General features: G+C 43.8%; 1 protein-coding gene across 4 annotated transcripts; it reads right to left on the reverse strand.

Moving 5' to 3' along the window:
• Positions 1-4,448: 4,448 nt before the first annotated feature.
• ARPC1B (actin related protein 2/3 complex subunit 1B) lies at positions 4,449-54,097 on the reverse strand. Of its 4 annotated transcripts, none has more exons than XM_036741988.1 (11): positions 54,021-54,097; positions 53,486-53,608; positions 25,792-25,869; positions 19,773-19,877; positions 17,234-17,456; positions 14,667-14,774; positions 12,556-12,762; positions 10,258-10,333; positions 7,838-8,031; positions 6,218-6,308; positions 4,449-4,806 (listed from the first exon to the last, which is right to left on the reverse strand). In XM_036741988.1, the coding sequence occupies exons 3-11, from the start codon at positions 25,853-25,855 to the stop codon at positions 4,768-4,770; spliced, it is 1,107 nt and encodes a 368-aa protein (XP_036597883.1). In that variant the 5' UTR covers positions 25,856-25,869; positions 53,486-53,608; positions 54,021-54,097; the 3' UTR covers positions 4,449-4,767. The 4 variants fall into 4 exon arrangements, with proteins under 4 accessions (XP_036597883.1, XP_036597884.1, XP_036597885.1 ...); XM_036741989.1 differs by lacking the exon at positions 54,021-54,097 and adding an exon at positions 53,921-53,938; XM_036741990.1 differs by lacking the exon at positions 54,021-54,097 and having other exon boundaries at positions 25,792-25,866; positions 53,486-53,705.
• Positions 54,098-72,089: the final 17,992 nt, after the last annotated feature.

Below are 72,089 nucleotides of genomic sequence, written 5' to 3' on the forward strand. Positions count from 1 at the left end.
GCCTACATTTCCTCAGCTATAAAATGACAAGAGTTGGCCATGATACCCAAGTCCCTTCCAACTTGGATGATCCTGTAAGAAGAGCCACTGCTTGTGTTAGGCTGCCTATAGTGGGCAGGTTGTTTTCAGTTTACTTTCAATAAATTGGCAAACATGTAAGCACTTAATCATGCTAGATACATGCCAGGGTCTAGGAAGGTTAAGCCAAAAACTAAACCTCTGCAAGGAGTTTTCATTTTCCTAAGGGGGAAACAGTGTGCACATGCTGATTAATACAGAAGAAATAGTGATTTAGTTTGGGAGTTGGGGACTAGAGCACCAAAGTGAGTGAGTTGGGAAAGACCGGTAGAAGTAGAGGTGAGGGGTCAGCTAGGTGGTGCAGTGAGTAGAGCACCGGCCCTGGAGTCGGGAGGACCTGAGTTCAAATCCAGCCTCAGACACTTGACACACTTAACTAGCTGTGTGACCTTGGGCAAGTCACTTAACCCCAACTGCCTTGCCCTCCCCCCTCCAAAATAAAAGAAGTAGAGGTGAGGAGAGCATTCCAGGCCTGGGAGGGTGGGAGGGGTACCTGTGGGGAGGTGGCTATATTGGTGTATAAGGATGGCCTGTTGTGTTCCCAGGCCCCTTCAAGGCTTCCCACCTGGGGAGAAGTCAGGCAACTGGACGGGGAAAGCACATCCCTAAGGCCTGAAAAAATCCTGCCTCAGACTCAAGAACCATTGGTGGAAGAGAATGGAAAACTGAAATCCAAGTGAAGCCTCAGGGAGGTGGGTGTTGGTTTAAAGGTGAGACATAGAAATCACCGGCAAGCCCATCTAGCAAATGCCCAAGAGCCTTTCAAAACACTTAAAATAGAGGGGATGATATAAAACCATGCATACCTTTCGACCTAGCAATACCTCTACTGAGTCCATATCCCAGAGAGATAAAAGGAAAAGAACCCATATGTACAGAGATACTTAGAACAGCTCTTTTCGTGGTGGCAAAGAAGTGGAAATTGAGGGGATGCCCATCAGTAGCCAGACAAGTTGTGGTGTGTGGTTGTAGTGAAACAGAATACTATTATGAAATACCAAGCAGAGTGCTTTCAGAAAAGCCTGGAAAGACTCAAGTGAAGTGAGCAGAACCGGGAGAACATTATGCACAGTAATAACCATATTGTGCAATGGTCAGCTAGATGACTTAGCTCTCCTCAGCAATCCAGCGATCTAAGACGATTCCAAGGGCTATCCACCTCCAGAGAGAGCTGAGCTGATGGGGTCTGAATACAGATTGAAGGCGGCTGTTTTTCAGTTTATTTGGGAGGGGGGTTCTGTCTTTCACAACATGACTAATATGGAGATAATGTTTTGCAGGATTGCACATGTGTGACATCAAATTGCTTACCATCTCAGGGAAAGGGAAGAAGACAATTTAGGCCTCAAAAATTTTTTAAAATGAATTTTAAAAATTGTCTTTACATATAATTGGGGGGGGTGGGATTTAAAAAAAAAAATTAAAAAGACTTCCCAGAGTGTCTCCATTGGCACTGCTTGCCTGCCTTGGAGAACTTGCAGCTGTGTTCATTTTCTGTTTGATAAACTTGGCCTGTATAGTATGCTAAGAAACAAGTGTTCCCAGTAACTCCCTACGGACTCGCCCTTCTGTCACTAATTGAACACGTGTTCTTAGACAAGTCACTTGCTCCACTCTCAGCGCCAGTTTAGATGTACTCTTAATTGTTGAAAGCAAATGCACCTAAACAAACAATGCCCTACTCCCACGTGCTTCGCCTTCAGAGCAAGAGTTTGGAGCGGACACCCAAATCAAGTCCTTTCACTCAAGAGAAACTCTAAAGCCCAGGACCATCTCTAAATGGCTGCCCCTCTACCCCCGCCCAATTGATGATGACCTGGTGTTGGACCCAACTGCCTTTGGCCTTTCAGGACCAGAGTGAATCCCAATGACCCACCCCCAGCCTAAAGCTGCATCCTTAATCTGGTTTTAAACCAGATTCACTAGTATTTATGAAGTATCTACTCTATCAGACACTACTAGACCCTAGTGACACAGAGATGAAAAAGAAAATCATCCCTTCAAGGAGCTTACCAGGAAAGGACCCTAGAAAGGCTAGGCACAGAGACCTTTCCCCTATGACAAGGGCTATTAATCTAGGAGTCAATACATTTAGATATTATTTTCTCTAGCTTCTAAATGCAATTTAGCATTTCTTTCAATTAATTTAATCACTTAAAAACATTCTGAGAAAGGATCCATAGACTGGTAGACTGCTAAAGGGGTCTGTGACCCCAAAAAGCTTAGGAAACCTTCCTCTGTGGATGGGTCTTACATATCATGTAACATATACATGTTATAAAGTTGTGACTGGACAGAAGGCTGCCTGCTACCACCAATGCAGCACCAAGTGAATACCTCGAATCTCCAGAGAGGGCCTATGCCACTAGTTGAACACATGTTTGCATAATCTTTTTATTAAGGGGATTTGTTCTTTGAAGTTTGGAGTCATTCAAAGGGCCGCACTTGAGGACCTAGAGGGCCACATGTGGCCTCAAGGCCTCAGGTTCCACAGCCCTGGTCTATGTCATAATCGCATGTGGCCATTGCAATGCCTTCCTGAGGGAGCCATCGACTCTTCTGGACCACACCTGGGCCAGCCCTTGTTTTTATAGCTGCTCTGATTGAACCCTGACTAAGACAGCAAAGTTTACCTTGTTTGGGTTACTAGCAACATGATTTTCTCAATAAAAAATGTAGCCATCCATGAGGTCACGTGCAGAGGCTTCAGTCTCTAGCTTGTCTCTAGCAGCACTTCCAGAGCAGGAACCTCCAGATGCATCTGTGAGTCATGGCCTCAACCCCTTGTCTTCCCTTCCTTAAGGCTGCAGGTCCCAAAGGAGTGGAAAGGCTAAACCTGGCAGATTAGGCCACACAGATTTATCCCTAATCAATGCTAATATTTTTTTTGGAGGGGGGAGGGCAAGGCAATTGGGGTTAAGTAACTTGCCCCAGGTCACACAGCTAATAAGTCTCAAATGTCTGAGATCGGATTTGAATTCAGGTCCTCCTGACTCCGGGTCCAGTGCTCTATTCACTGTGCCACCCAGCTGCCCCAATTTTTAGGTCAGCAAATTTTACATAGCTAAGATCCAGAGCCTCCAGATAAATCTCTGGATCAGAAAATCTGGCTGCAGGGAGGGAAGGTCAGCATCTGGCAAAAGTCACATTTCTAGTGATGGTGGCTGTCTCATTACAGGACTATGGTGTCAAAGACCCTGTGCTGGGCGCTGGAGATTTTTTATTACATCTGTGATTTCATCGCAGTGCATAGAACTCTGGACATTGAGTTAGGAAGATCTGAGCTCAAACCCAGCTTCAGACGCTATCTGTGTGACCTTGGGCAAGTCACTTAACCTCTGCCTTAGTTTCCTTATCTGTAAAATGGAAATATTAATAACACCTACCTCCCAAGGTTGTTATGAGGACCAAATGAGATTTTAAAAGCCTAGTACAGTTCCTGGCACATGATTGATTATATATTATTATTATTCAATGTAGGGAGCTGCTTTACCAATGCTGTCAGCACTTCCTCTGCAACTTTTCCTTAGGAAGTTCTCTGGGGCACTGAGAAATGACTCACCCAGGGTCACACAGCTAGTATTGTCTCCCTGACTCCAAGGGTCAGCTTTCTATTCACTATGTGATGCTGCCTCTTAGACCTTGGAAATCAGAGATGGAAAATCACAGTGCCTCCCTCAAGAAGCTTACAGTGGGGGCAGCTAGGTGGCGCAGTGAGTAGAGCACCGGCCCTGGAGTCAGGAGGACCTGAGTTCAAATCCAGCCTCAGACACTTGACACACTTAACTAGCTGTGTGACCTTGGGCAAGTCACTTGACCCCAATTGCCCTGCCTTACCCCCCTCCAAAAAAAAAAAAAAGACACGGGTCAGCTAGGTGGCGAAGTGGATAGAGTATGGGCCCTCAAGTCAGGAAGATCTGAGTTCAAATTCATCTTCAGACAGTAGCTGCGTGACCCAGGCAAGTCACTTATTCCCAATTGCCTCCCGCTAACAACAACAACAACAAAAAAAAGACACTTCAGAGATGATGCAGTCCAACCCTTTCAGAAGATGAAATTCTGGGCAGCATGTTTACAATGGAAGGAGTACTCTATCGGGATGTAGGTTTGAATCTGGGCTCTGCCCTTGTGGCCTTGGGCAAATTACTTACTCTCTGGGTCTCTGTAAAGTTAAGGGGGCAGGGGAGAGGGGTTGGACTAAATGACCTCTGAGGGCCTGGCAGCAATGACTCTATGGCCCATGATTCTGTAAAGTGACCTATACAAGGTTACCTAGCGGCCAAGCCAAGACTTGAACCCAGGGCCTCCGACTCCCCAGTCCAGTTGCTATTCTGTCATGGGAAATGAAAGAAACAGAGGCAGAGGCAGCATTCGGTTTCCATCTTTATTCTCTCAACGTCTTGAAGCAGCTTATGACCAGCATAGTTCTGTTTTAAATACACATATAAAAGAAAGCATTTATGTCAAGGGGGTTTTCCCTGGACATTTAAGAAAAAGGTACCCCTGACTCTCCCCGAGGACCTCTGCAGAGGTGAGGATGGGCTTGCCCAGCCACTTCGGGCTGTGATGAAGTCAGGTTTGCAAAAGGAGAAGGGAAAGCAAAGCTGGCATCCTGGAGCATGCCTGGCAGCCTAGGGCCCTCCTGCTCCTGGCAAAGGCGGGAAGACCACCTTCCCGGCAGGATCTGGCTCATTTGATCTTGAGATCTTTCAGGGCGGACTCCAGGCTCTGAAATGAGAAAAGAGAGATAGTTACTCCTCATGTGGCTGGACAGCTCCCTGGTCACACAGCCATCCTGGAAGTAGGGGTTGGGGTGGTGGTGGTGGTGAGGAGGAGCTGGCCTTGGGCCAGAGGGACCCAGCTGGGTAGTACAGCCAGATAGAGTGCTGAAATCAAGAAGACCCAAATTCAAATCCAGCCTTGGTCACCAACTAGCCATGTGACCTTGGGCAAGTCATTTAACCTCTGCCTGCTTCAGTTTCCTCAACTTTAAAATGGAAACTGTAACACCTACCCCCCAAGGTTGTACAAATTAGAAAATATGTGTAAAGTGCTTGGCATAATACCTGGCACATAGTAGATGCCATATAAAATGCTAGTTTAAAAAAAAGGAACAGAGAGGGGGAACAAATCAGCAGCATGGGACAGACCAAATTTCAACACTGGAGCTCCCTACAGCAGCCCTGATCACGACCACACTCAGGCCTGGCCCCCCGCAAAGTTTGCTCGGCACCCTCACAACACCCTTCCCAGCTACCTCTTCCTTCTGACATGGCCTTAACCACCCACACTTGGCATCTGGCCCTCTGTTAACTGATCTGCCTGGAGCCCCTTAAACCACAGGATACGGATAGCCACCATCAGGAGATGGAATACACAAGCTCAAAACCCTCATTGGTTGTGTGTCTAGACAAGAAATTTAACGCCTGAGACTCGGTTTCTTCATCTGTGAAATGGGGGCGATAATTAGCACGTGCCTCACAGGATTATTCTGAGGAGCACAAGAGATAATGCATGAAAAGTGCTTAAACCTTAAAGAGCTATGTAAATGTCAGCTGTTACGTGACCAGCACTGATTTCTTGCTTGAGACCAATCCTAGAGGTACACACCCAAACCCTTCTTTCAGTGAGAGTCCTCAAAAAAGCAAAATTTAATGGGAAGGAAAAAAAAAAAAAAACCTAGATGAATCCTACAAACCCTGGAAGCCACATCAACTCAGCCCTAACTCAAGGGACATCCCTCTCAGGACCTGACTTCCCCACTCTCCCACCAACCATCCAACCAAGGAAACTTTAAAGGGAAGAAATTCTAGGTTTTCCCGGGTCTCGCGAAATGAAGCCAATAGGGCAACCAGAAACTCCCGCTGCGGCCTACGTAGCCCAACGTCCTCTGCGTGGAGTATGTTTTGCAGGGGTTACATGTGGCCCTCTAGGTCCTCAAGTGCGGCCCTTTGCTGGAATCCAAACTTCCCAGAACAAATCCCCTTAATGAAGGATTTGTTCTGTAAAACTTGGACTCAGTCAAAAGGCCGCCCCTGAGGACCTAGAAGGCCACAGGTTCCCCACCCTTAGGGGTAATGCCTGGGGCCAAGAAATTCCAGGCTGCCATTTGCCCATGCCTAGTTGATTCTGGACTCACCTTCACATCCCAGATGCTCATCCCTCCATCCATCCCGGTGGTGCAGAACTGGGAGCATTTGGCTTTCCCCCCAGTGAGTACAGATATCTGACTGTAAAGGAGAATGAATAGATTTGAGGACGATTCTGCCCTGTCATGGAATTCTGCACACCGGCCCCAGGACAGGTGGCCCTCCCTGAGTTCGCAGATTCTTTTCCACAAAAAAGATCCATGCCACCCTCCCAGGCTCCCCCTGGACTGTGATGAAGTCCTTCCAGGCTCAGAACCATGAAGATGCTCCCAGGCTCACAACCATGCTCTCTTCCTCCCTCCCTCTTCTCCCCATCCCACCAAGCTGCCCCAGCCTGAGCTCAGCAGTTGCCTTGAACTCAGTTCTGCTCTTCCCGTGAAGGGTGTGGTGGGACCCTCAGAGACTTCAGGGCTGGAACCCAACGGATATATCCTAGGAGAATACCCCTTAGTGGGTTCTCCAGGCCACCTAGACTCAAATCCTGCCCTGGATACTTTATTACAAACCATTAACCTCTCAAAACATTTGCTGTGTGACCCTGGGCAAGTCACTTCACCCCATTTGCCTCAGTTTCCTCATCTGTAAAACGAGCTGGAGAAGGAAATGACAAACTACTCCAGTATCTCTGCCAAGAAAACCCCGAATGGGGTCACAGAGAGTCAGACATTATTGAAAACTGACTGAACAACAAAACATTCTGTATCAGTATTCTTGTCTGTCAAGTAAAGGAGTCAAACTTGGCAATCTTTAAGATCCCTTCCAACATTCTATCTATGATCCTATGATCTCTTTAATACCAATGTTCCTGCTGACTGAGACTGAACTGGTCAATTACTAGTACCAGACCTAGAACATGGTATTTTTGTATGAAGAAAGTTGAATAAATCACATTTTGAACGGCTTTTGTATTTTTTTTAAGACCTATGATTTGAGCCATTTCGGGAATTCCCTGGGTGAAAATCCTCTCCACCAATGCATCTACAACTCTTTGTAGCTTATCGTCCTGAGGGCTGTCCAGGGGCACCAGGAGGTAAGATAAGTCATCAGCGGTCACATAGCTAGGAGCATCAGAGGCACGGCTAGACCCAGCTCTTCCTGTCTCTGTCTGCCTCTCCATTACACAATGTTGCCTCATTCTTGCTTAAAACAAGACCAAAAACTAACAAAAATCATATATTTAAATAGTTCCTAGGTTCTATTTGACCTCTATGCTTAATTTATAAAAATTAATGGGGCCGGGATTTGTATAGATTTCTGACCATATAGCTCACTGCTGAAAACCATGGATGGCCCTGATCCATACCCCTAAGCTTACAGCCTGTGAGTTCCAGGAGGGCAGGGACCTTGTCTTGTATCATGAATCCCCAAGTACCCTAAACTCAATACTCAATCGATTACCAAAAGGACTCGACCCTACAGATTCCCTAGGGCCCAATATCAACCTCTCTGCCCAACCATGCAGAGCACCCAACCCCACCTTCTGCACCTGGAACCCACCCTCACATCTGGACCATCCCTGCTTCTCCAGCCTTGGCCCCGACCTCCACGTTCAGCCACGTTCTCTCTAAAGGACCCCACCCTTCGACCCCAAGGCTGGACCACCCCTATACCTGACACTGTTCTTGTGCAGTGTGTCCAGGCTGGCAGAGGTATCAGAACTGGCCCGCTTGTCCAGGCTCTGGAAGCGTTCCCGGGCAGTCATGCCACGCTGGGAATTCTGCTTGGGCACGTCGAGCCGCCCTCCGAAGCTCAGCACCCCGGATGCCCCCTCATAGGTAAAGAGCATGGGGAAGCAGTCGTGTCCCTGGGGGAGAAGAAAGCCAGAGTTAGTAGTTGGTAGAGAGAGAGGCATTGGCCCATGGTGGAAAGGGCCTTGGATTTGGGGTCTGGCTCCAGAGCCAGCTCTGCCCCTTGCTAGCTGTATGACTGAACCTCAGTTTCCTCATTTGTAAGATGGGAATAATAAAGCTTATGCTCCCCATTTCAGAGGGATATTATATGGGAAATGCTTTCTAAACTATTTGTTCAGTCATTTCAGTCGTGTCTGACTCTTTGTGACACCATTTGGAGTTTTCTTGATAGAGATACTGGCGTGGTTTGGCATTTTCTTCTCCAGCTCATTTTACAAATGAGGAAACTGAGGCAGAGTTAAGTGACTTCCCCAGGGTCACAGAGCTAGTAAGTTTCTGAGGCTAGATCTGAACTTGGGTCTTCCTGACTCCAGGGCCAACTCCCTCTGCCCAAAGCATATAAATATGGGCTAGAAAGAAAGCATGCCATAGAGAGTATCCTTACTGAGCAGCGCTTCTTAAACTGTGAGACTCAACACCATATGGGGTCATGTAACTGAATGTGGGGTCATAAAAATTTGGCAACAGTAAAAGGATTCTGAACATTCAATGACCAAAAATTAATTCAAAAATCAAACACATAATGAATTTCCGGCAGCTCTTGCCCATGCTGTATCATGTGACTTCACTGCAGCCTTGGTTCTGAACACGCAACACGCACACTTTGCACTGTGGCTGCTAGCACACCAACCAACGAATGCCACCAGAAACTACTGTACGTTATGAATTGCAATGTTTGGTTTTGTTTTTCAGCCAAAGGAAAACAAAGATCCGCCATATTGGATAGACCCTTAAGGAATCTAAGCATTGTATTAACAAGTGGGCCAGATTGAATCTGAGTTAGATTGAAACTGAGTGCCTTCATGGAGGCAAGATGGATCTTATATACAGAAAGACTGTGGGAGGGATCTAGGGGTGGCCAAGTAGTCTGGGGTGATGGGGGGAGGGGTCCAGGGAGGATCTTCATGGGAGCGGCCAGTAGGCCAGATGTCTAGCACTTTATCTGCTATACTAAGATGCCTTGAAATAATATTTGAGCTCCCCACCTCACAGTGGTTGTTATGGGGGAAAGCATTCTGTTGATCATAAAGCAATATAGAAATGGGAGCTACACATCCGTCAGACTGACCAAAAAAAACTAAAAGCAATTAAATTCAATTCTGGCAGGACTACAGAGAAATCTGTGTACTTATACATCACTGGTGGAACTGCAAACTAGGAAAATCTCCTTAGAAAGCAATGTAAGCAAAAGTTACAAAAATATTCATGTTCTTCACTCCAGTCACTAATTAATTCCAGTAATTAATAGAAATATGCCTTGAAAATGTCATCAAGACTAATGTGGAAATATGTTTAATATGTTTGTACATGTTTACGTATATCAGATTGCTTGCCATCTTGGAGAGGGGGAAGGAGTGAGAGAGGGAGAAAAAACTGGGAACTCAAAATCTTATAAAATTGAATGTTGAAAACTATCTTTACATGTCATTGGAAAAATTAAATACTATTAAATGGGGGGGAAAGTGTCATCAATAACTGAAACAGAAAATGAGCTGTATGTTCAGAGATATTCATAGCATCCTTAGTTGTAACTACAGAAAAATTGGAAACCACTTAAATAGCCAACAAAAGGAAGGAAACAAGCATTTATTAAATGCCTACTGTGTACCAGATCCTGCTAAGCCCTTCCCAAATATTATCTCATTTGATTCTCACAATGACTCTGGGAGGTAGGCGCTATCGTTATCCACTTTTTATGTTCGAGAAAACTAAGGCAGAGAAAGGTTAGATGATTTGCCCAGGGTCACATAGTTAATAAGCATCTGAGGTTGGATTTGAACTTGGGTCTTCCTTGCTCCAAACCCAGCACTCTCCACTGTGCCACCTCCCATAGAAGAACAGTCAAATAAATAGGAATAAATATAATATAATTAAGATGAATTAGTCCGAAGAATAAAAATCAACATGGACTTCCTGTGAAATAATGGGGAAAAAAAGTGGGAGGTGGAGAGGACAAGATGAATAGAGTGCCCTGTAAAAGAAAAAGTGATTGGATGGAGAAATAACCCTGGTGGAAACTCGGAGAGGGTGAGTGACTGAAATGCATCTACTCGAATGTAAATAATTACAAATTCCAAGGAGAAAGAAAAATGTGAACTAATGGAGTTATTCTGGCTTACCGCTGCCACAAGGCTGTTTTCGGTGATGAAGGTGAGCGCCAGGAGGGGCAGGGTCTCCGAGGCCAGGGAGGCCACACTAGGGAGGAAGAGAGCGAGAGGAGGGTGTCACATGTGGTCCTACTGCACCAACCCTGCCAGCACCAATCTTCCTATCTATACAATCAGGGTCATAAGCAATCCCCCCACCCCACACTCAGGGATGTGGTGAGGACGGATGAGGAACGGAGACCTTCTGCAGGTTTGGAGTGCTGCAAGAATGTATGACTATCTAACCATTTGACCACTTTCTTGACATGGGGGACAGGAAGAAGAAAAAATAAACCCAGCAACTGCTGGCAAGCAGAGAACATGGCAACAACAAAACAGACAAACAAAAAACCCACAGGAGACAGACAGAATAAGGATCTGCAGAAATTCCAACAAGCTAGAATGATAGGTCACATCTCATAATAAACATTTCATGGGAATAAATGTGAAGTCCCAGGCATTGAGAAAACCAATAGTACAGTACGAGATGAGGGAGACATGCCTAGATCACAGTTCAAGTGAAAAAGATGTGATGGTCTTGTTAAAAGTTTGTGACCCCATCTGGGGTTTTCTTGGCAGAGATACTGAAGTGGTTTGCCATTTCCTTCTTCCGTTCATTTTACAGATGAGGAAACTGAGGCAGACAGGGTGAAGTGACTTGCCTACAGTCACACAGCTAGGAAGTGTCTGTGGCCAGATTTTAACTCAGAAGGTGAGTCTTCCTGACTCCAGACCCATGCTCTATCCACTGCCCCACCAAGCTGTGATGGTCTTATGGACTGCTAATTCAGCCTATCAACATGGCAAGCAAACCAAAAATCCTTGGTTACATTAAGAGGCATAGTGCCCAGATCCAGAGAGATCAGAGTCCCAGTGGATTCTGCTCTAGTCAGACCACATCTGGAATATGGAGGTCACTTCTGGCCATGACAGTTTGGAAAGGATGTTGGCAAACTAGTATACCTAAGGGAAGGAAAACCAGAAAGATTAAAATTACAGTTAAAATTCCACAATGGAAGGACCAGCTGGAGATGTCTAAGCTAAAGAAGAGAAGGGTTCAGAAACACACAATTGCTTCAAATATTTGAAGGCCTTCCTTCCTTTCACATGGAAGAGGGGTGGGACTGTTCAGTCCCGTGGTGCAGAATTCCAAACACATGGTAGAAGTTTCAGAGAGGCAGATTTTACCCTCCATATACAAGTCTTGAAAGCCTTAGTGAAGTTTTAAGCTATGAAACGTCAAAAGGTATTGAAGCTTAAAGCTTAAAAAGCTATTCCAGTGTTACAAGAAATTATGAGCTCTCTGATTTTAGAAAAGCATGGAGAGAGCTCCATGAAATAATGAAGAGCAAAATGAGCAGAACCAAGAGAACGCTGTATACAGTTAACAGCAGAATCCTTTAAGAATAACTTTGAGCAACCAAGTCATTCTATTATAAATACCCAAATTAATCGCAAAGATCCTATGAAGGAAGATGCTGTTTGAATCCAGAAAGGAATTTTCCTACACTGTAGTATAGGAAATGATGGGCAGAAAAACATGGAAAGACTTGGATTTATGAAGGAAGATGCCATCCACCTTCAGAGAAACAGATGATAGGTGGAAGTAAGCATAGTACAGTCTTACATATATGTGTATATGTATATTGTATATGTGTGTATGTTTATAGATATCTATGTTTATGTGTATGTGTATATATGTGTGTGTGCATGTATATATACACACATCCATTCTTAATTGTAGCCTTCTTTAGTGCACAGCAAAGAACAAAAGAAAACCAACAAGGAAGCAAAGAAAAGATGGGCAACTTTGAAAACAATGCATAGTAGTTATCATATAGGTTTTCTTGAAATGGAAATTTATTGTTTTATATTGAATCCTCTCTTATGGTCTGCTGTGTATATGGTGATTTTTTTTTCTTTTCTCACTTTGCATTTAAATGTAAAAGAAAAAAAGCCATCACAGATTTAAGCTGTCAAAGCTTCCAGCTGCACTAAGATTTTTGGGACACCCTATGAAAGCAAACTTCTCCCATCCCACAGTGGAATGGGATACCTCAAGAGGCAGACGAAATCAAGTCTTCAAGCACATAATGTATGGCCAGATGTTGGGGATTTTATCCAAATGGGCCCCTCTACAGATACAGGCTTAGTCTTAGACTCTGAGGCCTGGATCCCACCATCCACTAGTCTCTCCAGGAGGGCAGGGTGGGTCCTAAGGGACAGAGGGGGCCCCCACTGCATGACTGCACCTACAGACTTCCCACTTACGCCATCTTCTTGTTGGCATCGGCCAGGCACACGGTGCTGTCGTGGCTCACCCAGGCCATGCGATTGCCGCTGTCTGAGAAGCAGACACTGTGGACCCAGCCGCAGCTGCTGCTGGACTCAAACATCAGCTCTCCAAAAGGCATTTTGGAACCCCATGGGGTGGGTGAGGGCCTCTCTTCCACCTCCTTGATATAGGCCGAGAAGATTCTGGGAGAGGAGAAGGGAAGGAAAGCCCAGGTGAGCAAGAGGGTTTTGTGCGGATGGAGGGAGAGAGGAGCCTGGGCAGACAACAAACAGTGTGGTCCTTTTTAGCTCTCCCAAACAGAGGGAGGGGTTGGGCAAAGCACACTGAGCATTTTCCAGCCCCCAACATTTACATCCAGGCAAAAATCAGACTCAACGAGGGATTCTTAACCTCTGTGTGTGTGTGTGTGTGTGCGTCATGGACCCACCTTGGTAGTCTGGTGAAGCCCATGAACCTCATTCACAGAATAATGGTTTTAAATGCATAAAATAAAATACATGGGATTACAAAAAAAACCAAATATATTGAAATATAATTATCAAAATATTTTTTAAAAAACCAAGATCATTGACTACAGGTTAATAATTTCTGGGGGGGGGAAAGCATTGTTTCTTTGTACCTCAGTTCTCTCACTTATGAACCCATGGGGCTGGATTCAAGCATGTGTTGACAAGTGTTTTACAACTAGCTCTGCAAAAAAAATTGTTGCATGGGACATCTTTTTTTTTTTGAGGGGGGAAGGTGGGGCAATTGGGGTTAAGTGACTTGCCCAAGGTCACACAGCTAGTGAGTGTGTCAAGTGTCTGAGGCCAGATTTGAACTCAGGTCCTCCTGACTCCAGGGCCAGTGCCCTATTCACTGCGCCACCTAGCTGCCCCTCAGGACACTTTTTTAAAGTTTAATCTGCATTATTAACATTTTCTCCATCCATCACTTTCTTAAATCGAAGCAATCAACAAAACCATAAATAAAGCTCTTAATTTGTAGTGTCTGCTGATTTCTGACAGGTAAAATTCTTACAGTGAAAATGTAACAATTGACTCTTGTGAGCCGGTTTGAGCTGGCTCCAGCACACTCTTAGTTGGATTAGATGTGAAATGATGAAGTTTGTGAGATTTTAATAGATCGATGAATGAATGAATGAGAAAGCATTTATTCAGTAGTTATTATGTGCCAGGCACTGTGCTAGAGTAAGCTCTGCCCTCAAGGAGCTTATACTCTAACTAGGGGAGACACCACATAAAGGTTTGTCTTTAGCACCTCCAGCTTCCCTTTTCTCTGATGTGATTTCCTTCCTTCTTATTCATGTGCCTCTACTAAGGCTAAGAAAAACAAAGAGCTTTACACCCCTCAGTGGGGTCCAAAGCCTTTATCTACCTGAGGCTCAGAGAGGGCTTTCCTGGCTGTCCCCCACCCCCACTCCACTCTGGTGCATTCCTTCTGAGATGACCTTGCATTTACAATGTGTGTGCACATACATACATACATACATACATACACGTATACATATCGTTTAAGTACATAGTTATTTGCACATTGTCTCCCTCATTCAGTACGAGTTGTTTGAGAGCAAATACTATATTCTTGCCTTAATCTATAGCCTCCATACTTAGCACAGTACCTGGCACGTAGTAAGTGCTGAATAAATGTTTGTTGACTGACCAAGCTAGAAAACGAAGCTCTGATGATGGAATGTCAGGCATCAGAGATTAGGGAGCCTTGGTGACATGTTATCTTACTCCAATTCCCAACATTCTCTTCTTCCTCCTGACTTACATTTGTTCAACACTAAAGTACATAAAATTAAATGTTTGGAATTGGGGCGGGGTGGGGGGAGGGGGAGTAGACATTGAAAGTCCCTTTTCACTTTTCAAACTATTCCCACTTTAACAGAAACTAACCCCATTTGCTCTGAATGAGTTTCCTTCTGAAAAGGCCTTCAAGATTATCAACCGACATCAAAGAACAAATCCCCTTCATCCCTATTAAAAACTCCCAGTCCCAGGATCCAGAGGCCCAGCCCCATGCCCACAGCCAGGAACAGGACAGCTGGACCCTTGGGTAGCCATCGCCCTCCATGCCTCACCGGCACTTGAAGTCACAGGAGCCAGCGGCCAGCAGCACATTGTTGGGGTGCCAGTCCAGGCTGAGGACAGTCGATCGGATTGGCTTCTTGATATGCTTACAGACCCACCTGAAGGACAAAGACAGACACAGATGGTCAGATTTCCCTTTGCTGTTCATCTCACACAGATTCGTAATATGTTAGAGCTGTAAAGACCTAACTTAGAGATTGTCTAGATGGGGACGTTAGGTAAATGAAGATGCTGAGACCTCAAGAGGTCATGTGACTTTTCTCAAGTCACATAGGTAAATAAAGATGAATCTGGAACCAAGGACTACTGACTCTTGATGTTCTTTCAATTATCCCAATTAGACTGCCTCTCATAAGCCGGTAAAAATGCCCAGATTTCAGCATGGCAAGATGGAAATAGAACAAAGAATGCCAAGCTGGAAATGTAAGATCACAGCCCAGAGGCCCTCTTGTCTTACTCTCATTTTACAGAGAAAGAAAAGGGGGCACAGGGCAGTGACTTGCCCAAGGTCACATGGTAATAGGCAACAGAAAAGGGATTTGAACGCAGATCATCTAATTTCAGAGCTAATGCTCTTATCATTGTAGCATGTTCCTGGATTGAATCTGTTGAATCCGAGTTCTGTCCCTACCCTGCTAAGTGACCTTGAACAAATAAATCATTTCTCCCCCTTGGGGTCTCAGTTACCTCTCCCTTAAAATGAAGGGGCTTTTTCAGATTGGTTAATATGACGTAGAAGGAAAATAACAAATGCCGTAGGGGATGTGAAAACTAAAGTCACCAATACTCTGTTGGTGGAGTTGTGAACTGATCCAACCATTCTGGAGAACAATTTGGAACTATGTCCAAATGGCTATAAAACTGTGCATACCTTTGACCCAGAAATACCACTACTAGGTTTGTATGCCAAAGAGATCCAAGGAAAAGGAAAAGGACATATATGTACAAAAATATTTACAGGAGTTCTTTTTGAGGTGAGGGCAATTTTTATCCCTTTATTAATTCATTTATCTACTTATCCATTCATTCATTTATTCTTTTCTTCATTTATCTGAGTTTTTAATATTTAATTTTTTTATTTGGAAAATGAGGACACGCTCAGCAACTGGAGACTGTCTAGACAAGTTACGGTATGTGATTGTGACAGAATACTATTGTCTTATAAGAAATGATGAGAGGGGAGATGGGAGGGAAGGGCGGGGGAGAAAATTTAGAATTCAAAATCTTACAGAAGTGAAAAATGTTGAAAACCAAAAACAAATTAATAAAAAAAAAAAGAAATGAAGAGAGGAATAATTTCAGAAAAACCTGAGAAGATTTGTATGAACTGATACAAAGCAAAGCGAGCAGAACCAGGGAAACACTGTACACCATAACAGCAATAGAGTGATGTCAATAACTGTGAAAGATTTAGCTACAATGATCCACAACAATTCCAAAGGAATCATGATGAAAAATGCTATCCACCTACAGACAGAAAAATGGTCGACTCTGAGTACAGATTGAAACACATTTTTTCGTCTTTATTTTTCTTATCCCCCTGCCCCTTGAAATGTGGTTAATGAGGAAATAGGTTTGACATGACTGATATACATCACATGTAAAATGTATACATGTATGACAAATGCATAAGGCAAATATGATATATATGTGACATATACATCATGTGTATGATGAGTATTATATTTGTTGCCTTTTCTATGGGTAGGGGAGGGAACGGAGGTAGGGAGAGAATTTGGAACTGAAAATAAAAAAATTAAGTATTAAAAACTCAGATAAATGAAGGAAAGAATAAATGAATGAATGGATAAGTAGATGAATGAATTAATAAAGGGATAAAAAATAAACTAGTGAATGAATATATCAATGAATGAATCCAATGAATCGGATTAGATATTCTCTAAGGTCCCACAGCAGACAGAGCGCTGGATTTGAAGTCAGAATGACCTGGGTTCAAATTCCACCTCAGATGCTATCTTTGTGACCCAAGGCAAATCACTTAACCTTTCTGGGCCTCGGTTTTCCCTCTAAAATAAGAGAGTTGGACCAGGTGGTGTCTAAGATTCCTTCCAGCTCTGTATTTCTCATTCAATAAGCCTTACAAATGTCAAATTATGACCATTTTTCTCACTAGCCAGAATTTTGAAATATTCTGTAACATTGGTACCTGGTGGGGAGGGAATCCTCTGCTTTCCTCTATCTGGCCTTTCTCCCTCTAAGAGGGTGTAAGCTCCCTCTAAGAGTCAACTAGTTGCACAGTGGTTAGAGCACTGGGCCTGGAGTCAGGAAGATCTGAGTTCAAATCCAGCCTTAGATGCTTTACCAGCTGTGTGACCTTGGGCAAGTCACTTAACCTGTTTGCCTTGGTTTCTTCATCTGTAAGATGGGGATCATGATAATACCTACCTCCCAGGGTTGTTGTGAGGACCAAATGAGATGATATTGGCAAGAGCACTTAGCAGGAGGCCTGGCACATAGTAGACTTTTTATAAATGCTTATTCTCCTACCCCAGCCTCAGACTTCCAGGGCCTCCTCCCCCATGCTCCCAGGACTCACCAGTCATTCTCCTGTTCGAAGTAGCAGATGGAGATGACGCGGGAGCCACTGCCCACCGCAAACTTGTTCTCCTTGGGGGACCACCTGACGCAGCGGGCAGCCCGGTTGATCCTCAGGATGACCAGGGTGGGCTTCCAGACATTCCCTTTCAGAGTCCACACATACGCATTGCGGTCTGTGCCACACGTGACGATGCGGTTGCTTTCGGGAGCCCAATCGATGCCTGCAGGCCGAGGTGGGGAGGAAAGGAGTCAGAAGGGGGTTTTCAGTCCCCAAGGCCAGCCCGACTTCATCCCCCCACCAACAGTGGGTGGACGGGCCACTTGCAATTCCATGGGGATTCCAGCAGGGAGCGCTCTTGCCCTGTCTGTCCTTATCAGACCCCATTTCCTAGAACACAGATCTAGAGGGAGAAAGTACTTTAGAGGCCATTTCATCCAACCCCCTCATTTTAGAGATGAGGAAGCTAAGGTCCAGGAAGATTAGGCAACTTACCTAAGGTCACATAGGCACTCAGCATCACAGACAGGATTTGAACCCAGGTCCTTTAACTCTGTGCCATGCTCACTATTCTAAGCTCATGTCTTCATAGCACCCTTCTAGCAAGCACCCTTTCCTACTCACTCCTACAACCCCAATCCCTGGGAATAATGTGAAAAACCTATGATTTTGTCACAGCAAGAGGTCCCAGTGTGGGAACCCCCTTCTTCAAAAGCAGCCTAACATAGAGACTGAAATTACCATTGTGAATTTTACACTTTTGGATATAAAGTCATTGTGTCTCCAGAAGGCCCCTGCTAAAAGGTAAAGGCTCCAATCAGGAGATTATTATACACGATTACAGACACACGGTATCTGTGAGGACCAACTCTGATAGACTTGGCTCCTCTCATCAATGCAAGGTTCAAAGACAGCTCCAAAAGACTCATGATGGAAAAAGCTATGCACATCCAGAGAAAGAATTATGGAGTGTGAATGCAGATTGAGGCAAACTATTTGCTCTCTTTTTTTTTCCTTCTTTTTTGGTTTCATTTCTTCTTTCTCATGATTCATTCCATTGATCATAATTCTTCTTTACAACTGGACTATTACGTAAATAAGTTTAATGCAAAGGTATATGTAGAACCTAGATTGGATTACACACCCTCTTCAGAGGGGAGGGAGGAGGAGAGGGAGGGAGAGAAAATGTGGAACTCAAAAACTTGTGGAATTGAGTGATGTAAACTAAAAATAAAAAAGAAATTAAAAAAATAATAAAAGCTAAATGCTCACACTTGATTCACTGGCACCCACTAATATCTTTATGTAAAATTTGTATGAGGCCAGTTAGGTCCCAGAACAGTGCCTTGAGGACATGAATCTTGTTCAGTTGTGTCTGACTCTTCATGGCCCCATTTGGGATTTTCTTGGCAGAGATACTAGAGCGGCTTGCCATTTCCTTCTCCAGCTCATTTTACAGATGAGGAAACTGAGGCAAACAGGGTGAAGTGACTTGCCCAGGGTCACACAGCTAGTAAGTGCCTGAGGCTACATTTGAACCCAGGTCTTCCCCACTCCAAGCCTGGGACTCTATCCACTGTGCCACCTAGCTATACAGCTATACAACTAAGCACAGTCATAGAGAAGGGCATATCTGAAGGGGATACTAAAGACAAAGTCACTTAGTCACTTGCTTCAAAAGTCTGCCACAGATAAAGCATGACTTGTCCCAAGGGTTGCAAAATGTTTCCAAGACCAAGACCTTTTTTGGACAAAGGGACCATCTCCCTAAACCAAGAGATGAGGGTGAATAAAGATCCATAAAGTTCAATGGATCAAGGGCCTTTTTCAAGCAAAGGTTGTAATTATGCTTTTGGTCTCCTCTCCATTCATGTCCCTGGTCTCTACAGACAACAAAGCATTCGCTTCCTCCACCATTTCGGCCTCAGCTCGTGGGTCTCAGTGGCTCAGGAGGACCAGACCCGGGTGCCAGGGAGAAGGAGAGAAGATGTGGAAGGACTAGGGGAGGTAAAAATCAGCTTTTCAACTTTGTGGTTTCTAAAAAGTTAAGGCCTTTGATAATGCAAGTTTAAGGGACTGGTAAAAAGTGCTGTGGAATACACATCTGCCCTCACCTTTGAGAGGCTGTACTAGATGACAAATTTTTAAGTCAGAAGGAAACTTAGCGATTTAATCAAGCTCCTTCATTTCACAAAGGAGGAAACTGAGGCCCAAAGGGAAGTATTTTTCCCAAGGCCACACAAAGCCAGGATTCAAGCCCAGGTCTTCTGATTTCCAGTCTAATATTCTTTCCACTTTGCCATGCTTCTTTATCCAGATCTGCAGGATTGCATGTAGTGCTAACGTTCACTCTACATCCTCACTGGTAAGCACCATCACAATCATGTGAAGAAACAACAGCCTTTTCTCATGAACCCTGGCCTGTTGGTGGCTCTGCTGTCTCCATCCCTTTGCTCTGCGTACACAGACCTCTATTCCCCAGGGAAGAAGTAGGAAGGTTTCCCCACTGAAGCACCCGGGGGTGCTCACCCAAGCTCACCTGTCACTTGTCCATTGTGCTCCTTAAGCTCATGCACCTTAGTCCACTTGGTTCCATCCTTCTTATAAATGTGGACCTCATGGTTGTTCGGACAGATGGCAATCTCTGTGGGATGATAAACCAAGGTCATTTGTTTTATCAAGGTCACAGTCTTGCCAGTGGCAGAGGGGGAAGGGATGATAAACCAGGGTCATTTGTTTTATCAAGGTCACCGTCCTGCCAGTGGTAGAGGGGTAGGGGAGAGAGGAAGAGAGAGAGACAGCAGAAGGGAGAAGAGGGAGGCAGGGAAGCAAGGAAGGGGAGAAGAAGAAGGAAGCGTTGGTAAAGGGAATGAGGTTGGGTTCAAGTATTCTATGGATCACAAGAAAGCTGGATGGGAAGGAGTGGAAGATAAATTCAACTTCAGCCCACCATCCCTGGAAAGCAGTCATTCCCTTTCCTTGTCTCCATAAGAATACACATGTACAAGCATCCCTGGGCACGTACACATGCTCACAGACACATATGATGAATTCATACCAAAACACAGAGAATAATGGAACTAAATGCTTTGAGGGGGATGGTTTTCCATCAGGCTCTGACAATGGACAATGTAGTGTAGGAAAAAGAACACTGGACTGGGAACCAAGAGACCCAGTTCCACCACGATCATTCACTGTGTGACCTTGGTCAAGAGCACTGGGTCTAGAGTCAGGAAGATTTGAGTTTAAATCCAGCCTCAGACACTTACTAGCTGTGTGACCCTAGGCAACCTTCTCAGGACAGGTTCCTCAGCTGTAAAATATGGATAATAATGGCACCTACTTCCCAAAGTTGTTGTGAGGATCAAATGAGATAACATATGTAAAGCATCTAGCACAGTGCCTGGGGCACAGTAGGCATTTAATAACGCTTGTTTCTGCTCTGAGGTATCACCTCACACCCAATTGTTTGGCCATGATTGGCCAATATGACAGAAAAGGAAAACGACAAATGCTGGAGGGGATGTGGGAAAACAGGTACACTAATGCACTGTTAGTGGTGTTGTGGACTGGTCCGATCATTCTGGAGAATAATTCAGAACTATGCCCAAAGGGCTATGAAACCATGGATACCCTTTGACCCAGAGATACCACTACTAGGTCTATATCCCAAAAAAGATCAAAGAAAAAGGGAAAAGGACATATATGTACAAAAATATTTATAGCAGCTTTTTTGTGGTGGAAAAGAATTGGAAATTAAGGGGATGCCCATGACTGAACGAGTTTTTTATATGATTGTGATAAGGAAGATGGTTTCAGAAGAACCAGGAAAGACATATGAACTGATGCAAAGGGAACAGAACCAGGAGAACACCATACACCATAACAGTAATATTGTGAAAGACTTAGCTACTCTGATCCAGATAATGATCCAAGACAATTCCAAAGGACTCACAAGGACTATCTACACCCAGAGAGAGAGCTGATAAACACTGAGTACAGTCTGAAGCATACTTTTTTCATTTACTTTATTTTTCTTGCCTTTTTTTAACAACATGGCTAATATGGAAATATGTTTTGTATCACTTCACAGGTATAATTGATATATAGGTGATCTCAATAGGTGGGAGAGGGGCTGGAGGTAGTAAGAGAGTTAGGAACCCAATATTTTAAAAAATGAACATTAAAATAAAAAAAATGTAAATGCTTGTTTCCTTCTTCCCTTCCTTCCACAAAATGATGACTGTTACCCCTTAGGAAAAGACTGATATCACAGAATGTGAGAGCTAGAAAAGACCTTAGAGATCATCCAGTCTAACTGTCTAATTTTATAAAACAAGCTCTAGGAAAAAGGAGCCACATGTACAAAAATATTTATAGCAACTCTTTTTGTGGTGGCCAAAAACTAGAAATCAAGGGGCTGCCTATCAATTGAGGAATGGCTGAACAAGTTGTGGTATATGAATGTAATGGAATACTGAATGGAATAAGAAATGATGAGCAGGCAGACTTCGGAAAAACCTGGAAAGACTTGCATGAATTGATGCTGAGTAAAGGGAGCAGAACCAGAACATTGTATACAGTAACAGCAACATTGTATGATGACTGACTTTGATAAACTTAGCTCTGCTTAGCAACGCAAGGATCTGAGACTACTACAAATGACTCATTATGGAAAATGCTATCCATATCCAGAAAAAGAACTATGCAGTCTAAATGCAGATCGAAGCCTACTATTTGCTTGTTCTCTGTCTCTTTTGGGGGTGGGAGAGTTGTTTCTTCTTTTTTTGTAGTTTCTCCCTCTAATTCTTCTTTATAACATGACTAATGTGAAAATATGTTTAATATGAATGAATATGTGGAGGCTGTATCAGATTGCATGCCAACTTGGGATGGGAGGAGGGGAGGGATGGGGAGAAAATTTGGAACTCAAAATCTTACAGAAGTGAGTTTTTAGAAAAAAACAAGCTCTAACATTCAGTGGCTCTTGGACAAGGAAGGTGGCTGCTGTGGTATGAACAAAACCAGTCTAGAAAGGGAAAATACAGTACTTGGAAGAATCAAGTTATCCTGAGGAGTGAAGAGGGGAAGAGGGATCTACCCAATGCCAGAGTTTCCTGTGTTTCCACTAAGGTGACCCTCTTAGCCTTGGCAATAAGGGAAGTAATTTAGAAAATATTGTCAAGTATTTCAAAGTACGTTGGGAGAAGCCAGGAGTATCTTCAAGATACCAGGTACGAGTTGTGAAAACAAAGTCTTTGGCAGAGACATGGAGGATCATGGGAGTGAAATGTTGCATATGCTGCCAGATGAGGTCATTGTTAGTTTGTTTTGCTTAACTTCCTTTGTTTCTAGGGGGCTTCAGTGGTGGTGGTGGTAGTGTATATTAGGAAATGAATGTGATATAATCTGTTTTTCATTTCATTTCATAAGATCACAGATTTAGAGTTGGAATAGCTCTCTTGGAGATTATCTTTCCAATTCATTTATTTTGTGGATGAGGAAAGTAAATCCCAGAGAGATAAAGTCACTTGTTCCAGGTCATGTAACTAGCAGGTAGAAGAACTGAAACTTGAACCTGGATCTTGGGACTTTAATAACTTCAAATTTTTACCTACAGCACGCTGCCTTCCCGGTGGATGCTTGGAAAGAGCAGAGTCCAAGAGAGCCAGTTGGGCTACTGTATTTCAAGGATGGCATGACGGTTATGCAGGGAGCAGTAGAAAAAACAGCAGAGTGAAGATGAAGGAGAGTGGATGTGGGAGAAATCGACAGAAGAATCATGACATCCCAGCTCCTAGTGCTAAGGATTAGCTCAGGAGTCCTTCTGCACTGGAACCCAAAAGTGATCCTCCTCTTACACACATCAATAAACCTTGTTACAAAAAGGAAAACAAGAACTGCCCAAAGCTGACTTCTTTCTATCCAATGGAAGACTATGCAGACCAAGTCCAGTTTAGGGCTAGCCCAATGGAACAGGTAATGAGGGCCCAAGGGTGGTTTAAAGAAAGAGGTAAATGGGGAACTCGGAATGCACAACAAGTCTGTAAAACGGGGAGAGCTGGTTCAAGGGCGGAGATGGAAAAACTAAGGCTGAAATAGGTGAAATGATTTATAAGGAGTCATACAGTGGGTTTGTGGCAGAGATGGTGCTAGAGCACAGGTCTCCTGACCCCTGGCCTGCTGCTCTTTCCTGAATGTCAGGACAGCAAATTTTTGCCATCTCGGCCTTTGGCAAATGAGAAGACAAGGTAACAGTGATAGTAACCATAATAATAATAAGAGAAGAAGATGGAAGAAGAAGAAGAAGAAGAATTAGGAGGAGGAGAAGGAGGAGGGGGATGAGGAGGAGGACGAGGAGGAGGACGAGGACAAGGAGGAAAAGGAAAAGAGGAGGAGGACGAGGACAAGGACAAGGAGGACGAGGAGGAGGAGGAGGAGGACGACGAGGAGGAGGAGGAGAAGGAGGAGGAGGACGAGGAGGAGGATGAGAAGGAAAAGGAAAAGGGGAGGAGGAAAAGGGGAGGAGGGGAGGAAGAGGAGGGGAGCTATTTGCAAACCACTTCATATGTACTATCTCATTAGGTAAGGAGAGAAGAGCTCTCTTACCCCAACAACACATACTGGCTGGTAATTTATCAGCAAATCTCCACTGGGAAAGGAGCGGAGATTCCAGTTAGAGGCAGGACACAGCGCGTCACCAAAGCCCTTTAACTCCGTCTGTGCTATTAGAACTTTCCCTGAGTCTATTTATGCAAGAATAGCACCTGACTCCTCTGAGGCCTGGAAAGAAGATGGTCCTATTCTCGTCCTGAGGCTCAGAGGAAAGTTCCATTTCTGTTGCTTATACGTAATATATACTTCATGTATAGGATGTCCCAAAAGACTTAGCACAGGTTGACCCTTTACTATTTGTACAAAGATTTTTGGGGCCATTCTGTACATAGGTTTTAATCTATGGAGAGCCTACTAAGCGAGAGCCGCTGCTAGGCTTCTGGGGAAGAATGGCTCCTAGAGAGAAGCCAAGCTACCCCGAGCAGTGCTCAGAGGAAGAGAGCCACATAAGACAGCCCCTCCCCTTAAAGAGCTTACAGATTAGCTGGGGAGATAAGAAAGAAACAGGGGAATTCTTTACGCTACCAAGAGAATGCTTCTTCCCTTCAGAAATTCCCTTACACTTATTTATCTGTGTACTAGCCGCACCCCTCCTCAAAATGGTGGCAAGCTACTTATCAGGGATTCTAGTTTTTGCTTTTTAGCATCCCCAGAACCTACCGTGGTGCCCAGAACAAACAGGCTTATAATAGATGTCTGTATTACTGAATAATAAGACAAGGCAATTTATGCTAAATGTCAAATGAATTGGTCCAGGCCCGGGGTGGGGAACCTGAGGCCTTAAGGCCCCTAAGGGCTGCACTTGAGGCTAAAGGGCCTACAGGCCTCAGGTTCCCTACTCCTGGTCCAGGCAATAAAGGCAGTAGGAATCTGGGGGACAGAAAGACACCATTTTGGATTGGGGGGGGTGGTGTGGGTAGAGTGGAAGTAGGAGAGCAATCCAGCAAAGCTTCATGGAAGAAGTCAGCTGTGAGCTGGGCCTTCAAACTTGGGTGGAATTTGTACAGGCCAAGAGTGAGGAGAGTTGTCCAGGAGGGGGAAGGAAGGTAGGAACAAAAGGCAGGCTGGCGAAGGAGAATGTGGAAAGCCCTTCTGGGGGCTAGTGAGTAGATCAGCTTGGTTGGGGCAGAAGACAGAGCTGGCCACAAGTAGGTTGTGACCAGTCTTCAGTACATAGTGCCTCCTGAATTTAGAGGTGGAAGGACCTTAGAGGTCATTTAGTCAAATTCCTCCTTTTTATTTATTTATCTGTTTGCTTGTTTTTGCAGCCACTCCTTTTACTGGGGCCCAGAGAGGCCCAGAGTGACTTGCCCAAGGTCACAAAGGCAATAAATGTGAACCAGAGTTTTCCACTGTATCACACACACATCATCCCACAATCAGAAAGCAATGTGGACCAATGGGAAGAGCTCTGGTTTGACACTTCTAGGTCAGTAATTAACTCATTAGGTGATTTTGGGAAAGTCACTCCCCATCTTGGGGCCTGCTCTGGAAAATGAGGGGTTTGGACCAGAAGGCCTCCCAGCTCTAACTTCCTATGCTTCTTTGGGTTTGGCCTCTAGATCAAAGGTTCTTAATCTTGGGTCAATGAACTTGGCTTCATTGTCTTTAAATTTTGATTACCGTATTTTAATAGAATCGGTTTCCTTTGCAAACCTACATATTTTATTTTATGTATTTAAAAACTTCTGCGAAGGGAGCCAATAAACTTCACCCGACTGCCAGAGGGGTTCATGACACCCAAAAATATTAAGAACCCTTGCTCTAGAACCTAGAGTCTAGATCAAGCTGAATTCTGCTTCAGCTGCTTGTCCTGGGGAGGTCCCCCCTCTTCCTCCTGCTTTGGTCCTCTCCTACTGCTGCAGCTGCTGCTGCTGCGCATGCTTGGCCCACAGAAGATACCCTGGGCAAGTGAGCTGAATTGAATGGTAGGGGGCACTCACCGGTTCTGTCCTTGTTCCAGGCGTGACAGCTGATGGGTTCAATCAGGAAGCTGTGGTAGGCCATGGTGGGTTTTTCTGCTGTTGCAAAGGAGAAAAGGAAGCTATTTTAGATCATTTCTCCTCCTTCCCCCTAGTATCTTCTAAAAACCTCCCCCAGCACCAGAAAAGAGACCGATAAGAGCTGACCATTTATAGTCCTGGGCAGGAGGGCTACACCAGAGAGCCCATAATTATGCGAACCCCGCCCCTACCCCACCCCACCCCCTAGGAACTCTAAACCCTACTTGGAGAAACTGACTTTTGTGACCTGTGGCTTCCTGAGATATATTTCCCATCCACTGGGAAGGAATGGAAAGAGCCCTATCCTCTCCATCCCTCCCTTCCCCCTTAAATCCATCCTTTAGAAGTGATACTTCTGGTAACGTTTGACATGATCGAACATATATAATCTATATCAAATTGCTTACCATCTCAGGGAGAGGGGAAGGGAGGAAAGGAGAGAGGAAATTTGAAACTCAAATTTTTTAAAAAATGAATGTGAAAATTTGTCTTTACATGTAACTGGGGAGAAAAATATTATTTAACCAAAGTAATGAACAAAGAAAGAAAGAAGTGATACTTCCAAAGCACAGGTGTGACCTTTCACTCCCTCACTCAATAAACTCCAGTGGTTCCCTATTACCTCTATCTCCTGTTCGGCATTTAAAGTTCTTTACAATCCAGCTCCAACCTACCTTTCTAGCCTTTTTATACATTAATCTTCTTCTGCCTAACTGAACCAACCTCTGTGCTGTACACACACACACACACACACACACGCGCGCGCGCGCGCGCGCGTACACACACACACACTTGTATTGTCTTTGTATATACTCTGCATCGGCTTATGTACACGTGGTTCCCCCACAGAATGTAAGCTCGAATTGAGGAATGACTTCTTTTTTGTTTTTACATCCTTACTGCCTAGCACAGTGGGGATCATGGAAGGTGCTTACTAAATGCATATTTAATATTTATATATTTATATTTATAATTGATTGGACTGGAAAAAGACCCGAGCTCTAATCTGCTTTAATTTGCTCTGCATCTTTGGGCATGTTTTAGTTGTGAAGCTCAGATTAGATAATGGATGTACTCCATTGCAAAATGCTTTATGCAAACCTTAAAATGCTATATAAATGCTTTTATCACCATCATCATCATTATTAATGGCAGCAACAGCTTACTGGCACAGTAGCTAGAGTTCCGAACTTGGAGTCAGGAAGACTCAACTTCCTGAGTTTAAATCTGGCCTTGGACATTTACTAGCTGTGTGACCCTGGACAAGTCTCTTCATCTTGTTTGCCTCAGTTTCCTCATCTGTAAAATGAGCTGGAGAAGGAAATGACAAACTACTCTGGTATCTTTCCCAAGAAAACCCCAAATGGGGTCATGAAGAGTCAGACATGAATGAAAAATGAACTGAACATGTGCCAGGAACTGTGCTAAGTAACAGGAGATATTAAAAAAAAATCTCCAGTCCTTTTCTTTCTCTCTTTATTTTTTTTTTGGGGGGGGGGTGTTCTCGGTGAGGAAGATAGCATATAAATAATGAAGCACATACCAAATAGAGAGAGAGAGTATTGTCAGGTAATCTTCAAAGGGAAGGCACTAGCCTTCCTGGGGAAGGTGGGATATGAGCTGAGTCTTAAAAGAGGCCGGAGGGGACAGAGGATTGTACTGGACCAGGCAAGACAAGCAGTTAGAAAAAGGAGCAAAACTGGTTTAGTTGCAACAATCATAGGCTTCTTTAAAAGATCATAGATTAAGGGGGAAGGAATGCAGGTCGAAGAAGCCTATTTTCACGGCTTTTTTCCTTTTGCAAACTGTTTCTTCTTTCACGTGACTGATACAGAGATAATGTTTTACATGACCGCACATACAGAATCTACATCAAATTGCTAACTGTATTAGGGAGTGGGAAGGAAAGGGAAAGAGGAAGAAAATTTGGAAATCAAAATTTTATAAAACGATGAATGTTAAAAATTGTTTTTACATGTAATTGGAAAAAACAAAATATTTTTAATAAAAAAACATAGATTTAGGGCTGGAAGGGACATCAGTGGTCAGCTAGTCGAGTCACTTGCCCCCCCCTTTATTTTGCTGAGGAAACTGAGGCCCAGAGGTGAGAAGTGTCTTGTTCGAGGTCCCACAGCTAATAAGGCAAGTGAATTTCATTTTTGTCTCAAGGAGCATATTGAAAGATGCTTAGTAAATGCTTATTTCCTCCCATTCTTCCCTTAATAAGTATTCACTGGTTGGACTCAATTGCCTAAGGGCCTTAGAAGCCTCATTTTGGCTCTATCTGTATTAAGCTAGCTAGCAGGGGTACCTTATATTAGGGGTTTCTTATCTGGGGTACATGGATAGATTTCAGGGGATCCATGAACTCAGATGGGGAAAAAATAAGATCTTTATTTTCATTGACTTCTAATTGAGATTTAACATTCCTTTTGTGGGCAAAAAGACATTATTCTGATGAAGGATCCCTTCATCCGGCCAAGAGTCCTTGATACAAAAAAGCCTAAGAACCTCTCCCCTACATGTTAGGCACTGGAGGGGAGGTGGGAAGTGTTTGCTGATGAGAACTGACCAGCTTGGAAATAACCCTATCTCCTATCACAGCCTGGGGCAAAAGATTCCTTCTGGATGACAAGGGTCTAGGAGTAGAGAGAAGGCCACTGTCCCAGTGACTTTAGAAGTGAAAGGGTCTACATTCCGAAGTCCAGAGAAACAAAGGCCCTTTAATGGTGTCATCGAAATTCCCCACAACCCTCTAATGATGTCATCGAAGGCTCTGTTGGGGTATGAGGAGACAATATAACAAACAGGGCCAGCACCCCATCCACTTAACACCAACCTTCCCCTTCCCCTCCCACCTATCTTCCTGCCAAACCCACCCAGCTGAGCCCCCTCTGTAACTCACTTAGCCACCAACCCAGCGACTCAGAACTCACTCCTCTCCTAGGACACATAAGTTGCCTCCATCCCCCACCTCTTCCCAATCCTAACAACCCAACCATTTTTAAACAAAGGCACCTCTGACTAAGCCTTGTGTGTGTGGAGAGGGGAAATCCAAGTAAGGAGAGTCAGAGAAAATAAAGGAAGCTTGATAACTGTCCAAAACAGGAAGCTGGTTTGAAAAAACTCAGGAGAACTAAGCCACACCTCCAGAAGAAATTATTAATCAGCAGGAAAAGGGGAGGGGGGGGTGGGTTTTCCTAGGGGTGGTGAAGTAGGACAGTAGTCATTCAAATCCTGAATATTCTAAAGCTCTTAAGTTTTCTTGGGTAGGTTTAGTTCATTCTTTCTAGATATGACTAGACTCTAGGTGAAGGAGAGTCTTCTGGAGGCAATGTCTCCCTTCACCCTCCCAACCCCTTTTTTGTGTTGAGTCATTTCAGTCATGTCTGACTCTTCATGACTCCTGTGGGGGTTTTCTTGGGAAAGATACTGGTTTGCCATTTCCTTCTCCAGTTCATTTTACAGGTGAGGAAACTGAGGCACACAGGGTGAAGTGACTTGCCCAGGGTCACACAGCTAGTAAGTGTCTGAGGCCAGATTTGAACTCAGAAAGTTGAGTCTTCCTGACTCCAGACCTCACACTCTATCCAATGAGCCACCTAGCTGCCCACCCAGCCCCCTTCCATGAACGATATAGGATGTTAACACTGGAAAGAAACTCAAAGACCAACTAATCTACTCCTTTCATTTTACAGAGGAGGAAACTGAGGCCCAGAGAGGGGAAATGTCTTGTCCAAAGTCCCATATCTAGTTAAGACAGAGAACCATAGGATCATAGTAGGTACTAAACATTTGCTTGTCCCCCACCCCTGGAACACTCTCCTCTTCTTCACGTTGGACACCTCAATTCCCTGGCTTCCTTCAAGACACAGCTCAGATCCCACCTTCAGCAGGAGGTCTTTTCTTGCCTTTCCACTCTTATTAGTATAAGCTCACCCTTCCACTTAAGACTTACATTAACTGATGCAAAATTAAGTGAGCCCAACCAGGAGAACAATTTATACAGTAACAGAAACAGTGTAAAGATAATCAACTCTGAAAGACTTAGTAACTCTGGTCGACACGATGACCAGTCACAATGCCCAAACACATGCTATCCACCTCCAGAAAGACAGCTAACGGACTCACTGCAGATTGAGGCATATTTCCTTTCTCTCTCTCTCTCTCTCTCTCTCTCTCTCTCTCTCTCTCTCTCTCTCTCTCTCTCTCTCTCTCTCTTTCTCTCTCTCTCTCTCTCTCTCTCTCTCTCTCTCTCTCTCTCTCTCTCTCTCTTTCTTCTTCCTTTTTTTCTTTCTCTTTCTTCCTTTCTTGTTGTTATTTTGGACATGTCTAATGTAGAAATTTGTTTTGCATGACTATACATATTTATAGTGGATTTCGGTTTTCTTGCCTTCTCAATGGATGGGAAAGGAAGAAGACAAAGAATTTAGAACTGAAAATAAAATAAAATTGAACTTTAAAAAATAAAAGATTGCCTTCCATTTGTATTGTATATATCTTGTATAGTTATTTGTATGCTGTTTCCCCCATTGGAATACAAGCTCTTTGAGGGCAGTGTCCCCAGTACAGTGCCTGTCACATATGCCTAATAAATGCTTGTTGACAGATTGACTGACTAAAAACCAGGTCTCTTGAAAGCCTAATGGTCCTTCCAAGATAGCATACAAGGGATGAAATTAGTTACCAAAATCACAACTTAAAACAAAATCCAGGACAAGACACATCAGTAAAGCATGCTTTTAGCTTCCATGACAAAATATTGGCAAGGTCATTGACAACCCTGGGCATAATAGATATGAGAAAAACAGACCTACTTCTATCGCATCAAGCCAATCCCTAAAATCTCTGGCTTTCTGACTGCCAACCTGAGCCAACCTTAAATTGAGGAGACATCAAAAAGGTTCCCTTGTCCCAAAACATCAACTCCACCCTATATGCATGAAACTCAGACAGTAGGGCACATCCAGGACAGCCTTCAGCCCACTACCACTGGGAGTTCCCTTTCCCCTTTGTCTTCCCCTGTACCCATAAACACCCCTTCCCAAGGCCATGGTGCCCAGAACCCATCTGGGCTATTCATATGATTTGGATTAGATAGGAGCCACCAACACTATTCCTTCTGGTTAGGCCTTGCCACCTTTCCTACTACTACCTCTTCAAGCCCTTTAGGCTTTACTTACTGTACCCACCTCTCTCTACAACCCACCCTCATCTGACACAGGGTGACCTAAGGACCCCTTGGGTCTTGCTGATGAACCCTTAGGAATTCCAGGCCTTTCCACCTAACCTTTTATGTGTTGTCTCCTTTACTTAGAGTTGTGAATTCCATGAGAAGAAAGAAAGTCTTGCTTTTTCTATTGGTAACCCTAGAGCTTAGCACAGTGCTTGACATGTAAGAAATGCTTAATACATTCTTCTTCCTTCTTTCCCTCTCCTTCCTTCCTTCCTACCTTTCTTCCTCCTTCCCTCCTTTCCTTCCTTCTTCTTTTTCTTCCTTCTTTCCTCTTTCTACATCCTTAATACAATATGGTTTGTAACTTTCATGAACAGAAGTCTTGACAGGATAATGTTACGCGATTCAATTCAATTAGCATTTATTAAGCAACTGCTAGGTTCCAGGCACCATGGTGGGTGCTGGGGTGGGGGTGGGGGAATAAAACAGGGATTATCCAGTTCAATTCAATAAACATTTACCGAACACCTACTATGTGCCAGGCACTGTGCCTCCTTTCTACTGGAAGTAAACAATATATACACAATAAGAACAAAATGCCGTACAGACAAAGTAAACAGAAAAGCAAAATAATGACCAATTCCAAATGGTAGGCAAATTAGGATAACAAAATGTAAAAAGAAATCCTTGATGCTACAGTAGCAAGATTTTTTTTATTAACTTGTATTTTTTGGTCTTCTATAAGTGACAATTTTAATTTCCAACCCTCTATAGAATACAATGGGATTTTCACACTGGGTCATTATACAAGATACTATTAATCATCAGGAAATTTGGGAAATTTTTTTCCCCATGGGAGAAAGCATCTCTCAAAGGCCCTGATCACTCTTTTGATCTCTTGGGTAGAATGAATAAGTTTCTTGTTGTTCTGACTGAACTGGGGTTGAAGTGCAGGGGAGGGATGGAACCTTCCTAGTAAAAGAATCTCTCTCTCTGTCTTTCTGTCTCTACCTCTCAACCCCTTCCTCAGCACTTGCTCAAGCTTCCCTCCCTACCTCCGTTCCTAGGGTTCGTGGATCTATATCTCATCAGGAGCTTCCCTCACTGGTTAGCCTCTACCTGCAGAGGTAAAGGGAGGTGTGTGAGTGCTTTTTCCTCCTTCCCCACCTTCTAGATGTATGGGGGAGGAGAGAACTGAAAAGTGACCCCACTATGGACATTGCTGGGGCAGAAGAAATAGAGGAAACTTTCAGTATAGTAGGTTTCTCTTTTCACACAGCCTTTTATGAACATGTAGCAGGGATCCGAATTCAGGTCATGTGGCCTCAAGGAAGGGAATAAATATTAGGGAATGGAAAGAGGTGGGTTGATGTATGAAGTTAAGAAGGGGAAAACAATAATTAGGTGTTGTGTAATTGTAAAGTTTAATCTTGGCTCTAGATAAGAAAAGACAAAATGTACCTCCCTTCTTTCCTTGTTGGGTGGGGAGGTGGGGAGTGCAGAATGTTGCATGCACTGTCAGATGTGATCAATGCATCCATGGATTTTGTTTAATATTTTTTCTTTGTCACAAGGAAAGGTTCATGAGGTGGGAAGAGATGATGGTATTTCTAGAGATGATTGTGATGGAAAATCACAAAACATTAAAAGATATTAATTTAATTTTTTTAAAGAAAAGAATAGTCAAAATGATAAAGGAGAGAAGGAGGAAGAGAATGAGGCTAGAGCTTCTTAGAATCATTAAGAGCCAGCTAGGATTGTTTCATCAAGAACAAAGCACAACAGGGCACCTAGGTGGTGCAGTAGATAGAACACAGGCCCTGGAGTCAGGAGGACCTGAGTCCAAATTTGACCTCAGACACTTACTAGCTGTATGACCCTGGGCAAGTCACTTAATCCTAGAATAAGTCACAAAAGACTAACCTCATGTCTTCTTTTTGATAGGCTTACATGTCTTATAGGCCAGAGAATGTCATAGACATACAGAGGATTTCATGGATTGCCACAAGGCACTGGGAAAAGTCCCTTAGAAATCTTTGTGAACCAGTTACAGTGATGTGGGCTGAATGACAAACCCTGTTAGGGAGTTTCAGAACTAATCACACCCAAAGACATGCGATTAATGGATTGATATTAACCTGGAGTGTGTTCTCTAGATGAGCCATAAGGCTCTGTCCTTGGGCCTGTACTGTTCAACATTTCTTTTTTAAAATCAAGACCGAGATGAAGAGATAGCTGGCAAACTTCTCTTTACAGAAAATACAATGCTGAGATGGAGAGCTAACTGGGATGACAAACTCAGTATCCAAAAAGATCTTAGCAGATTAACTGATGGGCTGACTCTAATCAAATGGAATATAATAAGGATAAAGGTAAAGTCTTATACTTGGGTTCAAAAATTCAATGGTACAAGTTTGGGATAGGGAAAGTATGATTAGAAAACAGTTCATAGGAATAAGACCTAAGTGTTTTAGTGGACTAGAAGCTCAATGTGAATCAACAGTTTGACATGAAAGCCAAAAATAAACCAAAACCCTTCTCCCTTTATTGCTCCCCTCCCTTGCTTTTGGTACCCCTTTATATGTTATCTTTCACCATTAGAATGTAAGCTCCTTGAGGGCAGAGACTATCTTCAATTTTGTCTGCATTTGTATTCCTAATCCTTAGCACAGCGCATAACATAATCACTTAATAAATGCTTGTTGACTACTTGCAAAGTAACATTTTTAAACCACATTAAAATAAGCAAAATATGGGGAGGGGAGGAAGGTAAACTTAATATAACTAGCCCCAGCAAGCCCAACTGAGTGAAACGGATAGAAGCAGGATACCATAGTGGAAAGAATATAGAAATTGGAGGCCCTGGGTTAACATTCTGGCTCTGCCACTTTCCACTGTGTGACCTTTGGCAATTCCCTAAACTTCTCTGGGTCTCAGTTTCCTCAACCATAAAAACTGGAGGAGTTGAACTAGATGGCCCTGAAGTTCCCTTCTGTCTCTTAACTCCATGACCCTCAGTGATCCTAGGATCCTGAGCTAGAGAAAGGCAGATTTCGGTCTGATAGAAGGAAAAACTCCCAAATAATTAGAACTGTCTAAAAGCAGAATTAGGTTGCCTTGTAGGTAGAGAGTGCCTTGTCACTGGATGGGTCTTCAAATAAAGAATGGAAGACCACTAGTCAGAGATTTGTAGACAAGATTCCTGCTTCAAGTAAGAGCTAACATTCTGTACACAATAGGTATGGAAATGCTAATTTTATTTGGTGTTTGTCATATTAAAAAACTTTAATTAAATAATTTTTAAAACCAAGACTAAATGACCTCTGAGACTCCTTCCAACTAAGATTCTATAATACTAAATTGTGAAAATTGATTGTGTGGCACGAAAACAGAAAGAGACAGAAATATATGTCTGTTAATGTTAAGTTCATAATAAAAAAAAAAAAGAAAAAATGTTTAAAAGAGGGAGATCCAGGGCTAGAAATATCTAGTTGAGGATCCCTATGCTCAGGCAAACATCCAACTGGGACCATCTAAAAAAGTGCAAACCAATTCCAAATTGCCCCCCACCCCAGCATGTTTCCTTTTATTCAGGGATAATGAATACAGACTGGAAAAGGAGCTAATTTGTGAGGGTTGGTTTTCACTTCCTTTTCACAGACACCTTTAATTCCCTTCTTGGTATTTAGTGTGACTCCCCAAACACATATAGTCTTTTTTTTTTCCATCCACAATTCCGAAAAGCCAGCTTGCTCCCATTTTCTCCCCCAGCCGGATCTGGACCAGACTTTGCCTCTCATGCTTCGCATTCCAGAAGCTCTGGCTTCTGCTGAACACAATTTGGAGGAAGTAGCAGCTAATGGAGTCTGGGGAAAGACCACAGTTACCCTAGGCCTGGGGCACATAAGGGAGCAGTTTGACCCATCTGGAAGCTATTAAGGTTTCCCAACACCTACTGCTGACTTCAAACACTCCCACGGGGAACTCCTCCTTTCCCTCAGCATGTTTCTCTCTCTCCCTGCCCCCATCCAGGGAAAACCACAGGCTGCCCAGATACCTACCTACCTACTCAGTGTGATCTCTTCTTCCCTGGGAAACTTTGCTATTGGGGGACACACCCTCAGTGGTGTGCTGGAGCCAGCTCATACCAGCTCATCCTTAAATTTTCAGTGCGAATATTTACACTTTGGAAATCTACAAATACCACAGATTAGGGATTGATTTATTATTTTGTTGATTGTCCAGACCTAAGAAGGAGATGGAGAAAATATTAATAATGCAGATTAAACTTGAAGTGTGTCTGTTATCTGTACAATTTTTTGGGGGGGGGTGGAAGTGGGAGAGACAATTGTCAAATGCCAGCACACCTATACACACATTCCCCCATGAATAGAGGCACAAATGTGCAGAGAGACAGAGAGAAACATTTATTGAGTGCTTACTATGTGCCAGGCACTGTGCTAAGGACTGGAAACACAAATACAAGCAAGCAAGATCTGTCCTAGAGGATTTTTTTAATGCTATATGCCCAGAGGACACATTTTAATGCCATATGCAGGCTGCACCGTGATGTAGAGATAGCCAGGGAGTTGGGTGGAGGTCTAGTGCCAGGCAAGATAGAGCAAAAGCTCATCTATTTGAGGAGGGTAGGGGACGCCACAGGGACTGAGTCCAAGGTATGTTTTTAACACCAACTAATCTTAGACATGAGAAGTTGTCTATCAAGAACAAGAATACAGACCAAGTGTACCCCAAAGATATCAGTGAAAAAAGAAAAGGACCCACATGTACAAAAATATTGATAACAGCTCTTTTTGTGGCAGCAAAGAATTGGAAATCAAGGGGATGCCCATCATTTGGGGAATGGCTGAACACATTGTGGCATATGATTGTGATGGAATACTATTGTGCTATAAGAAAGGACAAGCAGGATACTTAAAAAAAAAAAAAAAAACAAACCCTGGACTTAAATGAACTGATACAAAGTGAAGTGAGCAGAACCAGGAGAACATTGTATACAGTAACAGCAACATCGTATGATGATCAACTGTGAATGACATAGCTCTTCTCAGCAATACAAAGATCCAAGATAATTCCATAGGATATTCATAATGAAAAATGCTAGCCACTTCCAGAGAAAGAACCAATGGAATATAAACACAGATTGAAACATAGTTTGTTTTTTAAATTTTCTTTGTTGTTTTATTATTTAATTTTAATTTATTTGATATTATTCTATTATTTAACTTTCTTTGTTATTGTTGTGGGGGAGTTGTCTGCATTTTCTTTTGCAATATGGCTAATACAGAAATTTTTTGCATGACTGCATATAGATAATCTATATCAAATTGCTTGACTTCTCAAGGAGGCGGCAGGGGAGGGAGGAAGAGAATATGGAATTCAAAAATGTTTTTTAAAAGAATACTAAAAAAATTTACATATAGTTGAGGGGTAAAAAAGAATTTGAATGCTAAAACAAAATCCTAATCCAGACCAGTTTCTTATCACTGGCCTCACCAGAGGGTGCTACAACTCTTTTTCCTGCACATTCTCTCTACTGCTTTCCCCTGGGGACTTATTCCCAGCTACAGGACCTGGGAAGGCCATTCTGATTGGCACTTGCCACAGAAAAACCCAAGTCTTCTCATCAGGTTGTGATGTGATTTATAAAAAACTGACACATTTACCTCCTTCACTGTGAACACAGTGTTTCTATTAATGAACCCTAAGATCCTATAAGATTCTCCAGGTGACTCATGTAGAGCTGGAAGGCCAAATCCTCCAAGTCTTTCACAGGAACTGTTTGCGGTCTAGCCAATTCCTCTCCCATCCTGAACATGGGCAGCTGATTTGGGGAACCCAGAAGAGCTCCTCCTTGCCTGGACTCCCAACCGCTCCCTCCTTGCTGCATCCAGCCATGCTTAGGAGACAGCCCTGAGAGCTGTGCTAACTCTTCTCCCTACCTCACAGAGTCCTGAGACACCTGTGCCTACCCTGGTCTCTGACTGCCCACCTCCCTGCCCTTCCAAAGGACTGTTCTGTCTGAGCCTGCCTTCTCCAGATGCTTGCTCACCATTTTCCTGGCTTCTAGCTGCCCTTGGCCCACATACATCCTCACATACACCGACATAGACAAGAAGTAAATTATGCAGATTCTTCCCTCCCCCTTTCTCTAAGAAAGGAAGGTTGGGCAAGGATAATGAATTCTGTCCTTCGACAGATCTTTGCAGAGGAGAGATCCCCCTTTATAAGTTTTTGAAAAAAGAACATTCAGAGAGAGGAAGACAATTATGTAGGGGAGAAAGATGCGAACTCTGGGTAAGGGAGACTTTTTTGAAAGTCCTAACTCGGAAACATATGAGCTGTGAGACTCTGGGCAAATCACTTAGTTTCCCAGTGTCCCAGGAGACTCTCTAAGACTATGAATGATCAGAATAAATGGTAATTAGCAGGAGGAAAGAAAGCTTCCTCACCAGGAATTCCCTCCATCAGTATATCATATCTAATATTTAAAAGGGAGGGGGTAGGAAGTCAGGGCGACTTATTTTTAAGACTTTCTTGCTGGATACCACTGAGTTTAACGTCGCATCCCTGGGGAGATGTGGTGGGGACTGGGTCTGCTACTGAACACAGTACTTCAATCAATAAGCATTTATTAAGCATCTTCTATATGCCAGGGGCTATGCTAAGTGCTAAGCCAGATGTGGTCTGAAGAATGGGCATAGAAGAGTGAAGAGGGCATTCAGGGGTGTACTGGACTTAGATAAGGCTGCTAGGTGGCTAGAGACAGTGCCAGGTCGGGAATTAGGAAGACCTGAGTGAAAATCCAGCCCCAAATACTTATTTAGCTTTGTGACCCTGGACAAGTCACTCAACCTTTGTCTGCCCTGGTTTCTTCATCTATAAGATGAGGATAATAATGTCACGTACCTCTCAGGGTAACATGAGGATAAAGCAAAATAAACATAAACACTCTAAGAACTTTAAAGCTCTCTAAATGCCGGCCATTATTATTACCGGGAATGGGGAGATGAGCGAAGTTGAGAAAGATAACTTGTGTATGTGTTACGATCAATATGATGTCCCTGCCCCATAGTAGAATCTAAGTTCCTTGAAGGCAGGATCTGTTTTTTTGTTTTGTCTTTGATCATAAATTCGAGAGGGCCCTTAGAGATCATGTAGTCTAACCACCTCACTGAGGCTCAAAAAGGTTTATGTGGCTTGTCCCGCAGCTAGCAAATGTCCAAGGTGAGAGATCAGCACCCTATCTGGTTCTTGGTATCCCAAAGATAGAAAAATCCTTTGCATATTTAATAAATGTGTGTTGAATTGAATGTAGTGCTTTCTGTTGGTGGTGTTTTTCAGTTTCAGTTTGATTCTTCGTGATCCCATTTGGGGCTTTCTTGGCAAAGATACCAGAGTAGCTTGCCATTTCCTTCTCCAGCTCATTCTACAGATGAGGAAACTGAGGCAAACAGGGTGAAGTGACTTGCCCAGGGTCACACAGATAGGAAGTATCTGAGGCCAGATTTGAACTCATGAAGATGAGTCTTCCAAGCCCAGCACTCTATCCATGGCTCCACCTAGCAGCCCTATAGCACTTTAGGGTTTACGAAGTATCATCTCCACAGTTACCATGTGAGATAGATAATGTCAGTATGATGACCTCCATTTTACAGATGAGCAAAATGGAGCCTAGTCAGGGTACATGGCATGCCCAGGGTCACACAACTAAAGAGTGTCAACAGTGTTCTGAGTTGGAGACCAGAGGTCTTCTTACTATTCCAAGTTGCCTCTCAATGTGAAAGGTATGTTCCCTGATACAAAGTATAAGTTCATGACATTTTTGTTTTTGTATCCCTGCTGGACAGCACCTTGCCGGATACATAGTTGTTCAGTCCTGTCTTTGTGACCCCATGAACCATATCGTGCCAATACTATCCATGCAAAGATACCAGGGTGGTTTGCCATTTCCTTTCCAGTGGATTAAGCAAACAGGGTTAAGTTGACTTGCTAGTAAGTGTCTGAGGCCGGATTTGGATTCAGGTCTTCCTGACGCCAGGCCCAGAGCTCTATCCACTAAGCCAACATAGTAGTAGTTACTTTATAAATGTGTGTTTGTCCTTCATTCTCAAAGAGGACCATGACATCAGGGAAGTGATGACATGACTTGCAGTGGACTTTGATTTGAGTGAGGGAGGGCTGTGCAAGGTCACCAGCCTCACCTTCTCCTCCAGAGCCATCCGAGTCCAGTGGCCTGATACTCACCAGGATGACTGGAGATGGCCCAGGATGCATTAGGAGACCCTGGCCCTTTCAAGCTAAGGTCTTTCCAGGTTCTCACTTTTTGAGTGAGTTTGGGGGAGGCAATTGGGGTTAAGTGACTTGCCCGGGGTCACACAGCTAGTAAGTATCAAGTATCTGAGGCCGGATTTGAACTCAGGTCCTCCTGACTCCAGGGCCAGTGCTCAATCCACTGTGCCACCTAGCTGCCCCCACTTTATAAATGCTTGTTGAATGAATGAATGACACTATGGGTAAAGTGCTGAACTGGCAGTTGGAGAACCTGAGCTCAGATCCTGTCTCTATACTACCTGGGTGGCCTTCACTTTACCTGTATGGGCCTCAGTTTCCTCATCTGTAAATGAGAGGGAATACCCGATGATGTCTAAAGTCCCTTCCAGCTTTAAATTGGTGCTCCAGTGAAGGACTGAGCAGCCCAGTCTGTAGAGAAAGAAGTGTTCACTTCAAAGAGACTGCAGGGTCAATCATGTTGGGAGGGCACAGCACACTTGCCGGACGCCAGGGGCCAGAAATTTGACTGGGGGACCCTAGGCCTCACTCAGCTGCTACTCCTGCTCCTTGCCCCATTTTCCCAGAGCAGAATCATCTCAGCAAAGTCATGATTGTAGTCTTGTTTTCCTTTGAGGAATTCCAGTTCCCAAACACAGCAGGGTGTGGTCAGGCAACCAGGAGGGAGGCTCCTTCTCCCCCTTCTGGAAGAGAGCCAGCCACTTAGGTTAAGAGCTTCAAGCCTGCACAACTTGGCCCCTGACTTCACCCTGGGGTCCTTGCAGCCAATGTGTCTGTGCTGCCCCACCCCGTGGCTATATGGCGGCCAAGCCAGTGGAGAACAGGCCCCAGGGCTGCTGGTAAGTGACTAATACCTTCCCCCGGCTTAGCTCAGGCCTTGGCTTCGACTAGTGGTTGTTTTTCCTGGGGTTCAGAACTTCCACGGAGAGGCACCATCCGGTTGTTCTCTGAGCTCTGACTGCCTTCTCCTTTCTCTTTTTCCTCTCCTTCTAATTTTAAAACTGTTTGTGGGCCCCAGGTTTAGCCATTTTTTTAGACACATCCTAAAAGAATCATCAATCTAGAACTCAAAGGGACCTCAGAAATCATCTGGTCCAATAACCTCATTTTGCAGATAAAAAGAATGAGGCTCAGGGAGGATAAGGGACCTACCCAGGGTCACACAGATATAAGGGTATACGGCAGCATTTGAACTCATATGGCAACTCAGACAGGTAGGTAGCACAGTGAATAGAGCCCCTGGCCTGAAGTCAAGAAGACTCATCTTTCTGAGTTCAAATTTGGCCATAGACACTTACTAGCCATGTGACCCTGGATAAGTCACTTTACCCTGTTTACCTCAGTTTCCTCATCTGTAAAATGAGCTGGAGAAGGAAATGGCCAACCACTCTGCCAAGAAAACACCAAATGGGATCATGAATAGTGGAGATGTGACTAGACAACAAAAAGTAGATGAAAAAGCCCTCTGACTTTTTAAAGGATACAAATACACCCTCACCAATCTATTTAATGATAATAGCTAATATTTATATAGTGCTTTAATTTGCAAAGTGATTATCATATATTATTTCTTTTTTTCCCCAGCCTATCTCTTTTTATTGTTGCATTTCTTTTTTTATTCATTAATTCATTTTTTTTTTAGTTTATAACACTCAGTTCTATAACTTTTTGAGTTTCAAATTTTCTCCCCCTCCCTTTCCTCCCCCTCCCCTCCCAAGACGGCATGTGATCCGATATAGGTTCTACATACACCTTCACATTAAACTTATTTTCCCAATAATCAAGTTGTAAAGAAGAATTATAGCCAATGAAATGAACCATGAGAAAGATGTAACAAAAGAAAATAAAATAAAAAGAGAGAGCAAATAGTTTGCTTCCATCTGCATTCAGACTCCGTAATTCTTTCTCTGGATGTGGATAGCCCTTTCCATCATGAGTCTTTTAGAGTTGTCTTAGAACCTTGCATTGCTGAGAGGAGCCCAGTCTGTCAAAGTCAGTCATCACAGAAGCAATGTGTCTATGGTTGTGTACAATGTTCTCCTGGTGCTGCTCTCTTCACTTACCCTAAATTATTTCAAGCTTGGTGAGGTAAGTCGCATTATTATCTTCATGTTACAAATGAGGAAACTGAGATAGAGGTTAAGTGACTTGTCTAGGGTCACACAGCTAAGTGAGGGTCTGAGACAGGACTGGAACTCAGGTCTTCCTAACTCCAAGTCCAGCCCTCTGTCCACTCTACCACCTATTAGAATAGGGACTAGATCTGTGATTCATTGCTATAAGGAACTCCCACACGAAGAATCTTAAGTTAAGTGACTTGCTCAGGGTCCCATAGTCTGTGTGAAAAGCAACATCTGAACTCAGGTCTTCCTGGCTTTTTCTCCCCGCTATGCTACATTGTTTCTCATGGCTATAGAGCTCATATCTGAACAACTCCTTACTAGATGTCAGTCCCTCTGGCCTCCTCCCATAAGGGCAATTTCAGAGATTCTACAGATCATTAATCCCAATGTTAAGCAGTACAGTATAGTATAAAGAGTGCCAGCCTTGGAGTCAGAGGGCCTGGGTTCAAGTCCTCGCTCTGCTACCTACTGACTCAGTGACTTTGGGCAATTTCCTCAGCCACCCAGTTTTCTCATCTGTAAAATGAGAAGGTTGAACTCAATGTCCTCTATGGTCTTTTCCAGATCTAGATCTATGATTCTACGAACCTCGTAAATAGCAAATCAGTACCATTTCTCACTAACCAGAATTCTGGAGTACCTCCCAGCCTCCCATGTGCACCGACTCCTCCCATCTCCTTCCAAGTTCTCATCAAAGCCCATTAGTCGACAGAGCACCTTAGGCAAATTGCACTGAGGACTCTGCCCTCCCAAATCCTACCTTGAGAATGATGGAAGGTGGCAGTGAGCAGCCTTTATTGATGGATGTGGGCCTCCAGTCTTTCAGCACAGTCGGCAGGGGCCACCTCTTTCTCCCCCACTTCTCCTGGTCTGCCAAACATGGCAAAGCCCCAAGTTCATTTCCTAGGATCACCAGAAATCTCCCTACTAGAAATCATCATATCTGAGCCATTTAACAAGCACCCTCATTTTACACAGGAAGAAACTGAAACCCAGAGAGGTAAGATGATTTGGTCAAAGTCACACAGGAAAGGAAGGGCCAGAGCTGGACTTTGAACTCAGCCCATAGGATCACAGATCTGACACTGGGACAACTCTTGTAGGCTGTCCTGTCCAACCCTATCTCATTTTACAGATGAGGAAACTGGATGGAAGGAAGCTTAAGAAATTCCCCAACAGTCACATGGGTAGTCAGTATCAGAGGTAGGATCTGAGGTCCAGGTCCTTTGACTTGAGAGAGCTAGAGGTCTTTCCACTGTTCCCTGCTGCCTCTCCTCATTTTAAATCCACTATCGTCTTTCTGCTTTATCACTCCTCACACCACCTGGAACCTTCTTGGACCCTCCCCTTGAGCATCTGTGATCCTGTTCCATATATACAGCCTCACTCCCTTGCTCTAATGCCTTCGGACTGGAAAGTGGCCAAGACTGGCAAGACAGCTTGGAATTCTCATTTTGGTGTCCAGAGGCACATCTGGGCCCACCCCCTCCCCACCTCCAGCATCATAGCTCCCCCACAGGGAGCCGAGAGAAAGGCCTGCATCTAATTTGTTTCAACACTGACGTTTGTTACTGGTGTTAGGGAAAGTTCTGACAAATAAAAGAAGCCCTTCACCAGCCAGGAAATGAGCCAGTCAAAAAAAGCCCTGAAGAACCCAGAGAAGTTAAAAATTAACTCTCCCCACTACCCAGGCCCAAGGTGGTTGGCTGAAAGTCTTAAGAGAAATAGGGTCAGCTCAATTCCTGGAGAAGTTGGTACTTGACACAAAGCCTTATTCAACCACAGCTTCAGAACAAGGGGGTGTGGGCTTCCCACAGGAACCTGTCAGCCCTTTCTGACCAATTCAAAAATCACTCTTAGCCCTATATGACCCACCCAACCCAACCCCACCGTCATGGGACCAGGCAGTTCTAACTTAAATAGCCTCTTCCCATTTTTCTCCTTTTATGGTCTTTCTGGTCAAGTCAGAAAAGATGGAGAACTGGCTAGTTTCGGGCTCTGTCAGAGCATCCACCAGGTCCTGGGGGAGGTGCTGCTGACAGAAATTTTCCCTGAAGCAGAAATGCATTTTGTCCACTCCTCCCTCTCTGGCCCTCATGGGAGCAATTTTCCTGCCATCATAGACTAGGAGTAGAAAGGGACCTTAGAAACCATTTAATCCAACCCCCTGCATTTTGCAGACAAGGAAACTGAGCCCAGGTAGTTAAGTGACACACAGGTCATAAGGGGTCACAAGCAGATTGGAACCCTGAAGTTCTGTATGGCACTTTCTGCTTTCATTGTGAGTTTTCAAGTGCTGTGTGACATTAGGTCCCTCTCTGGACTTCAGTTTTTTCTCTTAATCTACAATCCATATCCTTTTAACAAAAAATGTTGATAATTCTATTTCAATATAATTGATTTCTTTTGTAATCCTGTTTTATTTTTTGCATTTAAAAACATTATTCTGATAAAGGGTCCATAAGGACTACCAATGGTTTATGTCTATGATACAAGAAAGTTAAGATCTCCAGGGGTGGGGAACCTGCGGCCTCGAGGCCATATGTGGCCCTCCAGGTCCTCCAGGGCAGCCCTTTGACTGAACCCAAAATTCACAGAACTTCACAAACTTCACAGAAAAGTTCCAAGGGCCCTCTCAGCTCCAATGTGCTATGATTGGAAGCCCTTTTCCATCCTCCTTCCCTTCCCTCCACTCAAGAGGAGGAAGAAAGATGAGAGGATGAATTCTGGACCCAAAGCAGCTGGCAGCCTACTTTGTGGGTTCCTTCACCTCAAGGGGAAAGGTCAAGTCTTTGAACAAGTAGGCCACTTCCTGGAGTGATTTACAAGGCCAGGAAGTTCCCTGCTACTCAGAATTATCTCTTCTGCTAAAAAAAACAAAAAAAAAAAACAACCAAAAAAATCTCAGGAGGAAACATTAAGTCAAAGGCAGAGCTATCCTTTATGACCCCTGCTCAAGCCCCAAGCTTTCAAGGGCCTATGCATAACCTGGACAGACTCCTCCAGGAAAAAGACTGAGGAGCTATTGTCCCCTCAAAAGTGTAGCAGGTGTTGTCAAAAACAGACAGGAGGCTCTTACAAAAATCATCCTTTAGCCTCTCCCACCCGGACTGCGGCAGACTCCATCTACCTCTTTGCAACTTAATTTGCTCTTCATTTGCATTTTAACCTGACATTTTACCAATGTCATTTTATTAATATGAAAATAAATGAGGGAGGAGGGAGCAGGGTAAAATATAATTGTGCTCTTTGTCTGGAGCCTCTCTGGAAACCCTCTCTGAAAGTATTAGTCATTCATACTCTGACTCGAAAGAGCTTATTGGAATCTTTTCCCACTCAGCTAGTTGGAGAGCCAGGGAATGATGAGCAAAGGACACTGGACAACCCTGGGAAAGAGGGAGATAAAGAGGCTTCCCCCACTTGACAATTTTACCTCGAGGTAACAAGACAACAAGCATTTATTAGGCACTTACTGTGTGCCAGGCACTGTGCTAAGTGCCCAAAGCAGGGGGTTAACCCAGGATCTATAAACTTTTTTTTTATATTTTAATAACTGTGTTTCAATACGATTGATTTCCTTTCTTATCTTTCATATTTTGAAAATATGATTCTGAGAAGAGGTACACAGACTTCACTAGCCTGCCCAAGGGGACTATGGCATGAAAAGGGCTGGGAACCTCTGACCTAAAGCTCGTTTTGATGCTCAGCTAATTTAGAGATGATTCAACTCTAGGAAATCTGAGTTATGCTACCCAAACTCTCAAAAGACTTATTTGTACCAGAAAGGCAATTTATTCATTGACTTCAATACAAATAAAACTATGACTGTTTGGCAATGAGAATACCCACTGTGCCGGTTCTGAGAAAACCCACTTGGGAAATTGAATCAAGATCAGAAGGATGAATTAGTGAAAGGATTTTTGAAAGGCATAAAGTATAAGACGAATAACTGGCTGATCCTTATTAGTGGATGAAGAAAGATAATACAGTGGGGTGGATGACTGTCAGGTCTAATTTCATCAGGCTACCATGAGTCACAATTTTTCACCCTAGTGATAGTCCAGCCAAGTTAACACCATCACGAAATCAAATTAAGGTTTTTTTTCAAAGTTACAAAATTTTGAAAGTCACTCAAATTCCATCTTTCACATCAAGTTATTTTTTAAAAGTTTTTTTTAATTAATACTTAAAAACTTTGGAATCATGACAAGGTCTATAAGATCAATGTGAAACTGAATGAGGGTGTGTTGATGTTATTAAACATAATAAGAGTTTCCATTCAAAATATACTTCACACTTTGCCGTTGTTGTTCATTTGTGTCCAAAGCCCTGTTTGGAGCTGCCTTGGCAGGGATACTGCAATGGTTTGCCATTTCCTTCTCCAGCTCATTTTGTAGATGAGGAAACTGAGGCAAACAGAGTTAAGTGACTTACCCAGGGTCACACAGCTAGTAAGTGTATGAGGCCAGATCTGAACTCATGAAGTTGAGTCTTCTTGACTCCAGGCCTGATGCTCTATCCACTACACAATCTCACACTTCACACTGCCCACTTCACACTTAGTCCACCCAAATTCAGTAACATAGCACAATAAGTCCATCAGCCAACCAGGACACCATCTCCTCTGCACAATACTGGCATCAACCACACCACCCTCTCCCTGCTCTCTGATTTTCCCTTTTTCCTGACTCCTTGATGATCACGACATCTTTCTAGTCTTCACATCAATGCCTGATTTCAATGTACCTCTATCTTCCCCAGTGAATTCATCCCTGTTTTACCTCTGCAGCTGGGGCTCTTGTGAAGCTTTTTGCAATTTTCAACCTGAAACACTTCTTTCTTATTACTGATCTCGTTCCAATTCATCTTTATTTCTATTTCTAACGTCTGATCTTGGGGCTGTATCACAGTGACACCTGCCTTGTGTCTCACTGGCAAGATGTAAGAAAAAGGGCCTTTTAATATCAGGAACTCTCTCCTCCCTTCAAATAACCTGTTATCTTGAATCCATTTCCCCCTCTCTAATTTTACAGGATTACTAGGATTAATGAAATAATAGTTTTTACTGGTTTGTTTGACCTCCTGGTTGACCAAAGGAAATTTCATAGCTAATTAAATTTCTGTCTAAGAACCTTAACCAACAAAGCTCTATTTCAGACCTTGATTTGTACCTGGGATGCCTTCAATACTTCATCATGGCATGGTGTTGACCTTGAGTTCTTGAAGACTATGCCAACAGAACACAAATTATGTCAGACCCTACCAAACTGGAAAGGCATTAAGTATGGGTCTGGCAGTGGACTGCATACAATACAGTACCTTTCTTTCTTTTCTTTAAATCCAGGGTCAATATCCTTTTCTTTATTCCAAATAAAGTGATCTTTTGTTCTTTCGAAAAAAAAGACCCCTCTCTTCCAACATCAAACTAGGTTGGTTTAGTGGATAGAAGGCTGATCTTGGATCCTGGAAGACCTGACTTCAAATCTGCTTCTGATATTTTCTAGCTGTGTGACCATGGGTAACAAGCTTGACCTCTCTGGTTCTCAGGCAAATGTCAAAGACTGTACGTTATAAATGCATTTTGGCCTTGGGGAAGATGGTCTTGTAAACAAGCAAAACATAGAATCTGCTCATTTTTTTTCCTCCCAGTAACTGGTGACCTAGCAATTCACATCCAAGCAGGAACAATACCATCGGTCGAGTCTTTTCTGTAAACTCTGCTGTTATGAAATGCTATTCTATGCCTGTAAATAGGCAATTGGCTCTTCTTAAGCCTGGATAAAGGAAAATTCCCTTTCAGCCTCCTCACAGGGGTGGTATAAGAATAACAAAGCTAGGGTGTAGAAAGCACTTTGGAGATCCCAGAGGATAGTTCTCCACGGGTAAATTCTTCACTTAGTGCACTTCCAGTATCAATTTTGGCTGATGTAGTGGATAGAGTGCTGGACTGGAAGTCAGGAAACTTTGCCCCAAGGCAGTTCTGCCAATAAGTCTCTGGGCACCTATCCTGACCTCAGTTTCTTCCTCAGTAAAATGGGGTGGCTGAAATAGATTATCTCCAAGGCTTCTTCCAACTCTAACATTTTCTCACTCTATGAAGGAAGGAGGGATATATATAATTTTCTCCTAAGCCTGTGGCAGGCTTGAAGATTAGGAAACCAGAAGGAAATTTTAAGGAAAATATATTTTTTTCAGGTTCAGGTTCAGTCACTGTCCTCCTTAACCATAAACTTGCTTGAGCTTCCCTGACCCCTCAAAGCATTATATCCTCTATCGATCAGTTGTACTGATGTGTTCACAAGTACCTAGGATCTAGCTGTCCTAAGAGTGGAGCATTTGTAAGAAGGGCCAGCTCCCTATACTGAGAAGATGCTCAATCAGTGTAGACCATATAGGCGCTAACATCTGTGGCCCATATGGTAGTCAGACTGTGGTCTGGACAGGGCTGATTTCCCAGGAGCAATGATGGAAGCAGTTTCATCTCCCTGCTCTAGACATGCTCAGGAGAGGAAGAAGACCACCTCCATCTTGAAGTAGTGAGGAACCTTGAATAAGGAACCACTGTGGCAAGCTCGCTCTTACAAAACCACAAGGAAGCTAAGGAGGCAAACCATTTTAGAATGTAAATATAAGAATTGCAGAATGTAACATGCTTGAAATTTTTCTACTGTTGCTTAATAGACTTCCCCTAATTAACGGATTCCTCCCCATCCCCAACCCCACACTATAAAAATGCATAGCTTTGCCAGGTAGAACGGAAAACGGTGCAGAGCAAGCTGATCTGTCTCCCCTTTTTGAAGAAGTAAAATCTGTTGGGTTTTTATGTAACTGGTCTCAGTCTAGTTCTCTGACACAACAAAGGGTATCCCGTGGGAAGTAGTGAGGTATGTTTTCTTGTATGAATAGGCCTACTAAATTAGCTTGTATACTGTCAATAAAGCCCATAATTAGGTCAATTTGGTGTTTGTTTCTTGTTCCTTGAGATCCCAAACCTAGCTAGCACACTAAGATATTAACTCACTTGGCCAAGGTCACAGAGCTAGCAGAAACCAGAGCACAAAGACCGACTCTGGCCTATTGTAACTGAAATAACATATTATCTTACCTGGGAAGGAGAACACATTAGCAGAGCTTAATGTACCTGATTAAACCATGTCTACTCATTTAAGAGATCAAGGTTCTGAGGCTAAGTCTCTAGGCAGGGCAGCCAGGTAGGTGGTGCAGTGGATAGAGTGCCAGGCCTGGAGTCAGGAAGACTCATCTTCCTGAGTTCAAATCCAGCCTTAGATACTTCCTAGCTGAGAATGTCAGAAGGCCCTGCAGTAGGGTGACAGGATTTAGAGCTGGAAGGAACCTTAGTGATCATTTCATCAAAATCCCCTCATTTTACAGAGGAGGAGTCTGAGACCCAGAGGGTTAAGTCACTTGGTTCAAGGTCATGCTAGTAGAGTAGCAGTCAGGATTTGAACACAGGTCCTCTGGTTCCAAACTTAGCACCACCATACCATACTGCCTTGGGAGGGATGCTGAGTGGCTAAGAAGCAGCAGGGAGCAAAGAGGAGTTTTTAGTGGTGAATAGAGAAACCACCCAAAGTAGAAGGGCAAGTAAGACAAAAGTCTCCTTTTTGATTTTACAAGGATCAACTATGTGCTCTTCTCCCCCTAGGAGGAAGAGAGGTTGACCACAAAACTGAATTAACTGTCAGATATTTTATCCACAGTAGGTAGAGGTTGCTCTCTTCAGTCTGGTGTTTCCCTATGTGGTGTGAATGGAGAGTAGGAGTGAGATTCTGTCTCTCTGTCTCTCTCTCTGTTTCTGTGTGTGTGTGTGTCTCTCTGTTTGCCTCTCTCTGGCTCTATGTCTCTCTATCTGTCTCTGTCCCTGTCTCTCTGTTTCTCTTCCTCTCTGTCTCTCTGTCTCTGTCTCTCTCTCTCTCTCTCTCTCTCTCTCTCTCTCTCGCTTTCTGTTTGCTTCTCTCTCTGTCTCTATGTCTCTCTGTCTCTTTCTGTCTCTCTGTTTCTCTCTCTATCTCTCTGTCTCTGTTTCTCTTCCTTTCTCTCTGTCTCTGTCTCTGTGTCTCTCTTTCTCTGCGTATGTGTGTGTCTCTGTCTCTCTGTCTCTCTTTCTCTTTATCTCTCTCCCTGTCTCTCTCTCTCTCTCTTTCTCTCTCTGGCTTTATGTCTCTCTATCTCTTTCTGTCTCTGTCCCTGTCTTTCTGTTTCTGTCTATTTCTCTCTCTGTCTCTCTTCCATCTGTCTCTCTCTGTCTCTTTCTCTCAGCTAGCATCACCTTTAAGCAGACTAGGAAGAGCCTCAAGATGGCAAACCACTAAGGCAGTTTCCCCCGTGAGTCTTAAGGCAAATGCACACTTATCCCCTGGAGAAATCATCCAATGAGCAGGGATCTGCCTCAATAAAAGCACACTGGGGTGCTGGTCCAATTTTTATGAGGGTGGTTCCCTGATGGAAGGAATCTATAGGAGACGAGCCTGGATTTCACATTTCTTGTCTCTGCCACACCTAATAATAACAATCTTATTGTTCTGGGCCTGTGATTTCATTGCAATAAGGAACTGGGAGTTCTCTCTGCCAGTGGTGGAAACTCCCTCCACCTTTGGAGATTAACTCAGAGATTATCCACTTTTGGAGATCACCTCTAGCTTAAAATCTTCCAGCGCAGAAAGCCGAAGCACTTTGCCTGTAGTCACCGAGCTGGGAAGTGTCTCACAGCTAGCAAGTAACAGCATTTCACAGGGATGTAACACTTGATGGCCCACAAAGTACAACACTGCTGGGAAGTGAGTAGGATTAATATTATCCCCATTCCACGCATAAGGAAACAGGCTTAGTAAATGATCAAATCAAAGCCAGGCCTTCTTTCTCAAAGTCCGATGCTCTCTCCCCTGTCCCATGCTGCCTCCAAAGGTTTGAGAGGCTATATGGAATTACAGTTGGCTGAATTGGCAACCAGAGCCTTTAACAAAGACTTCCTGCTGAGATGGCTGTTTCCTTGGGGGGGGGGGGGTTCCTGGAACAGGCCTCCTGTGACTAGGTCACCCACAACTGTTTCTACTCCAAGTTGGGACCTAGTCTTCTCTTCCAGAGAAAAGTATTTCATGGGCACCAAATTTTCTACTATCAAGATCCCCTTCTGTGCCCCAGATCCCGCCTGGACATGCCTGCCACCCACACTAAGCAAGGTCTCAAGGCCTCTCAGAGCTAAGTCATTGATCTTCCTGTCTCCCCATCTCCCTGTCACTCCTTTTTTATTGGACACATTTTCAGAAAATAATTACTCATCCACTGGAGGCAGACAAGGTAAAGACTTGTAAAGTGGACTCCTTTGTAGCCTAGGAAGAGCTCCAAATTATCCCAACCTCAACCCCCTTTCATCAGCAGCAACACACATCCCTACTAAATTGACGCACAGAACCAGGAGGTCCCTCTTATGTTGGACCCATCCCTCAGGACGATTCTCCTGTGAACGTGAAATGTCCTCTCTCAGCCAGGCCCAAAGAACACAGATTTAGGGCTGTAAGGGATATCAGAAGCCATCTCATCCAACCCTCTCCTATTACAGATATGGAGACCGGGGCTCAAAAAGGTTAAGTGACTTTTCCAAGGTCAGCAGGTAGTAAATGGCAGAACCGAGTTTTGAACTCAGACTACAAATCCAGAGGTCCTTCCTCCAGACCAGATTTCAATTATTGGGAATTACTCGGAAAGACAGTAATTGGTCTCATAAACTCCTGTAATCTTAGAGCTGAAAGGGGCATTAGCTACCACCTAATCAATCTTTCCATTTGACAAAAGAAGAAACTGAGGCCAAAAGAGTTTCAGTAACTTGACCAACATCACAGAGTTAGTACAAGCTGGAGACTAAAACCCAGGACAATCAATCCAAAAGCATTTATTAATTGACCACCATGTGCCAAGCGCTGCTCAAGGCACCGGGGATTCAAAGACAAAATGAAACTGTCTCTGTTTTCATTCTGTTGGGAGAGAGAATGTACAATGCTCAGAAATATATACTGAATGAATACCAGGTGGCTGGTGGCACAGCGGATAGAACAGATAGAGTCATCTTCAGATCAGGCCTCAGATACTTCTAGCTGTGTGACCCTGGACATGTCACTTAACCTCTGTTTGTTTCAGTTTCCTCGTCTATAAAATGGGGGTAATGATAGAATCTACCTCCCAGGGCTGTAATGAGGACTAAATGAGATAATCATTGCAAAGCCTTAGTATAGCGCCTGGTACATAATAAATACTACATAAATGTTAGCTATTGAAATAAATACAAGGTAATTTAGGGAGGAAAGGCACCAGCATTTGGAGGGGATTGAGAAAGATTTCAAGGGGTAGTTATGTGGTGCAGGAGATAGAGCCCCCAACCCTGGAGTCAGGAGGACCTGAGTTCAAATCAGGCTTCAGATACTTACTAGCTGTATGACCCTGGGCAAGTCACTTAACCCCTATCGCCTTCAAAAGAAAAGAAAAGAAAAACATTACAAGTAGGAGGCAGTGTTTGATCTCAGTCTTAAAGAAAATACAAGACTCTTCATGGTGGAGCTGAAGGAAAGCATTCTGGGCAAAGGAGACAGCCAGTATTCAGGCCCAGAGATTGGAAATAAGCTGCTATGTGAGGAACAGCAAGGCTAGTTTGACCAGCCCACCAAGCATGGTAAACTAGGGTCAGGTTTTGAAGGGCTTTCAAAGCCAGAAGAGGTTATATTTTATTAGAGGTCTCCTGACTCCTAGTCAGTCTATCCCCTGCCCACGATCTCTGTCCTCAGGGCAAAGTCCAGATACACTAAAAAGCATGAAGAGTGAATTGGCAAACTGAGCAGTCAACAGCTTCAGTGTCCAAGAGCACGCCTTCTAGCCTTGGTTATAATTAGTCACCAGGACAATTGCTGAATAATAGGGAAAGGACACTGATTTCTACCTAGTGTTCACAGCCAGTAGGTTTTCTTCCAAAGCTTCTTTTCCTTCCTCCCTCTTCTGTGGGCAGATCTGTCCTCTGTGGGAGGGTAATCCCTGGACCAATTCTGGGGCTTGGGGTGTTGGGGGCCTGGGAATCAGGGTCTATGGATTTTTGAATCCAACTTTGCTGCTAACTCCTTGCATGGGCTTTTCAGCTTCCTCATTTGTGAAACCAGGGAGCTGGGTCAGATGATTTCCTCCTGTGCCATCAAGTTCTGACAGTCTGTGTTCCAAGGCCCCTTTAGCTCTGACATTCTCTGTTCTGTGCTGTAAGATCTCTTTCTAATGATCATTCCTCATTCTAAGGTATCTTTAGATTCTAAAATTCTATGTTCTAAGGGTTCTGAACTTCTGGGCTTCTGTCAAAGATGCAGAGAATATTCTCTGTACCTCCAAAAGGCAGCAAGCATTTATTAAACACTTGCTATATGCCGGGCATTGTGTCAATCTCTGGAAATACAAACAGATGCAGAGTTTTCTTTTTCTTAACCTATGGCAGGCTTGAAGATGAGGACCCTGGGAAGGTATTAAGGAAGTAAGGCAGAGAGAGAAGCAGAATTCCCTAAGACATCAGGCTTGTGGGGAAATGGTCTGGCTTCTAAGGGGATCTCAAATTCATATTCATATTACCTGGTTCTAGACCCTGTATTTTCCAGTAGAGACAGGGAGTGAGAGAACTGAAATGGGAAACCAGCCAGAATCCAGGGAGGTGGAGAGGGAGAAACTCACATGGAGAAGTCTCATTGAAGAAACCTCTGCCCACATCCTTACTTCCAAATCTAAGGGGCAGAGATGGGAAGGGCTGTCCAATTCACTGCAACCCTCACTTTAAAACTCGGGCAGAATACTTTTTGTTTTGAGGCAGAATATTCTTAATGAGTAGAAAAACTAAACAGAAAGAAAAAAATTGCTTCCTGATCATTTCTGAAACACACACACACACACACACACACACACACACACACACACACACACACCCAGAGATCTCCCGGAGATCTAGCCTTAAAGGCACACACACTCACACCCTCTCTCTTACCTTGGAGAGAAAAGATGCCGGTGAGCCGAGGCAGGGGTGTGGGGGCACCGCTGGATGCTCAGTCCGGGGCGAGCTTAGTTCATGGACTCTGAGCAGTCCACATGAACCTCACAGCCCCACCGGCTGTGGAGACCGAACACAGAAGTTTGACTTCTCACTGTGAAGTAATCTGACTTCCCTTTCCCTCCCCGAGAGAAGCAACCACTTCCTTGTGTGGGCGGTGGGGGACTGCAGCCCCAGCGAGCTGCCGGCCTGCCCTGCCTTCCCTCCCGCCCTCCCTTCCTCCTGCTCTCGCTCCCGCCTTCCTTCCTTCCCTCCCTCTCTCACTCCCTCCTTCCTTCTCTCCCTCCTACTGCTCCCTGCTTCTGCCAGGCTGCCTGCACCCTGACCACTTCCCCTCCTGCTCTTGGAAGCACAGAAGGAAAGGTGGTTCACCCTTCCAGAGCCTCCGAGTCCGGTGACTCCCGAGATGCTAAGAAGGCGCATCAATTCATTCAGACCCTCGGCAGATAGCAACCACACCCCACTCACTCACCCAGAGTTAGAGAAAAGGGTTTTTCAGGGCAGCCTCTGCCCAGATTAAATTTGGAGACAACCAGCTAGAACCCAAATGCCACGTCTGCCCCTCTCCCCACCCCCTCCCCCTGGGGAGTTTCATACCAGTGTGGACTTCACAATTTCAGAAGCCTGTGGTTTGTGGTAGCGTTGGGGGTTGGGGGGGAAGGGGGGAGGATGTTACCAGCAACCAGGAGTCTTCTCATTCTTAATGCTGGCCCCCTCATCAAACGCATTGCCTTGTGGAACAGTAGATAGCAAGCTGGCCTCAAAGACCTGAGATCAGAGTCTATCTCTGATACAAATTGGATGTGTGATCCTGGGCAAGGCAAGTCACTTCTCTATAAGTTGCAGAAAAGATGCAAACTTGGAGAAGTAGAGGGAATTTCTTGATCTGGGAGTTCTCTAGACCAGTGAAATCCCAAATCTAGGCCTGATCCTTATTTATCTATAAGTTGTCTCTCCAGGAGAATATCTTTGAGGACAGGGACTATTTCCTTTTAGTTATGTTATCTCAAGTGCCTGGTACCCAGTAGGTGCTGGGGGAAAAAAAAGCTGAGTTGATTTTGAAATACCACAATAAGATTTAGAGTTGGAACAGCTCTTGACAGGTAATCTAATCCACCTTCTCCCCACCCCACCCCACTCATATAGATCTGGAGACTGTGAAGGGAAGTGACTCACCCAAGGTGACAGCCAGTAAGCCTTGGAGCCAAGAATCTAGATCTTCTGACTAAAGGGAGTGAGGGAGAGAAGAAAGGGGAAAGAGAGGGAGGGAGTCAAAGAAGGGTGGGGAGAAAAAGGGAAGGAGAGGAATAGAGAAGAATAGATGCTGGGTTTAGAGTCAGAAGACCTGGGTTCAAATCCTGCTGCTATTTTCTACCTACGTAATCCTGGGCAAATCACTTAACCCCTTTTTTATGCTTCAGTTTCCTCTTCTGTAAAATGAAAGGGTTGGACGAAATGGCCTCTAACATCCTTTCCAGTTCAAAATCTATGCTCCTGTGCTAACACTGGCAGAACTGGAACCTGGAATTTCTTTACTGTGTAGTTTTCAGAAATAGTCAGATAATCATGGAATTTTAGAGCCTCTTAGACCTGAAAAGATTATCTTGTCAGAGATTATCTGATCAGAGATTGGAAGGAACCTAGAGCATGTAGACCAAACCCATCCACCCTCAGGCCCCACTTTACAAAGGAAACTGAAGCCCCAGTGATCCAAATGACATGCTTAAAATTTTATGAGACAGTATCAGAACAGTTCAAGAACCCAAATCTTTTAACTGCTTAATGCTTCAAAATACTTAAAAAACCAAATCATTTTCTCTCTCGCAGATTGGCCAGGAGAGGCTCAGAGATCAGGGCCTCCCTTGCCTTGATTCTGGGGTACACCGCAGGCTAAGAGATCAGGGGCTCAGCAGCTTGAGTAAAACCAAAGATAAGCCGTGAAGCTGGCTCTATAAACCAGCCTGACTCCCCAGATTCCTCCAAGGCTTAATCCCTCACATGCCTGACCTGTTTACTGCTTCTCACCATATGCACAGCTGAGTTTTGAAGTCAATTCTATCACCTCCTTGCTCTGGCCCCAGCCAAATTCCCTCCTTCCCGGGCCTGGTACACCTAGACCAGCTCCACACTTTCAGCTCACAGCTTCCTCTGGTTACTTAGCCTCCCCTGAAGAGCAAGGACGAATGGACAAGCTGAGGGGTGGGGTAGGGCAAGGAAGGGAGTCCCATAAAGGAACCACTGTCTCTTTCTTTCCATGAGCCTGGGATAAGCGGCCTCCTTTCCAACTGAGGTAAGCCACAGAGCCAAAGGCTTCATAGACTTGGAGCCATTCCTAGGATCAGGCATCTCCCAATACAGATGCGCCTTCCATTCCCCTACCCCAATTCACAGTAACTATCGATGAGGCTCAGAGGGGTCCCTTCACCCACAATTCTTATGCTTGGAATAAATGCAGGGTGGGGCAGCTAGGTGGCACAGTGGATAGAGCACTGCCCCTAGCAGGAGGACCTAAGTTCAAATCCAGCCTCAGATACTTACTAGCTATGTGACCCTGGGCAAGTCACTTAACCCCGATTGCCACAAAAAAAAGGCGTGGTGAAAAATGCATGAGATTCACAAACTAGGTGTCATCCTCTACTCCCCAACTTCTTTCCTCCCCTTATAGCCAATTAGTTGCCAACCTTGTTGAGTCTACCTCCAAGCATTTATCCCATACATTCCCCTTATCTCCATGTACATAGGTGCTATTTTAAGCCCTTGTTTCCTATTTCCTGGACTATCATAATCTTAATTGGTCTTTCAGTCTCAAATCTTTCCTACTCATCCTGAATCCAGCAGCTTCATGGACAGCATGCTAGACCTGGAGTGAGGAAGACTGTTCCATGTTCCATGTTCAAATCTAACCTCAGATAAGCACTAGCTGTATGATCTTGGGCAAGTCATTTAAACTCTCTGTGCCTCAGTTTCTTTATCTGTAAAATGAGGGGGTTGTTCTCCGTGGCCTTTAATGTTACTTCCTGCTCTAAGTCTATGATCCTACAATTTTTCTGAAGACCAGGTCTGATCATGTAGCTTGCTTACTCAGTAAACTCTAGTGGCTCCCTATTACCTCTGCTCTAAATTCTGGTTGACATATAAAGCCCTTCATAAACTGGCTCCAATCTACCTTTCTAGCCTTATCACAAAATTACTCTCCTTCACACACCCCATGGTCCAATGAAACTAAGCTTCTTCCTGTTCTTCATACAGGGCATCTAATCTTGTCCTGAGGTCTAACCTGCATCCCCCTTCACATCTCCCTCTGAGAATCCCTAGTCTCCTTTAAGACTCAGCTCAAACATCATCTTCTACATGAGACCACTCCTGATCTCTCAGTTAGTACCTTTTCCCCATCCTGTTGTGGTTCAAGCATTCCAGTCATGTCCAACTCTTCCTGACCCCATTTGGGGTTTGCTTGGCAGATACTAGAGTGATTTGTGCCATTTCCTTCTCCAGCTCATTTTACAGATGAGGAAACTGAGGCAGGCAGGATTAAGTTACTTGCCCAGGGTCACATAGCTGGTAAGTGTCTAAGGCTAGATTTGAACTCAGGTCTTCCTGACTCCAGGCCTGGTGTTCTATCCAGTATGCACGCCTAGTTGCCCCATCCTGCCTCTCCCCTCCCCCAGCCCCACAAATCATTGTGTATCTGTTTTGCTTATACCTGTATATATACATATTATATCTCCAGATAACATGGGTAAGGACTGTTTCAATGTTTTAATAGTAGTTACTTGAGAAATGTTTGGGCGGCTAGGTGGAACAGGGCACAGAGTGCCAGGCCTGAAGTCAGCAAGACCCATCTTCCTGAGTTTAAATCTGGCTTCAGATACTAACTGGCTGTGTGACCCTGGGCAAGTCACTTCACCCTGTTTGCCTCGGTTTCCTCATCTATGAAAAGAGCTGGAGAAGGAAATGGCAAATCACTCTAGTATCTTTGTCAAGAAAACTCCAAATGGAGTCACAAAGGGTCAGACGCTACTGAACAACTCAACAAAAGAAATGTTTGTGGGAGGAAGGAAGGAAGGAAGGAAGGAGGGAGGGAGGAAGTAAGAAAGGAAGGAAGGAGGGAGGGAGGGAGGAAGAAAGGAAGGTGTGAGGCCAATCAGTGATTAAAGATCTTTCACCTCCCACTCAATAGGCCTCAGGTGGAGCCAATTAAGGGAAGCTTGATTAGAGGTTTGTTTGTAGGCAGGCCTATGCTCTTTACTTACTACTAAGTCCTAGGCCTACACTCTTTCAACTGACTAGGTGTGAAGCCCTGGGGCCCTAAAAAGAGTATATGTACCCTGAAGGTAACCATTGTAAGGTCAGAATTCAGAATTCAGCCCAAGGAGGAGAAGATTAAGAACTCCAAGATGACAGAGCTGCAGAGAGAGTACAGAGTAGAGAATGGAAACCAGGGACTGCGGAGACCAGAGAACTGAGGGAGGAGAGAACTCAGACAAGTAGGCAGTTGGGATTCTGAGTGTTTATGGGGAGGCTGCAGCAGGGGGGAAGGCTACAGGATGACTTGGTTCCTTGCTGTGATACTGTGTTATAATCTCCTTGTTACATTGAGGCGGACTCACTGGTTTTGGAATATAATCACTGGTATATTGAATTGAGGTTGTTGGCTCTGGGATTTGATCCTCTGGTGTCTAAATAAACGTTATACTTCCTCTGCCTTCTACCTAGGGAATCTCTTATACTTTGCAATTCCAAACTATACAGGCATGTTCATGGTAGTCTTTGAGGTCATGAATCTTGCCAGAAGGAAGGGAGGGAGGGAAGGAGAGAAGGAGGAAGGAAGGAAGGAAGCATCTATCAAGTGCCTACTATGTGCTATGCACTGTGCTAAGAATTTTACAAATTTCGTCTCATTTGGTCCTCACAACAACTCTGGCAGGTAGGTGCTACTGTGATTCCCCATTTTACAATGAGGAAGCTGAAGCAGACAGAAGTTCAGCAACTTGCCCAGAATTACACAGCTAGTGTCTGAGGTCAAATTTAAACTCAGGTCTTCCTGACTGCAGGCCCAGCACTCTGTCCGCTGTGCCACTGACCCAAGAGGAAAAAGATCTGTGTTCTAGTCTTGTTTCTATGACTAACTCATGATGTGCTCTGAACTGAGCTGTGATTAGAAATTTTGGAGCCAGGGAAAAGCTTCCCAAAACAAATCACCTTTTTATGACAAATTCAGTGGGGTTAAATGAGAATGGAAATACCCTATGACACAAGGTCCTACAGTAGAGGAGAACCCCTAGAAAATAAGGTCACCCCAGTGGGGAGGTGGAATCAAGGGGAGACAGATCCCTGGACAGTTTGAGCCTGTTGTTAGGGAAAAAGGGAAAGGGACCAGGATGGGAAGGAAATGCCACAAGGTGTGGCCGGTGTGGGAAGGAAGTTTACCATTTGGTAGCTTCCTGTTTTAACTAATATTCTTGTTAGTTAAGTGTTGAATTCAGTAGTTTCTAACGTCTGAAGGATTATAAGGACTTGGTGGCAAATTTCAGTGCCCTGGGACAAAGGCTACCTTGCTCTACCCTAGTTATTCTTCTGGCTCTTTGGGCAAGTGATCTTTGCTTCTCAGTTTCCTCACCTGTAAAATGGTGATGATAATCTAGCCTTACTCATCTCTCAAGGTTTGGGTGATAATCAAATTAAAGTGAGGAGAGAAGGTAAAAACATTATGCCAGCATAAATGCCTATTGCCTTTATATTCCAAATAGTTTAATTTAATAAGCAATTGGAAATTATAGTGAGCACCTATCACATAGCAAAGGTACTCGGCTAGTCTTCGTGGGTAGATACAGGAGGATGTAAGCCTCTAGGGGCTTATGGTCTGGGGAGAATAGTCAAACACACAGGAAACACTTAGAGAGTAATATAAATACACTGCTAAATGCCAGACAAATGAATGTTACAGACATTCTACAGTACTGTAGAATTCAGAGGGAGAGAAAATCATAGAGTCTTTGAGAAGGAAGGAACCTCAGATATGATCACGGAGTCCAACCCCCTCATTTTACACATGAGGAAATAATAAGTTTGGAGAGTTGAAGGGCCTAGTTGGTGGCAGAGACACAGAGATTTGAAACCAGGCCTTCCACTGCCTGGCCCAGTGATCTATCATGTGCTGCCTCCCTTCCTAGTCACTGCGGGCCCACACTGGTCAGTCCTTTCTGTCTATCCATGAGAAGGAGAGATTTGAGGCAGGGAGGCTAATTAAGAGTATGATAGTCTGGGCCTGAATTTAGTTGGTTGGTGCATATGCATAGAAATAAGGGGGAATGTATGGAAGAAATATTTGGAGGTAGACTTAACAAGGGCAGCAGGGTGGCACAGTGGATAGAGTACCAGGCCTTTAGTCAAGACCTGAGTTCAAATCCAGCCTTAGATACTTACTAACTGTGTGCTCCTGGGTGAGTCACTTAACCCTGTTTGCCTCAGTTTCCTCTTCTGTGAAATGAGCTGGAGAAGGAAATGGCAAACCACTCCAGTATCTTTGCCAAGAAAACCCCAAATGGGTTACAAAGAGTCAGATATGACTGAAACAACACAACAACAAATTTAACAAGGGCATGTGGTACAGGAGAAAGAAAGAGTGCTAGGCTGCAAATTAGAGGATGTGGGCTCAAATTCTAGCAGTTCCACTTACTATCTTGGGCAATCACTTAACATCTGTTTCCTGCAGCCTTCATCATCTCAGCCAGTGTTGTGCCTTCAGACAGCTGCTCTTGGTACAATTATTTAAGGGGTAGTTCTCCCTCGGACCCTCTTAACGATCTATGACTCTCCTCAACATTTCATTTGAGAAACTGTTTCTTTTAATGCTGATTTTTAAAAAACAGTTTTCTTTATACTAAGCTTCTTTTTCTGCCATTTTCAACGGCTAAAATTTCTATGTAACAAAAGGGGCATTTCCTTACATCTTAAATGAGGGGATAGGACCAGAGAGATGGCCTATAAGATCCCTTCCCAACTCTATCTCTGTGATTCTAACCACAACACTCACACATTGAGCTCTCCAACCTGTGGCCAGGGGCTTCAATCCTTACCTCCAATCCTTGTCTCTAACACCTCAGCAAATTTCTATCACTATAGCCCACATCCAAGCCCCCAGACGATTGCTGTTCTCTCCACCATACTGGAGTAAATGGTTCCCTCAGGGTCACTGCCTGCAGCTGGTTTCTAACTGTTGGCATAATGAAATCTCTAATTGTGACAAGCCAAGCTCTCCTCAAGAGACTCCACTGGCTTAATTACATGGCAGGTAAATGAGACCCGCCTGGCAAGGGTTTATTTTGTTTGACTGGGGACCAAAACATATACACATATACACAAACATATGGGGGGTAGGGAGGGAGAGATTTGGCTCTAGCTACCTGATCACAGATGATGAGGCGTTGATATGTTAACAAAACGTTAATACTCGGAGCATGAACTCCTTTCTCTGATTGAATCAGAAGGGGGCTGAAAATTGGCATGTACCTGGAGGATTTTAAATAGCTAAACCCAAGTCAGTCCAAATTGACCATGGTACCTAGCATCAGAGCTAACAGAAGGAGATGCCTCACTCGGCAGGTGGAGTCTGTTCAGGAGAGGAAAAGGCACAGTGGAGGGAACAGAGACACACACCATCCAGATAGACATACACAGACAAAGGCAGTCACTCAAGGCTGGAAGCAACTTCAAGGCACACGAAGTGACCTCTGGCAGCAAAGAAGAAAACCAGCTCTGGACTCAGGAGAGAGTTAGTTGGCCCTCACTATCCTGTAGAACAACTCACCCAACAGAGATGCTATAATAAAAGGGAGGAGTTTCGTGAGGAATGAATGAAAAAATTATTAAGTATATAGCAGGGATGGGTAACTGTACTTGAGGACCTGGAGGGCCACATGTGGCTTGGAGGCCACAGGTTCCCCACCCTGGAATATAGTATACTATTTGCAAATACAGTATGTACAATGCTAGGGACACAGAAACTCAAAGAGTGTCCCTGGCTTATAGTCTTTTTTTTTATGACAACAGGAATACATAATTTTATTCCAAGAAGATGAAGAAAGAAAGAAGAATAGTAATTAACTCTTTGAGACAGTTCCTTCTAAGTACAAATTACTTTGGGAGATGGAGATATGGAAGGAAACATTTTATTTATTTTTTTTAAATTAAAGCTGTGATGTGTTTGGTGGAGGGTATATTGGAACTCCCTCAACCAAGACAACTGCAACTGCTTTGCAATTTGTAGTCTTAGAGTGTTTCTTGGGGCACTTAGAAGTTAAGGGGCTTGCCTAGGGTCATATAGCCTGGCTTATATTCTTTTTTTTAAAGATTAATTTATTTATTTTTAGTTTTCAACATTCATTTTCACAAGATTTTGGGTTACAAATTTTCTCCCCATCTCTCCCCCCCCACCCCAAGATGGCATGTATTCTGATTGCCCCTTTCCCCAGTCTGCCCTCCCTTCTATCACCTCACTCCCCACCCCCATCCCCTTTCCCCTTACTTTCTCGTAGGGCAAGATAGATTTCTATACCCCATTGCCTGTATATCTTATTTCCCAGTTCCATGTAAAAACAGTTTTTAACATTTGTTTTTAGAACTTTGAGTTCTGAATTCTCTCCCTGCTTCCCTCCCCACCCCACCCACCTTGAGAAGGCAAGCAATTCAATATAGGTTATACATGTATCATTATGCAAAACACTTCTATAATAGTCATGTTGTAAAAAACTAATAGTATTTCCCTCCATCCTGCCCTGTCCCCCTTTATTCAATTTTCTCCTTTGACCCTGTCCCTTTTCAAAAGTGTTTGCTTCTGACTACCCCCTCCCCCAATCTGTCCTGTCTTCTATCATCCTCCCCTCCCCTTATCCCCTTTCCCTCTATTTTCCTGTAGGGTAAGATACCCAATTGAGTGTGTATGTTATTCCCTCCTTACTGGCTTATATTCCCATGTTTAGGGGAGCAGTGAAAAGGGAGTTGGAAAACTACAGGGATATTGAATGAAGCCATAGAGATTCCCTATGATAATAATGATAAACCCTTTTCAGAAGCAAAGATAGAGTTGATCAGAGTATGGTTTTGGAATTGGTAAGCAGGGGACAGTATGGTTTTGGAACCAGTAAGCAGGGGAGGTTGGAGAGAATGTGCATGTGGTAGTTATGTGAGTACCGAGGCTGCTGAGGTAGAGAAGGGAACTGTGGGTGGAGCCAAGCCGGATGTAGTGGGTGACTGAGGTAACCAGCAACCAAGACAGCATAGTCTCAGGGTGGTAGTTCCTGGTATGAAAAAGCTAATTCCCCAGGGCAAAGTCTAGGTGGCTGGTTAGCGGATGAGGAGATAGCTGTGAAAGGACTCCAAGTGTATTTAATGAATGGCTGACTGAATTATAAGAGCACTTGTTGCATGCTTACTGTATGCAAAGCACTGTGCTAAGCCCTGAGAATACAAAAGTAAGATGATTTCTCCTCTCAGAGAGCTCATATTCTAAAGGGGAAATGACCCATGAGGAAGGTTTCAACTTCTGTATCAGGCCACTGGACCCAGATGGCTCTGGAGGAGAAAGTGAGGCTGGTCACTTTGCACAGCCCTCCCTCGCTTAAATCCAAGTCACTTGCAAGTCATGGTGTCACCCCCTGATGTCGCGGTCAGAATGAAGGACAAACAAAAACAGTAGCTACAAGTCAGATGGAAAAAACCACACGGGTCTTAGGGTGCAGCAGCAGAGCAACTATTAGTGCCTCTTCTTTGATGTCATTTACTGATGAAATCATATCGTTTTCTGATGTTGAACCATTTGACAATGACACGGACTTCGGTGATCAGAATTTTTTTCCTGAGTCTTCAGTGTCTGTGGCTGCAGCTCCTGCAGAGGGTTAATTTAGGTCCTGCATCTGCACAGGGGTTGCTTCCCAGGGTCATGGCTGAGGGCACTGGGCTGGATGCGTTGCTATTTCTCAGACACTTGGGTTCAGGGTTTGGGACTGTCCCCCTTGGAATCTGAGGGGAGATGGTGGTCGTGGGAGAGATGATAATTTCACTTGCCTGCAACATGCTGCCTTCTGTTTCTCTTTTTGTTTTTTGGACGGGGGGAAGGCAGGGCAATTGGGGTTAAGTGACTTGCCCAAGGTCACACAGCTAGTAAGTGTGTCAAGTGTCTGAGTCCAAATTTGAACTCAGGTCCTCCTGACTCCAGGACTGCTGCTCTACTCACTGCACCACTCCCTTCTCTCTTTCTGAGGGTGCCTTTCTGCTTTAGCTGGGCTGGCTTGCCTGCCCTCTGGGTATTAGTTGGTGGTAGGAATTGCCCTCCTGGATGATGGCTGTAAGGGCTGGACTGGAAACAGGATTTGTGGATGCTGTCACTTCCAGGTCAGCAGTTGTTACCTGCGGTGATGAGGAAAATGGGCTCCTTCTCCCCAGTAGTTTCTCTCTTCAGTAATAGCTTTGGGGGTTGGGATGGAAGCAGGTATGATAGTTTAGGAGGTGCTGCTACTCCTAAGGTTCTTGTATTCAGGATCCTGGGAGGACATGCAGGCATGGAGACCCAGCAATTCCAGAGTTAGGTTGTGCTGGCCAGATGTATTTCCCAAATGTGTGTCTAACAGCCCTGGGATGGGGAACCTGTGGCCTCAAGGGCGCATGTGGCCCTTTAGGTCCTTGGGTGCGGCCTTTTGACTGTGTCTAAGTTTGAAAGAACAAATCCTTTTATTAAGGGGATTTGTTCTGTGGAGTTTGGATCCAGTCAAATGGCTGCACTTGAGGACCTAGAAGCCCACATGTGGCCCTTTAGGTCCTTCAGTGTGGCCTTTTGACTGAGCCAAAGGGGCCATTGCTAGACTCACTTCTTAAAGAGACCCATTCACTGAATAGGAGTCACCTCACTCTAAGTGAATGCCTGAAAAGGCTTTAGCTTAAAAGGGCCAGGGTCTCCCCTTGCATCCTGGGTCATCTCTAGTCATCCAGATGAATATCTGGTCGCTGGACCCAGATAGCTCTGGAAGAGAAAGTGAGGTTGGTGACCTTACACAGCCCTCCGTCACTCAAATCAAAGTCAACTGCAAGTCATGTCATCCTCTCCCTGATGCCATGGTCCTCTTCAAAAATGGACAAACACAACAACCCGGTGGAGGCCAGACTTGAACCCAAGTCCTCAGAGGAAGGGACCCTAGAGATCATCCTCCTCAGGGGTTCTTAACCTTTCTGGTTTTTGTCATGAATTCCTTTGGCAGTTTGGTGAAGCCTATGGATTTCTTCTCAGAATTTTTTTTTTGTTTGTTTTGCTGGGGAAGGCAATCAGGGTTAAGTGCCTTGCCCAGGGACACACAATGTCTGAGGCTGGATTTGAACTCAGGTCCTCCTGACTCCAGGGCCAATGCTCATTCTACTGCACCACCTAGCTGCTAGAATAATGTTTTTAAATGCATAAAATTCATAGGATTACAAAGGAAATTATATTTGAATCCTATTAAAATAAATTTATCAGAATATTTTTTTAAAAAATTTCACAGACCCTCTGTTAAGAACCTCTGATCCAACTCTCCTTTTTCCCTTTGGTTAGTTATTTTTTAAGCTTAAAAAATATTTTGTCTTTACATGAACTTCTCTCCACAACATATTCTACCCCTAACCTCTGCTATCTCTTACAACAAATACAAAAACAAAAAGGCAGTATAGCAAAACTAACCAACGTGTCGAGTACATCTGACGTTATTTGCAGTATTCCACATCTGTAGTCTCCTACCACTACAAAGACGGGGCAGATACGCTTTTTCATTTCTTTTCTTTAGGGCCAAACTTAGTCATTATGACTTCATAGTTCATAGTCTAGTTTTGATTTTGCTGTTGTTTACTTCTTGTATCCATTGGGTATGCTGTTTTCCTCATCCTGCTTCAGTTCATATGAGTCCTCCCATGCTGCTCTGTACTCTTCGTATTCATTGTTTCTTCTAGTACAGTAATATTCTATTACATTCCTGTACCACAGTTTGTCTAACCATCATGCAATCAAGTGGCATCTATTTCGTTTCTAATTCTTATCTACTATGAAAAGTGGTACTACAAAAATCTTGATGCGTACAAGACCTTTCTTTTTATATCGACCTTCTTGGGCTATATGCCTAACAGTGGAATCTCTGGGTCAAAGGGTATGGACGTTTTATTATCTATGATGTTAGCATAAATCCAATTTGCTTTTCAGAATGGTTGGATCACTTCCTGGCTCCACACCAGTATATTAGTGGATCTGTCTTTCTGCAACATCTTTTGTCCTCAGCCAACTTCTTGGATGTGAAATGACACCTCAGAATTATTTTGATTTGCATTTCTCTTATTATTAGTGACTCAGAGCAATCTTTCATACGGTTGTTAATATTTTTGCACTTCTTTTGAGAGCTATTTATTTATATCCTTTGACTACTTATCCATTAAAGGCTGACTTTTTAAAAATACATTTATATTATATGAGGGATTCTTAACCTTTTTTGTGTCATGGAAGTGACCTCTGGCAGCAAAGAAAACCAGCTCTGGACTCAGGAGAGAGTTAGTTGGCCCTCACTATCCTGTAGAACAACTCACCCAACAGAGATGCTATAATAAAAGGGAGGAGTTTCGTGAGGAATGAATGAAAAAATTATTAAGTATATAGCAGGGATGGGTAACTGTACTTGAGGACCTGGAGGGCCACATGTGGCTTGGAGGCCACAGGTTCCCCACCCTGCTATATAGTATACTATTTGCAAATACAGTATATACAATGCTAGGGACACAGAAACTCGAAGAGTGTCCCTGGCTTATAGTCTTTTTTTTTTATGACAACAGGAATACATAATTTTATTCCAAGAAGATGAAGAAAGAAAGAAGAATAGTAATTAACTCTTTGAGACAGTTCCTTCTAAGTACAAATTACTTTGGGAGATGGAGATATGGAAGGAAACATTTTATTTATTTTTTTTAAATTAAAGCTGTGATGTGTTTGGTGGAGGGTATATTGGAACTCCCTCAACCAAGACAACTGCAACTGCTTTGCAATTTGTAGTCTTAGAGTGTTTCTTGGGGCACTTAGAAGTTAAGGGGCTTGCCTAGGGTCATATAGCCTGGCTTATATTCTTTTTTTTAAAGATTAATTTATTTATTTTTAGTTTTCAACATTCATTTTCACAAGATTTTGGGTTACAAATTTTCTCCCCATCTCTCCCCCCCCACCCCAAGATGGCATGTATTCTGATTGCCCCTTTCCCCAGTCTGCCCTCCCTTCTATCACCTCACTCCCCACCCCCATCCCCTTTCCCCTTACTTTCTCGTAGGGCAAGATAGATTTCTATACCCCATTGCCTGTATATCTTATTTCCCAGTTCCATGTAAAAACAGTTTTTAACATTTGTTTTTAGAACTTTGAGTTCTGAATTCTCTCCCTGCTTCCCTCCCCACCCCACCCACCTTGAGAAGGCAAGCAATTCAATATAGGTTATACATGTATCGTTATGCAAAACACTTCTATAATAGTCATGTTGTAAAAAACTAATAGTATTTCCCTCCATCCTGCCCTGTCCCCCTTTATTCAATTTTCTCCTTTGACCCTGTCCCTTTTCAAAAGTGTTTGCTTCTGACTACCCCCTCCCCCAATCTGTCCTGTCTTCTATCATCCTCCCCTCCCCTTATCCCCTTTCCCTCTATTTTCCTGTAGGGTAAGATACCCAATTGAGTGTGTATGTTATTCCCTCCTTACTGGCTTATATTCCCATGTTTAGGGGAGCAGTGAAAAGGGAGTTGGAAAACTACAGGGATATTGAATGAAGCCATAGAGATTCCCTATGATAATAATGATAAACCCTTTTCAGAAGCAAAGATAGAGTTGATCAGAGTATGGTTTTGGAATTGGTAAGCAGGGGACAGTATGGTTTTGGAACCAGTAAGCAGGGGAGGTTGGAGAGAATGTGCATGTGGTAGTTATGTGAGTACCGAGGCTGCTGAGGTAGAGAAGGGAACTGTGGGTGGAGCCAAGCCGGATGTAGTGGGTGACTGAGGTAACCAGCAACCAAGACAGCATAGTCTCAGGGTGGTAGTTCCTGGTATGAAAAAGCTAATTCCCCAGGGCAAAGTCTAGGTGGCTGGTTAGCGGATGAGGAGATAGCTGTGAAAGGACTCCAAGTGTATTTAATGAATGGCTGACTGAATTATAAGAGCACTTGTTGCATGCTTACTGTATGCAAAGCACTGTGCTAAGCCCTGAGAATACAAAAGTAAGATGATTTCTCCTCTCAGAGAGCTCATATTCTAAAGGGGAAATGACCCATGAGGAAGGTTTCAACTTCTGTATCAGGCCACTGGACCCAGATGGCTCTGGAGGAGAAAGTGAGGCTGGTCACTTTGCACAGCCCTCCCTCGCTTAAATCCAAGTCACTTGCAAGTCATGGTGTCACCCCCTGATGTCGCGGTCAGAATGAAGGACAAACAAAAACAGTAGCTACAAGTCAGATGGAAAAAACCACACGGGTCTTAGGGTGCAGCAGCAGAGCAACTATTAGTGCCTCTTCTTTGATGTCATTTACTGATGAAATCATATCGTTTTCTGATGTTGAACCATTTGACAATGACACGGACTTCGGTGATCAGAATTTTTTTCCTGAGTCTTCAGTGTCTGTGGCTGCAGCTCCTGCAGAGGGTTAATTTAGGTCCTGCATCTGCACAGGGGTTGCTTCCCAGGGTCATGGCTGAGGCCTCTGGGCTGGAAGTGTTGCTATTTCTCAGGCACTTGGGTTCAGGGTTTGGGACTGTCCCCCTTGGAATCTGAGGGGAGATGGTGGTCGTGGGAGAGATGATAATTTCACTTGCCTGCAACATGCTGCCTTCTGTTTCTCTTTTTGTTTTTTGGATGGGGGGAAGGCAGGGCAATTGGGGTTAAGTGACTTGCCCAAGGTCACACAGCTAGTAAGTGTGTCAAGTGTCTGAGTCCAAATTTGAACTCAGGTCCTCCTGACTCCAGGACTGCTGCTCTACTCACTGCACCACTCCCTTCTCTCTTTCTGAGGGTGCCTTTCTGCTTTAGCTGGGCTGGCTTGCCTGCCCTCTGGGTATTAGTTGGTGGTAGGAATTGCCCTCCTGGATGATGGCTGTAAGGGCTGGACTGGAAACAGGATTTGTGGATGCTGTCACTTCCAGGTCAGCAGTTGTTACCTGCGGTGATGAGGAAAATGGGCTCCTTCTCCCCAGTAGTTTCTCTCTTCAGTAATAGCTTTGGGGGTTGGGATGGAAGCAGGTATGATAGTTTAGGAGGTGCTGCTACTCCTAAGGTTCTTGTATTCAGGATCCTGGGAGGACATGCAGGCATGGAGACCCAGCAATTCTAGAGTTAGGTTGTGCTGGTCAAATGTATTTCCCAAATGTGTGTTTAACAGCCCAGGGATGGGGAACCTGTGGCCTCAAGGGCACATGTGGCCCTTTAGGTCCTTGGGTACGGCCTTTTTACTGTGTCTAAGTTTGAAAGAACAAATCCTTTTATTAAGGGGATTTGTTCTGTGGAGTTTGGATCCAGTCAAATGGCTGCACTTGAGGACCTAGAAGCCCACATGTGGCCCTTTAGGTCCTTCAGTGTGGCCTTTTGACTGAGCCAAAGGGGCCATTGCTAGACTCACTTCTTAAAGAGACCCATTCACTGAATAGGAGTCACCTCACTCTAAGTGAATGCCTGAAAAGGCTTTAGCTTAAAAGGGCCAGGGTCTCCCCTTGCATCCTGGGTCATCTCTAGTCAACCTGATGAATATCTGGTCACTGGACCCAGATAGCTCTGGAAGAGAAAGTGAGGTTGGTGACCTTATACAGCCCTCCCTCACTCAAATCAAAGTCAACTGCAAGTCATGTCATCCTCTCCCTGATGCCATGGTCCTCTTCAAAAATGGACAAACACAACAACCCGGTGGAGGTCAGACTTGAACCCAAGTCCTCAGAGGAAGGGACCCTAGAGATCATCCTCCTCAGGGGTTCTTAACCTTTCTGGTTTTTGTCATGAATTCCTTTGGCAGTTTGGTGAAGCCTATGGATTTCTTCTCAGAATTTTTTTTTTGTTTGTTTTGCTGGGGAAGGCAATCAGGGTTAAGTGCCTTGCCCAGGGACACACAATATCTGAGGCTGGATTTGAACTCAGGTCCTCCTGACTCCGGGGCCAATGCTCATTCTACTGCACCACATAGCTGCTAGAATAATGTTTTTAAATGCATAAAATTCATAGGATTACAAAGGAAATTATATTTGAATCCTATTAAAATAAATTTATCAGAATATTTTTTTAAAAAATTTCACAGACCCTCTGTTAAGAACCTCTGATCCAACTCTCCTTTTTCCCTTTGGTTAGTTATTTTTTAAGCTTAAAAAATATTTTGTCTTTACATGAACTTCTCTCCACAACATATTCTACCCCTAACCTCTGCTATCTCTTACAACAAATACAAAAACAAAAAGGCAGTATAGCAAAACTAACCAACGTGTCGAGTACATCTGACGTTATTTGCAGTATTCCACATCTGTAGTCTCCTACCACTACAAAGACGGGGCAGATACGCTTTTTCATTTCTTTTCTTTAGGGCCAAACCTAGTCATTATAACTTCATAGTTTGTAGTCTAGTTTTGATTTTGCTGTTGTTTACTTCTTGTATCCATTGGGTATGCTGTTTTCCTCATCATACTTCAGTTCATATGAGTCCTCCCATGCTGCTCTGTACTCTTCATATTCATTGTTTCTTCTAGTACAGTAATATTCTATTACATTCCTGTACCACAGTTTGTCTAACCATCATGCAATCAAGTGGCATCTATTTCGTTTCTAATTCTTATCTACTATGAAAAGTGGTACTACAAAAATCTTGATGCATACAAGACCTTTCTTTTTATATCGACCTTCTTGGGCTATATGCCTAACAGTGGAATCTCTGGGTCAAAGGGTATGGACGTTTTATTATCTATGATGTTAGCATAAATCCAATTTGCTTTTCAGAATGGTTGGATCACTTCCTGGCTCCACACCAGTATATTAGTGGATCTGTCTTTCTGCAACATCTTTTGTCCTCAGCCAACTTCTTGGATGTGAAATGACACCTCAGAATTATTTTGATTTGCATTTCTCTTATTATTAGTGACTCGGAGCAATCTTTCATACGGTTGTTAATATTTTTGCAATTCTTTTGAGAGCTATTTATTTATATCCTTTGACTACTTATCCATTAAAGGCTGACTTTTTAAAAATACATTTATATTATATGAGGGATTCTTAACCTTTTTTGTGTCATGGACCCCTCTCTCAGTCTGAGGAAGCCTAGGGATCCTTTCTCAGAATAATATGATTAAATGCACAAAACAAAATACATAGGATTACAAAGGAAACCAATTATACTGCAATATAGTATCAAAATATTTTTAAAAACAAGTTTATAAGTGAGCAGAACCAAGAGAATATTGTACATGGTAACAGTAACATTGTAACAATAATCAACTATGAAAGACTTAGCTACTTTGATCGACACAATCATCTACCACAGTTTCAAAGGATTCATGATAAAAAATGCTCTCCATGTCTAGAGAAGTGATACACTTATGAGTACAGATTAAAGTATATTTTTTCTTCATCTACTGTTCTTGCTTCCGCTTAGCACCCCCACCCCAACACAGCATGACTAATGTTGAAATATTTTGCATGACTTCATATGTATAATGGGTATCACATTTTTTGCCTTCCCAATGGACAGGTGAAGACAGTGAGGAAGAGAATTTGGAACTAAACATAAGAAAAAAATTTTTCCATAAGTTCACAGACCCTAGGTTAAGAACCCTTCCTATATCTCTCTTAAATGTCAGATCTCTAGCAAATCTCCTCGTTTTATAGATAAGGAAACTACCAATAACTCAATATGTGACCTTGGGTTAGTTACTGCTTTTTTTTGAAAGAAATGATTATTAATAACCAATGATTTGAGGAGATCCAAAGTTCTCCCCCTTTCTCTAAAGTTCTCATTTCAAGGCTCAGTCTCTGAAGGACAGGGTGATGATAGCGGACAGGATTAACATTTTGCTCTTGGTATTGCTACCTCATCCAGCTTCACAAGGGATTTGTTGTTTGTCCTTCATTTTTGAAGAGAACCATGATATCGGGGAAGTGATGCCATGACATGCAAGTGAATTGGATTTAAGTGAGGGAGGGCTGTGCAAAGTCACCAGCCTCACTTTCTCCTCCTGGGCCATTTGGGTCCAGTGGCAAGATGTAGATCAAGATGACTGAGAATGGCCCTGGATGCAGTGGGAGACCTTGGCCTTTTCAAGCTAAGGTCTTTAACAGGTTTCAGTTTGACTGGTCATGCCCATTTACTGATTAAGGCTATGTAGGAAATGAGGCAGAGAATGGCCTCTTTTACCTAATCCTTTCTTCCTTTTTTCCTTCAGTTCACATATGGTATCATACCCTTACCTGCAGGTGCTCTGCCCAAAGGAATGTAAATTTTGATCACTGAAACCTGCCAAGATATCTTGGGGTTTA

This window comes from Trichosurus vulpecula, chromosome 1 (genome assembly GCF_011100635.1).
Source record: "Trichosurus vulpecula isolate mTriVul1 chromosome 1, mTriVul1.pri, whole genome shotgun sequence".
NCBI classification, from domain to species: domain Eukaryota; kingdom Metazoa; phylum Chordata; class Mammalia; order Diprotodontia; family Phalangeridae; genus Trichosurus; species Trichosurus vulpecula.

Bases quoted from the DNA above. Each gene is read 5' to 3' on its own strand.
- ARPC1B (XM_036741988.1), bottom strand. From the start codon at position 25,855: ATGGCCTACCACAGCTTCCTGATTGAACCCATCAGCTGTCACGCCTGG. The intron at 19,878-25,791 runs GTGAGTGCCCCC...ATCATCCCACAG, and splicing joins CTGGAACAAGGACAGAACCG to AGATTGCCATCTGTCCGAAC. The intron at 6,309-7,837 runs GTATAGGGGTGG...TCTCCTTTACAG, and splicing joins CTGCACAAGAACAGTGTCAG to TCAGATATCTGTACTCACTG.